At 28.1% G+C, this 72,089-nt stretch overlaps 1 protein-coding gene across 1 annotated transcript; it reads right to left on the bottom strand.

Annotated features, from left to right (window-relative positions):
- Positions 1-13,156: 13,156 nt before the first annotated feature.
- On the bottom strand, positions 13,157-62,496 carry LOC100204480 (pre-mRNA-splicing factor CWC22 homolog). The gene is made up of 25 exons (XM_065801408.1): positions 62,397-62,496; positions 62,125-62,242; positions 53,166-53,229; positions 51,374-51,437; positions 49,701-49,765; positions 44,107-44,200; positions 43,901-43,975; positions 43,655-43,708; positions 43,438-43,512; positions 39,395-39,455; positions 39,184-39,287; positions 30,229-30,331; positions 30,083-30,145; positions 29,260-29,370; positions 28,876-28,957; positions 27,873-27,933; positions 27,697-27,774; positions 27,497-27,556; positions 25,575-25,667; positions 24,110-24,156; positions 23,908-23,988; positions 23,718-23,819; positions 22,864-23,021; positions 17,539-17,593; positions 13,157-13,916 (listed from the first exon to the last, which is right to left on the bottom strand). Exons 1-25 carry the CDS (start codon positions 62,412-62,414, stop codon positions 13,397-13,399), a joined length of 2,406 nt encoding a protein of 801 aa, XP_065657480.1. The 5' UTR covers positions 62,415-62,496; the 3' UTR covers positions 13,157-13,396.
- Positions 62,497-72,089: the final 9,593 nt, after the last annotated feature.

Below are 72,089 nucleotides of genomic sequence, written 5' to 3'. Positions count from 1 at the left end.
TTTGCCTTATTTACTTTTTATTCTTATTATTTCCAAACTTTATTTTGCTGCGTGCCCTCTAAAAAGCTTTCATTCTAGAACTAGTAGTAATGAATGAATGTTTCTCTCTTAAATATACTCTGGTTTTCTTTTAGGGCAAATTAAACACAGAGACAATATTTGAAAGCAATGTTGGATGATTTGATTGAATTGGTGCCAGTTCAGGGACTACAGTCCCATCAGGTGACAGAACTACAAAAGAAGGACACATTAACAGATTAACTAACACTTGGGGTGTTTGGCTCTGTGCAGATTTTCATGTTAAAAATTAATTTTATTTTGTAACAAACAAGCTTAAATAACAGGTATTTAATCCAGTTTTTGACATCTGAATATTATCAAGTAATGACGTTTCAGGTGCATTGTATTAATTTAAAAAAAACCCAATCGCAGCTGCTCGAAATTCTTTATCTGCTTTTTCAATATTGCTTAAGCGATTAATGCTTTTGTTTAACAAATTCGTAAATATATATATACATATATATATATATATATATATATATATATATATATATATATATATATATATATATATATATATATATATATATATATATATATATATATATATATATATATATATATATATATATATATATATATATATATATATAAATATATATATATATATAATATATATATATATATATATATATATATATACATATATATATATATATACATATATATATATATATATATATATATATATATATATATATATATATATATATATTTATATATACACATATATTTATATATATATATATACACACACACACACACATATATATATATATATATATATATATATATATATATATATATATATATATATATATATATATATATATATATATATATATATATATATATATATATATATATATATATATATATATATATATATATATATATATATATATATATATATATATTAGTGTGAGGTGAAAATTTTTTTTTGATTTGCTATACCGCAAAAGACTTGCTTCTAGGATATCTAAGGATAATGGACAGAAGAAAAAAAAGAATAATTATAAGTCTTGAGCTTACAATGCCATCTCTTGAATTGGAGCAAGCTACTTTTGCGATACTTCTGTTACTAGCATCATACATCGTTCTGCTTGGGTGTGAAATGAAAACTTTTCAAAGTTTCACTCAGCTCGTGTTTTACCTGGTTAGATCTTTGACCAAATATCTTTATGAGAGACTCTTCACAGTAAAGGGGGTGGCGAAAGCGTAGTAGTGTTCCAGTCAATCATTTCTTTTTTAAATATTTTTTGGAAAGCTAAACTTCTTGCCTTTACAATTTTCTAAAGCACTAATATGAATCCGTTTGTCTACTATAATTGTCAAGAGTAAGTTTTCTGGATGTGCAAAAAAAGCGTTTCACTTAATTACTAGGTCTATTACTTTCAACAAATCAGTGGTCAGGAATCTGAAAATATTTTCTAAAAGAAAAGAAACGTTTGTGAAGGAAGATTTTGTGTTCATCTGTTAGATTTTCAAGACTGACTTACAATTGTAAAGTTCTTTTTTCAGTTATTAACCATCTAGAGTGTAACATCACGTGACATCACGAACAGATAAATCCTCAGAACAACTTCTTGATTTAATAGCAGAACTTGTATCAAATAAGAACTGCTGATCTTTACTCAAAATTTTGCAATCAATTTCAAGCTTATCAAGCTGCATGCTTGAATGAGCTGTACTTTTCCTTGTTCTGTTTTTAAAGTTTTTAACCATTATCCAATTTTACTTTTCTAATTTTATTTTTGTCTACAAAAAGTCTGTTACAATAACTGGTTACAATACCAAAATCTTGCAAAACACTTTTTATTTTATTTTAATTTTATTATTTAAAAAAAAAGCAAAAAAGTTATGAAAAAACATACTAAACTCCATAACTCTTTTTTTAACTATTTAAAACTACTTTAAAGCACAAAAGTTATAAAAATTTTTTTTTTTATCATACCATAGCATAGTTTTAAAGTGGTTTAGGTTGCATAAACGTGTTTTGACGCTAATTTTCATCCCTGTTGTGTAGCATTAAAAATCGTATCGTATATCCATAATTGAAAACTTTGATAATGCTATAGCACATTCATTTAACATAATATACATGATTTTTAATAACTATTTATATCTTATTTTCTTAAATCATTGATTGCCTCGTTTTATTTGTTGTTTTAAAGCATTTGATTATTTTGTCGTAACGGTTACGACCGTTACGACAAAAAAAAAACACATAAAAATGCTTGTAAAACTTCAAGTAAAAACTATGGAACTCAGTATATAATATCATTCATAGGTGCTTAATACACATCCCAAATGATTTTTTTCTATACCAAGCCATTCGCTTGGTAAAGAAAAAAATCATTTGGGATGTGTATTAAGCACATATCAAGTCAGACAAAGTTGTTTTGTTCAGAAGTGGTAAAAAGTAAACGTTACGACCGTCACGCTACGTAAAGTTTGTTTTTGAAAAAAGTTTTAAACATTAATTTTGTAACTTTTGAATACTAAATTAAATGATACACACTAAAAAAAAGGTAGAAATTTCTACCTTAGGGTAGGATATGTGATAAACCCTTACTAAGGTATAATTTTCTACCTTTTAAGGTAGAAAATTATATTAAAAACAATTATTTGTCATACAATTTTCTAACTTAAAGGTATAATTTTCTACCTTATAAGGTAGAAAATTATACCTTACTAAGGGTATATCACATATCCTACCTTAACTAAAAATTTCTACCTTTGAATTTTAGTGTGTAGTATTTTACATTTCTGGAAAATCTCAAGTATAAAGGTATAATTTTCTACCTTATAAGGTAGAAAATTATACCTTTATACTTGAGATTTTCTTAAGTCATTTTCATTTTTGGTTCATTTTTAATAGCTTAAAGAGTGTCAAATGTTACGACTGCCACTCTCGCGGAATCGCCCATATATAATTTTTTTTTTACTTTAAAAAGTCACCCTCTTTCCTTTTCTTAAAAATGTTGATGAAAAAAAAATTTTTTTTTCACTACTTTTTATTTAAAAAGAATGTTTAAAAAATTTTTTTTTCCTATGAACTTCATATTCAAAAATTCAATTTTTCTCGATTTTGCATAAAGTATCTTCATTAGTTTTACCGCACGTTTATCAATTTGGTTATATATGGAAATTTCATTAAATCACTCATCAATGTGTCTTAGAACACTTATTTACCTTTTATATTTTATCTTGATTAATAATGTGATTAGTTCATTGAAGGACGCTTAATTTTAGTGTTGCAAATGGAATCAAGAAAATCTCGATTCGTAATAGATAAAGTTGCAGGCTGTAGCAAGGATGCTGCGCCACTCTGGTATCAGAAATAATTCTATAACAGCATATATTGAGCATAAGTTCCATCTTGCCTGATGTAAGTTTAGGAGTTTCTTCAATCTGATTCGCGGCCAACGTGAGGTATTTTTTTAATGACGATATGCTTATCATAGTTCATTAAGAACTTGAAATCATCTCGCTATCCAGGGTTCTCGCCAGTGTTAACATTATCTGTGGCATCAGTCTAAGGAGAGACAATTTTCTGTTAATTTGTAAATGAAGAAGTACTTGAAATCTGGCTTGCTTGTTGGCTCTTGAGTATGAAAAATTATGATATGTTTCAGTAGGAAGCTGAGTACATAGTGTTGACAACAAATTAGTAATTTGAAATGTTTATAAATCATTATGCTACACCTTTTTGTCAGTTTCAGAATAATTTCTTATATGTATAATTCAATAACTGAAATTTTTAAAAATTATATCATTAAGTATGACTTAAGTTTTCAGCTTATAGAAACGTTCGGCTTTTGTATTAAGATTTTTCTACATTTTTTTCTATTGTTTCCACTATTTTTCATATACTGCGAATCTTTTAAGAAAAATATAAGTTCCATGACCTCAAGTGGTTTAGGATTTAATTGGTTTTTAATCAATAATTTTTGAGGGTTGACAATAAAGTAATAGACAATAAACATACGGTTTTTAATGATAAGTTTTGAGGGTTGTAATTTAGTATAAGTTATTAATAGAATTTGCATAAAGATATGTTCCTATAAAGTACTTAAACATGAGCCAGAAAATTCATAAACCTTCTCAAATGGCTCAGATCATATACATATACGGATCATATACGGAAGTAGGCATAAAAACTACACTCACCGATGTTGAGAGGTAATTAGCATATGGTCATTTTGCAAGTAGTAAAACAAAGCAATTTTTTTTCAGTTATTGTTTGATTTTATTCATTTTTTAGTGGTCTCAGAACCTACCTAAAGACTGATTAAAATTATTAAATACCTAAAACCTCCTTAAGGGACAAACTCAGTGGTAATACTCCTATTGCCAAAGAGATAAGGTCAGCAGCTTTTCTAACTGAGGCTGAAGAATACTTGCTTGCTGGTGAACGATATTATAAGTGTTCAGCAAAGATCACATCTTTTCTGCAAAGATACTGCTCAGTTCTTTGTGTCATATCTTGTAGCTGGCGAGAGGCTAAATAAATAGGGACAGACCATACAAATTCGCAGAGCAGGCACTTTAAAATCTGATGGTTTGTAAAAAATGCGTTTCATAAATATAGTGGTTAATATACTAGTACTTGCTTATATATTTTTTTAGGTTTAGTCTACAGTGACAGGTTAAATAGTATAGTCTATAATACCCTAATTGATAAAATAACTAAAATAAGATGGTACCTTAAAAAGTAAACAATTACAAACTGATTACTATTTAGGCTTAAAATATCATTTGTTTGCGTCTGAGATTGCAAAGAAAAAAGAAATTGGTGTATACAAAGCCCGATTCAAGCCGTAATTTGTTAATGCAAAATAGTAGAAATCAGTAGTCCTAAGCAGCATCTAATTCAGGTAAGAGCTTGCTGTTCACTCAGCTTGTTGTTCTATTGAATTAAAATTTTTTTTACATAAAAACTTTTATATACATTAAAATTATATTAAAAATTTAGATATCCATAGCAACCCAAAAATAAAACTTATGTCACCATTGAAACCGCAATCCTTAAATTAGCTAACTGTGCAAAAATGTTTCTTAAATTTTTATTATATGACGAGATAATTAATATAATTAAATAATATTCTCAAAAAGAAAAAGATACTTTCAACTGGTGGAAACAAACCTACAGTTTAAGTTGATGTATCAGATAACAAAACTCTTCGCAGAACGATAGCATCTATATCTCTTGAAACTATTATGCAGTTACAAGTTGCAATTGATCTGAGTGATAATAGAATTAAATTCTTTTGCTCCGAGCTGAAAGACGTGGGACAAAGTATTCTTGAGAATAATATATTTAAAAGAGTGAGAGAACTACATGAAAATATGAAGACCAATTATAATGTTCTACAAGTTTTGTTTGAAGAATCAGGTGGTTGTTTGGTTAGGAGAGATATTGTTATAGTGACACATCTGATTTTGATAAGTTTATAATTAGTAACAAAGGACTTGATCTTTATAAGACTTCAGTGCCAGTGTCAATAGGTTCCAGAGGAAGGTTTATAAAGATATGTGTTATTGTTTTTCATATTGATGAAAAAGAGACACCTGTTTTCACAAATCAGTGTCTGGATACCGGTGTTTAAAAAGTTCAATTTTTGGCAATTGTGGCAATATACAAGCAAATTACAAAATTACATATACCAGAAAATTACAACAATGTCAGAAAGATTATTGAGCAGCTGAATCTTGACAGACTTCGTTCTTTGTATTTTATTCAAATCATTTTTTTATTGTACAGATTTTATAGTAAATTTTAACAAAACTAAAAATTGACAAAAATAACATAATTATAAAAAAAAAAATTTCCATTCAATAAGTTCCTGATTAACTGTTTCAGTTACTTGATAAGACGGTCTAAAAAATTACTTTTATTTGATTTGAAGTTAGCGAACAGTTTTAGGAACTTGCTCTCATAGTCGAAAATACTGTGAAGGTGAAATGGAAGTCGAGAATATTTAGAAGCCTTGGTAATAATATAAATTTCAGAGTTTATCGAAAATGATTATTTAGATATCCTTAATAAATAGAGATCAATTAAGAATTAGACATCTTTAATAATTACAGATCAACAGTACTTTGATTTTGCGAATGGAGAAGACATAAAAGAAAGGAAACAACATAATAATGTTATTCACAAAAGGTATACGTTAAATAATATGTCTAAATAGATAGATAAATACATAATATTAGGTTTAATAATGTCTAATAATAAAAAAAAATTGTTTTATCAACTAATCAACATTATTTTATCAATCAGATAACATTTTTTTATGCTTTTTAATATTTTTAGGGTTATTTTATCGAATTCCTCCACCAGGACTTTATTTTTTAATGGGCGGTGTAAATGTATAAGGAGCTTTACTTTTAGAGGTTTGGCAAAACTTTGGAACTCGGTGTTTAAGAAATTGTTTTTTAAGATATGAATATAGTTGAATAGTAGTTTGTGCATTTCTTTAAAATTATTTAAAGAGAATAATAACTGTGTTTAGGATCTGGTTGAAATAGAGCTCCAAGCGTATATTGGAGAAACTAGACTTGTTAGAGCAGGATGTTCCATCTCAGTTCATTCCAATAGTACAGTGACTAAAAGATTTTCGGGCAGTTAGACATTCTTGCTTTGAATATGAGTGACAGAAAAATTTGTATATTTGTAAAATTACTGAAAGATAAAAGCTTTATTTAATTATTTATCCTAATAATTATATATCTTATACTATTTAAAACATGCGTACAAAACTTATCCATTTTTTAATAGTTAATACTTGTGTTGTTAAACATATAGACCTAATAAAAGCCAGTTCAAGATTATGAGAATCATAGTCTAAAAATATTTAAAGCAAGAAAAGTTATAAATATTGCTGAAAAAATTAGATTGTGTTGTACCAGGAAATATGGGCATAAAACCAGACTGTCAATTTAGCTAAATGTGAGCAAACAACTGTTTTTTTTTTTGAATGCGTACCCTAAAATATCTTTTTTGTCTTCAAATTATGTAAATTACAGTAAAATACCGGTAACTCGAATCTCCAAGGAATCAAGGGAAACGGTTCGACTAAAAGAATCTTTTACTTAACGAAGTAAAAAGTCTCGTGAGTCAAAGTATATAATGAAATTTATAATTAAATAGTATGGGCCGGACTTCAAGAAAATCGTAATGATCTTATCACGGAAACCTTATAATACGATTGGTATATATTATGATTATGTTAAATATAGTTAGATGTTAAGTACAACTATATTTTGATAGTCTTTAAATTAAAATAAACTCATAATAAAAATTAAACTTAAAATAAGCTCAAAAATTAAACATAACAAGATGCAGCATAATAACTAAAATTGTTAAGAAAAAAATTAAGTTTTGTGTGTGTGTGTGTGTGTGTGTGTGTGTTTGTGTGTGTGTGTGTGTGTGTGTGTGTGTTTGTGTGTGTGTATGTGTGTGTGTATGCGTGAAATAAACAACTTTTTAAATGTATTGTTTAAAAAAGGTGAGAGTCATTTAGATAATACACATAAACGAGTCAGTTGACTTTGTAGTTGATATATATGTAAATTAATATAGAGAAAATTTATTTTATACTTAGAAAAATTCATAGTATTTGTTTAAATTCAGTCTCAGAATTTTAAACTTTGTTTTCAGAGAATATGATTACGTGGATTGCAAATGGATTTATTTTTAGTTACTAGTTTGTTGTATAAATAAGGACCCCAATATGAAATTGAGAACTGGGAAAGTTTTGCTTTTTTGAAGGGTGTAATAAAGTTTTCTGTCTCTCTTGTGTTATATTTATTAACGTTATTTATAAAAAAGTTATTTAAAAAATGATTTGGTACTTGACCTAATTTAAATTTTAGCATAAACAATATATCTTGGTAAATGTTAATTTAATAAATATAAAGTACATTCATTTCTTTAAATAAGGGTTCAGCGTGTTTCTGACTTTAATATAAAATGTTCAATTTGGTTACATGCGAACTCGCCCAAGCCATATTCGCAAATATGAGGTAGCTATGTATAAATAAGAAATATATAAGTTTTAAATTACGTTGTGACAACATAGGTCTGGCCTTATAAAGTAGACCTATGTTTTTTTGATATTTTAGTGTTTAAAGCATTTATGTAAGCTTTCCTAGATAAATTTTCATCAATTGTAACTCCTAAAAACTTAGTTTCATGAGTTCTCTCAATTATTATAAATTATATTTTTAGAGAGGGTAGAATGTTTGGTAATGTGTTTCTTTGCTGGTTTAAATGAAATAGTGTATTTTGTTTTTTCTATGTTTAGGGATAACTAATCTTTTTTAAACCTTATATTTAATTTTTGGAGTTCTATGTTTACATTATCATACAGATCCTTGATGTTTGTCGAAGAGTAAAATAAACTTGTTGTGTCTCAAACACTATAAACTCAAGTTTGCAAGAAACTTTTGGACGGTCGTTAATATAGATTAGGAACAAAAGAGGAGCAAGAATCGAACCTTGGGGAACACCGCAGGTTAATTTTAATAATTTAGTATGGTAATTATCATCTGTCATAACACACTGTTATACAGGTAACTTTTGAACCACTGCTGTGTTTGGTTTTTTAATTCGTATTTTTCGATTTTTTTTTCGTAAGGTTTCATGATCTATTGTGTCGAACGCTTTTGACAATTCTACAAAGATTCCTAATACGAATTTCTTTTCATAGCTTGATTCACTAACCTTGTTGGTGAGGTCTACAATGGCATTCTCTGTCGAGTGCTGAGTTTGAAAACCATATTAGTTTTCAATCAGGATTTTGTTTGTGATTAGGTATTTATATAAACGATTGTAGATTAATCGTTCGAGGAGTTTTGAAAATACGGGAAGGATTAAATTGGTCTATAATTATTTAAGGAGGAAGTTTCTAAGGATTTATAAATAGGAATAATTTTAGCTATTTTTAAATGATCGGGTACAATTCCTGTAATTATTGAAGAGTTGAATATTTGGAAAATGGGTTTACTTATTTCATTATTTAACAATTAATGATTCAATACTGCTCGTTATTTGAAATAACTTGCAAGTGTTCAGAATTCACGTTTACTGGACAAAACTAATAACTCGTCATATAATAAAAATTTAAGGACTATTTTTGCACAGTTAACTAGTTTAAGGATTGTGGTTTCAATGGTGACATAAGTTTTATTTTTGGTACTATTTTTTATTTGGTTGATAGTGACTCATGAAATGCCTGGCTATTGAATCATTTTGCGTAGTTAATAGCTTAACTTTCTTAAAACATCAAAGTTTTAAACTAGACTAATATTTATGTGGCAGTCGAATTGAAAATTATTTAATGCATTTAAAAAATTAAACATCCAAATACTAAATTTAGGTGTTTTTGGGCAGTTCTATTTTATATTTCATAAAACTAATAAGTAATCCAAATAAAAAAAGAACCTAAAGCTCAATACAAAAATTTAATAGATTATTTAAGTTGTAAAAATTCATTATTAGAGACATGCGGACATCCGCGGATTATAAACCAAGTTTATACTGATAATATACATAGTGAACAATGCATTTCAAGCCTCAAATTACTGGACCACTTTTGACCGCAAAAGTATTTGACTATATGAATGAAATTTTAACTGAAAAAAGTACTTCATATACGCCGTCATTTAAAATCTTCAACCAAAAAATTCAAATTATAGAAAATATATATTTCACAGGAAATTGAGAATTGTTATAATTAACTCTGTAATAACTGTAGTTATTTTGCCACCAGGAAGTGCAATCAACTACATTAAAATTAAAAAGTTAATCATGAAAAGATTCTTTAGAATTAGGATAATTTTAGTCTGGTCATTTGCTTTTATAATTTTTTAAAAGGTACTTATTTTCATGTTTGGATTTAGTAATTTGTAAATTTTCTTGATACAACTAAGTAAATATTTCAAATTTTTCTCGTAATATATATATATATATATATATATATATATATATATATATATATATATATATATATATATATATATATATATATATATATATATATATACAACCCGTAGATGTTGTCCGAAAGATTTTTCCATATTTTGTTGACAAAAAGTAAAAATTAAAATGCAAGACCGAAATTATTTTTTTTTATTAATTGAGAGACTTCCTGCCCCAACCAAACCCTCAGTCGATGTAGCAACACTGCCTTGCGGGTCAGGCTAAAAGATAGTAGATGTAGCAGCACTCCCTTGCAGGTCAGGCTACTTGTCAGTCGATGTAGCAGCACTCCCTTGCGAGTCAGGCTATAAGATAGTCGATGTAGCAACACTTCGCGCATGATTTACAGTAAAAAAGATAAAAATAAAAACATTTTATTAAAAAAAATAAAAATAAAAACATTGTTTATATTGTTAAAAACATTCAGAATGTTTTTAAAACATTCTGGTCAATTAAATTTGCGTTTTTGTAGTTTTTTTTAAAAACGATTTATTTGTAATTAAATTAACACGCAATCGTTGGACGAAAGTCAAAAGTAATTAAAAGTGACGTATGTGTTGGCGTAAGAATCACTTTTTTCCTTCCGCTCTTCCCAAAGACAACAAACTATAAATCTATATATATATATATATATATATATATATATATATATATATATATATATATATATATATATATATATATATATATATATATATATATATATATATATATATATATATATATATATATATATATATATATATATATATATATATATATATATATATATATATATATATATACAGTATTGGACAAGACATTTGCAAGCAACATCGAACAATGCTAAAAAGTGTTCCTAATTTTACATGTCTTAAAAACGAAACGAACTATACTACCACAGCAAACAGTTCAGGAGTCTGGAGTCATAGCATGCCATGACATGAGCAATCAGCTGACAGGTGGCAGCACACAGGCAGAATTTCGTTGACAAGTGCTATTTTGCAGCGGACAAAACAAGTGCAACTTTTTTGGTTTGTTTCATTTTCTTAAGTCTGGTCCGTGTCAACGTCACGGACGTTTTTTTATTAATTAAAGGAAGTATTTAGAAGCTTCCAGAAGAAGCATCTGGAAGCATCCAGTAGCACCCAGAAATATCCAGAAACATTCAGAAGCATCCAGACGCATCCAGAAGCTTCCAGAAGCATCGAAAAGAAGCATCTAGAATCTTCTAGAACAGGTTCACACAGGTTCATTTTACTATATAAGAGACATGTAAATCGACATGTAATTCAGTCAGTATATGGAAGTCAATCAGTCAGTATTATCAAGACAGTTTATCGAAGTGAGTTTTATCAAAGTGTTTTATCGAAGAACATCAATACAAGAAGTGAAATACAACAAGTGTTTCATTACATTAATGCAGTCCACATCCAACCAAGACGTTGTGTTCCACAGAGCATTATTGTATCATCACAAAGTAAATGTAAGACGGTAAGCCTTGAGAAGCGTGATTATTTATTTTTATGACTTCAAGTGCAAAAATGGCTCCCGACAGTCTTGGATTGGAACTAAGAAAGAAAATTATTGGCGATTACGTAAGTGGAATGTCACAAAAAAGTATTAGTGATAAATATCGCGTGAAAAAATGGACCGTATCAAGACTATGTTCTAAATATCGTTCTACGGGGAGGTTGGCAGCAGATAACAAAGGTGGAAGACCGCGTTCCACCAGCTCTAGAGAGGATTCTATGATCGTCAGATCCGTCAAGTAGGATCCCTGGATATCATTAGTCGAGATACAAAAGCAATTAGAGCTGCCTGTATCGGACCGAACAATCAGACGACGTGCTGTTGAAGCCGGATTGTTTTCTCGACGCCCTGCAAAGAAACTGCTGATTTCACTAAAAAACCAGAAGAAAAGACTCCTGTTTACTACATCTCATATTGACTGGAATGTGCAGAAATGGCGAACTGTCCTGTTCAGTGATGAATTGATGTTCAACATCATTGGGAGCGATGGCATATGCCGTGTACACCGACCGGCCGGAAAACGCCTCGATTTACGTTACTGCCATAAGACCGTGAAGGATGGTGGAGGCAATATAATGGTCTGGGGGTGTTTTTCTGCTAACGGTCTGGGTCCAATACATCGAAACGATGGAATAATGTACCGTTTCATGTATAAAAATATCCTGAAAGATGTTATGTTACCTCATGCTGGATGAACTATGCCAATAAAATGGGTTTTTCAGCAAGACAACGATCCGAAACACACTGCAAAAGTAGTCAAGCAGTGGTTTCAAGACAACCACCTATCGGTGATGGATTGGGCGCCTCAATCTCCGGATCTCAACCCTCGAGAACCTGTGGGAGATCGTCAACCGCAGAATTAATCGTGAAGGTGTTCGTAATAAGGATAAACAGTTTAAACAAATCCAAAAGGCCTGGGCAGCGATTCCACAAAGTTTCATTGATCACCTGATCGAATTTGTGCCTCGAAGATGCAAGGCTGTGATCGACAACAAAGGATTCGCCACGAAATATTGATAGCGAAATACAGCTTGGTCAACATTTTGTCGAGTTGCACTTGCTTTGTCCAGAAGGAAATCAACTTTTTTTAATACTTTTGATTAATTTATTAATTTTCGTGTACAAATAATGAACTTTGTGATAAAACTTGAAGAACTTTGTCTCTAAACAGTTATATTGTTGTTTCTCTAAATTGAAAAAATGCAGCACTTTTATATAAAGAACCTAAATATATAAATATGTATATACAAATTATGTATATATAAATATATGTATATAAATATTTGGCAGGTATCTTTATAGGGAACAAAAAAATTTCAGAGTGGGCGGACACAAAACCTGGCGGTCAATGTAGCACTGTGTGCTGTGAAGAAACATCGTAGTTCACAGCATACAATTCAATGCAACCTTTATTTTATTTAATGCCAGATTTATTAAACTTCGTCCATAAACCTTTTAAACAAATATTTTTCTCCCCAAGCTTTTAAAACGAGGCGCAATAAAAACTGACAAAATATCGGCAACGCTATTATTACATTACACCAAAAATTAACTACTGTATAATATTATTTAAAAGCTGAAAAACAACAAAGGTTATTTTCTACACTCATTTGTCATTTTTATTTAATAATTATTTTAGCATTTATATTTAATTAGTTATTGAATGATCCTGTTTCAAAACAGTAATTATAACTTTTAATGGTGTGTTTTTATCAAAAATAACGGCATTCTTATTAATGTCCACATTTTTTTAAAATTTACGGACTTGTGGTGCTGCGCTTTTCATTGATGTGGCAGTAATATTTTTTCAATCATGCTCAGATCAGTTGTTTATATTCATCGTGATCGCGTTAAATGTTTATCGCCGGATCGCCTTCTTCGTGGTGACTCTAAATCCTTATTTTTCGTCTTCTCTAAATCCTTACTTTTCTTGTATTTATCAATATAATCTCTGTCTTCTCCTTTTCTTCTTTGATAAGAAAGTTCAGTTGATACTTCGCGATCTCGTGACGTGTCATTTTTACTTTTTTTATTTTCATGATAATCATCTTCGTGGTGTCTTCTTTTTGATGAGTTTCTACTTCTATCTTCTTTTTTGTTAACTTCTTCAACTTTTTGGTCATATTCTTTCGTTCTTTTATTTTCAATTTCACTATTATGACGAGATAAATCTTTATCATGCTTATCACGACGTGTCATATTATAACGGTTTTTTGAATTTCTTTCCTCGCCACGTAAAAAATCACTATTATCACGACGTTTAATCTCTCTATCATTATCACTGCGTACCGCATGTTTGTCATTACGACGCAGCAAATCTATATCATCACGACGTTTTTTTGGCGAGCTTTTTCTCCTACAAAAAAAAAATGTTACAAAAATGTATAAAACGTCAAATGAACTAGTGTTTTTAATTTTGGTTAAAATTTATTTATAATTTTAACTTAAGCAATGTTAAATTTAGCAATCGATTTAACATTGTAAAGGGGTCGTCTAAAAATTACGTCACGCAAATTTCGACCATTTTAGTAACACTTTAGTAACGAATCCCGTATGACTCGTCACGAAACCACTCGAGAGCATTACGAAATTTATCGACGACCACAAAATTAGCATGTCAATCTAGTTAAGGATTAGTATTTCAAAATCAAAAACAAACTTATAACAAATTAAATTAAAATATATAAAAAACGTAATTATATAAAAAACTACATTTCTTTTTGTTGCTAATATTTTTATTTTGTTCTTGCTATGTGAATATAGAGTATAAATAAATAGCAATATAGAGTGAGTAAATTTGCAAACTTATAGGCATTAAAAAAAGCACCTTGTTGAATTTATTCCTGTATAATGTATAGTTTTTTTTTTCATTTTCAATTTTTAATATCAAATTATAGGTTGTTTTAGTATGAATAATATACATAATAAAATACTGATTTGTTATATTAATCTTAAATTAAATATTAAATTAATATTAAATCTAAATATTAAATCTGGTTTGTTTACCTTGGACAAATTCTTAAAAATAATCTCATTTTAACCAACACCTTCACTGTCTCATTTTGCCCTACTAGGCGGGGGGAAATGTTACAGTGTAGGTGTTGGTTACAGTAAAAAATGTGACAGTGAACGTGTTGCCAATAAATAATCTCTAGAAATCTAATCATTGCAGTTTTGCAACTTATATTTTTTGAATTATCATAGGATGTTAGAAGACTTCAAAAAATCTTGTTCTCTTTTCAAATCTTGTTACATGGGCCGTATTGTTACATGGGCCGTATTAGATAAACGAGTGCTCATCTTGCCCTTCATTACTCTGAAACACTAGATAAATAATATAAAATAGTCCTGTTAAAAAAAACTTTTTATTGTACCTTTGTTTTTAAATAATTGTTTTTAATAAACGCTTTTGACAGTTTTAATTACTATTTGATTATATAACTATTCCACTTTGACTAGGGCTATATACTCAAAATAATACATAAAGAGCATCTTTATCCAACATTTCAAACAATTCAGCGGGTTACATGTTTATTTGCAACTTTTTAAATCAGAACAACACTTGGTTAATTTATTAACACAAACCTTAATTTCTTAGGAAAATTTAGATTTTATGCATAGTAATTAAAATGAAAAGAAATTTTGTTATTGGCGCTATTTGAGTATCTATTACTTATGCAAAGAATTATAATGTCTCATTAAATGAAAAATGAAAAAAAAAAAAAAAAAATTGATATGAATATTAGAATTATTGGTAAAAGAATATTTTTTGTCTAAACATATAAATAAATCCGTACCATATCAATAAAAATCAATAAAAACTTATCATGGAACTATCACGTTTATCCATAAGAATTATGACATTTTACGATTTGGATTCAATACCAAAAAAAAATTTCTAAGCTGAAATTACTCAAATCTCATTATCTCGTTAAGCTTAAAAAAGTCTTTTGTGTTGATTATCTCCAGAATAATCTACTCAGTTCTTTCATTAACTTTTTTATTAAAACGTGGGAGATACATAAATATTACACAGCAAATACTGAAAATGATCAATTATACCCATTTCTTTTTAAAACAATCAATTATGGCAAGCTTTTCATTACAAAACAATTCCCATTGGAACAAATCAAAAACATCATAAAAAGCCCTTTTGTTAGTATCTTTCTTTATTTAAATAGAAAACAAAACTTAAAAATTTTGTTTTAATAATCATTTAAAGAATATTAAATAAATCTATTATAATTGCTATTAAATTACTACTTTATTATTCTTTTTATTTGTCTTGTTGTTATTATTACTATTTTCATATACCATTATCTTTTATATTTATTATTATTTTTGTAAGTTTCATTTTATGGTGGTAATAATGATTTTATAGTAGTAATAATTTTATTACTATTTTTTACTGTTATATTTATTATTGTTATATTTATCATTATTATTTTAATAATATTGATATTGCTATTTTTAACGATTTATCTATATTAAATATTTCCATAATAATAAACTATATTATAACTATTTTTCTTCATTTATCATTATTTTTATTATATATATATATATATATATATATATATATTTTTAAACATCTTCGCTTCCAACAAGGCTGCAAGCAGCCACTAATTAAAGTTGGAAGTTACTGTAAGAGAAAAGATGAAGATTGTAGAGCAAGATAACGATTGACGGACGATTTAAAAGATTGCAAATTATATGAATCAGGAAAGCAAGATGAAGGAAGCGAATTCCAAAGAACTGATGTTCGAGGAAAAAAACTAGACGAATAAGCGTTTTTGGAGCAATTAGGAACAGTCACACAAAAAGGATGACACTTAATTGAATGACGAGTAACACGAGAATAAATTTTAGTAGATGGCATAAGAGACGCTAGCTCTTTAGAGCAGTGCCCATTATAGTATTTGTAGAAAAGAGAAAGAGAAGCAACATTACGACGATGTGATAATGGTTGAAGGTTGGCTGCAAGAGCAGGTCCAACTATGTTTACAATGCGTTTTTGCACCTTGTCTAAAAGAGAAAGGGCATCATCAGTATTCCATACAAGACCGGATTTGAGATTTATAGAGATAGAGATTAGAATCCAGAGTAAGAAAATGGCGAGCTCGATAAAGAGATGCAACCTTAGCAGATGCTAATTTTGCAACCGATTTGATATATGGTTTCCAAGAAAGACTGGAAGTAAGAGTTAATCCTAGAAGATGAAGAGTAGGTGACTCATCGAGTACATCACTGTTCATAAATATAGGAAGATCTTAATTATTGCGATAACGATTGGCTGAAAAAAATTGAGTTTTATCTGAATTAAAGTTCACCAGCCACTGTGAGCCCCATGCTGTAGCAGAAGTGAGATCCTTTTCAAGCTCAAATGCACCCTCCAAACAATCAGAGGGTGTTGGTTTCTTATCACGACAAGAATAAATGGTAGTATCATCAGCAAACAATGCCACCTTAGATGTGAGAATATCTGGAAGATCGTTAATGTAAATTAAAAAGAGTATAGGGCCAAGGATAGAACCTTGAGGAACCCCTGAAGTTACAGAATAAGAAGAAGAGTGTTGTCCATCGAGGACAACTTTATATTAATTATATATGCAATATGTTATTTCTGTTTATTATTATTTATATTACCAACATATTCTTTACTCTTATTCATTTTAAAGATATTTTTTTTAATGTATTTGTTTTTGTTTCTTTGTTTAATTTAATGCATTTTTTAGATGTCATTCCATTGACCAGTTTTTAAGGTGTCACTCCATTGACCAGTCTTTAATTAAAGGAGTTGCATCTAACCTTATTAATGTCATTATTTAATGTTATAATGATTTTTATTTATATTTTTATAGTTAAATAAATGTATATATAAAAAATTAAAACTAATATATATCCTAAGGTAAATTGATATATTAAAATTACCTCGGAAACTTATTATTTTTAAAAAAATATTCAAATAAAATTAGAACCTGTCAACCGGCGACCGTTGTGACTTAATAGGTGATTTGTTATCTTCTGATGAACCTAAACAATTCATTTAAAATAAATAGTTATTATTAATAAATTTTATTATTACTATTATATAAATATATAAATATATATATATATATATATATATATATATATATATATATATATATATATATATATATATATATATATATATATATAAACAAAATAAAAGTCAAAGATGGGCCCAAATTGTTTTATAACATTTACTAAACTTTGTAAATAAAAATATACTTAATGTTATTAAGTATATAAAGTATTTCTTTTGACATAATTTTAAATCAAATCATATCTTTTTTTAAACAAAAACTCACAACAAATGTTTTTAAAAATAAATCATTGTTTTAATTATGCATTGCTGTAATTGTTCATAAATTGCAACAGGTAACATTCATTAATTGCAACAGGTAACGCTCATTAATTGCAACAGGTAACGTTCATTAATTGCAACAGGTAATGCTCATTAACTGCAACAGGTAATGCTCATTAATTGCAACAGGTAACGGTCATTAATTGCAACAGGTAACGTTCATTAATTGCTAAACAGGTAACGTTCACTAATTGCAACAGGTAACATTCATTAATTGCAATGACTTCACAAATGGTGGTGAAATTTTTAAGTGCTTTTTAAAAAGATTTAATAACAAAAAATAAATGAAAAAATTAAACAGATAAAAACAGAAATTAATAATAAAATGAGAATAAATTAATGCGGTAGTGGTGTAGTTGTAAAGCGCTCGCTTCATAAGCGAGAGGTTCCTAGCTTGATTTCCACCACATCCCTGTTAGTACCACGCTCAACTTGTTTTTCTGCGCAGCGCCTTGTTTGTCAAGGTTCGTGTTTCGGAGTTATAGAGTTGAGAGAGGGTTATAACTACTATTAGGTAGCCTCCTCATTTTTTTGCATGAAAGTTGAAAAGTTTCTTCCATAAACTGTATTTTTAAAGAGAGCGCTAATAAACTAGATCAGAAAAAGTTAAAAAACTTAATATCTTTTTTTTTTTAAATGATAGATTGCTTGCCCAAACCAAACTCTCAGTCGATGTAGCGGCACTTCCTTGAAGCAGCAGGCTATATAATAGTCGATGTAGCAGCACTTCCTTGTAGAGCATTCCGCGCATGTTTTAAAAATATATTTTAATAAAACAAAAACACTATCAATTAAAAACTTTCTAGTCATTATTTATTCATTATTATTGCAGTATTATAAAAAACACATTAATTTAATTGTTTTAACTTTTCAACGACAATAAAATGAAGCTTAATTATTGAAGGTGCAAAATTGTATAAAATCTTTGACTGAGTTCTTGTTATGGTTAAGAGCCATGTTTGCACTATAAATATTTTATTCTTGTTTTATTAAAGTGTTTAAATGGTAATTAGATTTTCTTTGAGTACTGACATTATTTTGCGCTGGATTTTTTGCTAACTGATTGCCTGCTTCAGTTTATTCCAATAACACAGAATACTGAAATATTGCCATAAAACTCTCCATTGAAATATAAATCAAAGTAGTTTTGTATTTATTATAATTGAAATTAAATAAATAAATACTTTTTTACTTGGAATATTTATTTATTTTTTGTTTGTTTGAATTCTTTCACTTGATCTTTCCTTACTGAATATGTAATATTCTTTTGAAAATTATTATAAAAAATGTTATTAACAATGCAAGTTCTATATTTATTTTTATCTTTTAGTGATTTTCACTAAATCAACACTGCTATAACAATTTTTTTGAATTTTTTATGCAAATTTTCAATTGAAGAATGGCTGAATTGAAGAATGGCTGCAATGTTTGATTAATTGAAAAAAAATGGCCGCAATGTTTGATTAATTGAAAAAGAATGGCCGCAATGTTTGATTAATTGAAAAAGAATGGCTGCAATGTTTGATTAATTGAAAAAGAATGGCTGCAATGTTTGATTAATTGAAAAAGAATGGCTGCAATGTTTGATTAATTAAAAAAGAATGGCTGCAATGTTTGATTAATTGAAAAAGAATGGCTGCAATGTTTGATTAATTGAAAAAGAATGGCTGCAATGTTTGATTAATTGAAAAAGAATGGCTGCAATGTTTGATTAATTGAAAAAGAATGGCTGCAATGTTTGATTAATTGAAAAAGAATGGCTGCAATGTTTGATTAATTGAAAAAGAATGGCTGCAATGTTTGATTAATTGAAAAAGAATGACTGCAATGTTTGATTAATTGAAAAAGAATGGCTGCAATGTTTGATTAATTGAAAAAGAATGGCTGCAATGTTTGATTAATTGAAAATGAATGGCTGCAATGTTTGATTAGGTAGAAAAAATAGTAGATAAAATACTAAAAAGATGACAAAATAAAATCAGACAGATGTGGAATTGGATATATAGATTATCCTCTGCATAAAATAACATTTATCATAAGTTTAACATGGAAATATTTTTTTTTTTTTTTACCAATGTAACTTGCTTCAGTATATATACCTATGCGATCTTCAGAAAGCTGACACTAGTATTTATGCAAACAACTAAGCAACATCTTGCATAATACTTTTTAAGGATTATTAAATGTCTGATAAATATTTTCTTTCAAAAAAATGTTATAGAGCAGACTTCTGCCAAAATCTTTTTAATATTGTAGATTTCTAAAAGACTTGCAAAAAGTCTTCCACTTGTTATTTAACTTACTAAATTCTAGCTCCAAAGGATCACTTTGTAAACTGAAAGTAAGAAAAAAGTTTAGCCTTCTTTAAGGAAATCATTTATAAGAGACACAATAGCTTGTAGTGTTGTAATTAGAGCTAAGAAGTTTGTTTGATTAATGTAAAATATTTACATTTTGATCAAATTTCAATACAGTTCACAATTTCTCTATATAGTATGTGTTTGTTGTAACCTTTCACAGCAGCATTGCTGAGTTGATTGGATGAATTGAGTTTCTGCTTTGAATTAAGTGTGATAAATAACTTATATAACAATCATAAAAATTGTGCTATATTAATTCTTTCAGGAAAATAACTCAATACTGCAGCTACAGTTGTTTCATCAAATATAATCTTTTAATAAATTTTATGAAATATATTTCCTGCAATATAACCAGAAGTAACTTCAACTTAATCTGTTTCCTACATTCTTTATAAAACGGAGTATATCAAATAAAAAGTATGCTCTTTAAAATCGATAAATAGTTTTTTATCTCCAGTATAAGTTTTATGAAACTATGAAAATGCATTAACACTGGTAGAATATCAGTCACAACAGCTCTTATTTTTAATTGATGCATTGAGGTACTACTCTCATTTATTTCTTTTTTTCAAACATAAACCTGTTATGCAAACTTCAGATGAGGATTTCACAACATAAGCCCTACAATCATAAAAACAATTTCTTTATAAAGATTACTTTCTCAATCTTCACTTTGATATTGGGTTTTTGTAAATACATTTTAACCACAAGAAGCAGGTAATCACTTTATACACAATTTTTGTCAATGATTTTTCTAACATACTACAGTTTTTTAATTTGTAATTTTCACCACTGCGAAATTATTTAGGTAAAGAAATATGATAGATATGATGATAAATATGCATGCAGCCTAATGGAGTATTTACATTGCTAAACATTGTTTCGCAGTTTAAATATTTCTAAGAGAAACCTGTTTCATTCCTAATAATTGCAATTATAATAAATACAAAATTACAAACCTTTAAAATTATTTCAAATGGAGTGTTGCGGGTAGTTTTAGCAACATGTAAGGTTATTTTTAGTAGCATGTTGATATTGTTGATATAGCTATCTGAAAGCCTATTTTAGTATTCTGTGTTATTGAAATAAACTGAAGCAGACAACCAGTTAGCGAAAAATCCATCAAAACATAAATTAATTACTCATTAAAAATCTAACTATTATTTAACCATTTTAATAAAATAAGAATAAACTTTGTTCTGTACATAAAGTATATATATTTTATGTATATAAGTGTATACATTGGTGATGTACCAATTAATAGGCAGCGGTATTGGTATCAGCTTAATCAGTCGTAATCAGTATAGTTATCGGTATTGGTCTAAGTTTATCGATTTCAGATTTTCTAACCAATTGCTTTTAAAAAAAAATTATTCCTGCTATATGAAAATAGTTACATTCTAAATAAACCTAACTCTCTTTATATATAATATAGGTATATCATTATTTTTGAGACAAAATTATACAACTTAATTTTTAGTACCAAATTTACTTCCAAAACAACTCCAATCAATATTATGTAAGATGGTAGTTATAGAAAGCGAAGAAGAAAGTTAAATAACAAGAAAACATTTGAGAGAATACTTTCGAAACTATAAACTGCATGAGTGAGGAAAGCATAAAGACAGGACTTTTGAAGTATTGTGTTTGACATAAAAAATGAGGTTTATAAAAGTTTTTTGAGCATAGTGGAACAGTTACAGTAAAATGATGCTAAATGATAAGTCATAAGACATTGAGTATAGGTAGAACAAGAGTTTCTAGAACCATTTTCCTTGGTCCCCTGGAATTTTGAATTATCAAGAATTAACTGTTTATATATATATATATATATATATATATATATATATATATATATATATATATATATATATATATATATATATATATATATATATATATATATATATATATATATATATATATACAGGTTTATAAAAGTTTGTATTTTATCATATTTGACCATGGTCAAATAACAACCCCTGGTTGCTTACTAATTGAGATTAGGTTGTAACGAATAAGAAAAAAAGCTAGCAAACTGCAAAAAATATGAACTAGTGAGAACTACGAACTAATAGTATATGAACTGCAAAAAATATGAACTAGTGAGAACTACAAACTTATAGTATATGAACTAATAGTATATGAACTGCAAGAAACATGAACTAGTGGTCATAGGAGTAAAGCCTATTGGGCTTCAACAATTTTGAGATCTGATATTTAAATATGAAAGTATACAATGAAAAGTGTTTTTCCATTATGAGGCCACACATCAATAAATCTCTGTTTTGGCCAGATCTGGTAACACTGTATATTATAAACATGGTTAAACTAGCTTGTGATCATTCTTTATAAATTTTAAAATTTCAGTTACTGTGCGAAATAGGTGGTACAGTATGTTATAAATCATGAATCCATAATGTTAGAAAGACAACAAAACTATTCATAAACTACAATAATTTATTAGAAGGTTTGATTGTAAGTTTTAAATAGAATGCTTATTAAAATTTTCTGAATATAGGAAAATACTAAAAAAACAAAAAAAAAACACTAACTAGAACTTGAGCTTGAGCTGTCTGATGAATCACTGCTGGAGCTACTACTGCTGGAGCTTTCAGAACTGCTGTCTGAAGAATTATCAGATGCTTCAGCTAACTGTTTTGCTAAAGGATTAACTTTAGGAATTTTCTTTAGATGTTCTCGAAGTTCATCACTAAAAAGAAAATACAAATTATTTACAAAATATAAAACTAATAATGCTAATAACAGATTATTTGGTATAAACTCTCTAATTCAAGTTTTATAGTTTAAATTAAAGATATTTTTAAATTATAAAAAACTTTTTTCAAATATTAGATATTTATATCTAAATAATATAAAACTTGTAATCTAAATCATAAAAATGAAACAATTTTTATTATCTAATCTTATGATACTTATAATTTTTCACAATTTTACTTATTATTTTTCACAATTAAACTATTAAAACAAAAAGGATTAAACTATTTTAACAAGTAAAAACTCTTTCATTTTTAGATAATTTAATTTAGTCCATTAATTAAAGTTTACTACCATTAATTAAAGTTTATTATCACATTAAGTCACATTAGTTAAGTTTACTATTTTTATTGATTTTTTTGAAAAGTTTAAAATTAAATTGAAATAATTTGCTAGCTTTTTTAAATTTTCTCTTTCATATATTACTAATGCAAAGTACAAAAAAATGTTTGAATAAAAGATGGTTTGCGCTAGAAAGAAGAATCTATTAAGATGGTGAGTGCACCACTATAGCAAATGAAAAAAAAACAAAAAACACAATGATTGTATAGTTTTTTGTAAATTTATTTTACAAAAAACTATACAATCATTGTGTTTAACAATGATAACAAGATAATTTAAAAAAACTTACGTTAGACCCCCTAAACCAATAGCAGTGAAGAAATTAATTGAAAACCGAGTATCTCTAGGATTATCACGAGGAAATATTCCTTCCAAATAAGGAGCAACAATTCTAAATTAACATAGTAAAGTAAACAAAAATAATTTTTAAATAAATATTTAATAATATAAAGTTAAAAATAAAAAAAGAAATATCTTACGGATCTTTGAGACGAGCATTAAACTTTTGGATTCCAAGATACTCTGCCAATTCTTGGAAAAGTATTTTTATAAAAATTCGACTAAATAAAAACATAAACTTTTATAATCAAATAATGAAATTGAAAGTAAATTCTTAGAAATGCTAATATTTATGCTTCTGTGTAACTTAAAAAAATCTTAAACTTTTATGAAAAAAATTACCTGGAACTTGTTGTGTCATCTTCATTGAGGCGAATGCACTCCATGACCTTAAAATTATACAATACATGTACAAAAAAAAAGTTGCTATAAAAATAGTTAGTTTTACAAAAATAAATTACAATAATGTGATATCAAATGAAAATGTTTCAATTTGAAAAACATTTCTCAGATAAAGAAACAAAGAAAAAACAATTCATTTATTGCTCAAGAGAATTTTATGACTTATTATTACACTATTTATTAAACACCCTGCACATTACAATAGTAATTACATAATTCTGAAATAAGGGAATAAAGAAAGTTACACTCATTGATTGGCAAAATAAGTTATAAGCAACAAGTATCTAAAAAAAATTCTTCTCTCTCTTCTTTTTTTTTTCTAAAAATAAATACATAATTATTTATTTATAACTATGAATTACATAGTCAGATTTGATGAAAAACATAGTCAAACTTGCTATGTGTCATGATTTTTTTTCATACCAACCTTCAGTTTCTAAAGAGTTTTTTTTTGAAGCTTCCTTATGCATGTTACTCCTAACTAGAGGCTCCATGTTTTGACTTGGTCTATGCAAAACATGCTGCATAATAAATGCTCAAAACTTTTTTTTTCAAGCACATTACAAAAAGGTAGCATTCAAATATAATTCTTTTGTAACACATTATTTAAACACATTTATGATTTCATCATAAAAAAGAGCTGATAACTATTATTAATTAAATTTAAAAAAATTTAGAACTTTAATTTATTCAATTCAGTTCATTCAGGGGTATAGAGAGTTGGGCAACAAACCGAACTTTTATTTAGATTATAATAATTTTTAAAAATCATATCCCTTTCCTAGACCAAGGAAGCCACTACAGTTGAGGAGATTTTTTTTTTTAACTTTTGTTACAAACCTCCCTCAACTCTATAAGTAAAAAACACAAATCTTGAAAAAAACAACTGCTGCACTAAATAAGAGTGACCAGGAATATGGTGAGAAATTTGAACTTCTTGCTTACAAAGCAAGTACTCTACCACTACAATAATACAACATTTTATGAAAAGAAATGATTAATTAGCTAAGAGTACATTTACTTGAAATTAGGGCAAAAAAAGATGCTTTACATTTCAGCCTAAAAGTGGAATTTAATTTTGATATAAAGTTCAATTTGATCATTTTGAAAAAAACAAAAATTAATCAATTCAAATTAAAATTGAAGCAAAGTTTTACGTCTAAGAATTATTGCACATGCTTAAGCCTGATGGCCATTTATTTAAATGTTCACAAAAAACAAACAAAGCTTAATAAGAACAAAAACACATGTAATTTTATTTTACCCAAAATAATTTATTAAAATAATAATTATAATTAAGTTTTAATTAATATTAATTTGATTGAATCATTAAAGCAAAATTCAAACTTTCTTATAAAAAATAGTTTTTAAATTAAGTTTATATCATGTAGTAAAACATATCTACCATCCAAGGAATAGCATCACTATGCAAAAGATGACCAAAAAATTTAGCTGTATTTCTTAATTTGTTAGTTTCCAAATGATGACAACTATCATACTAAAAATAAAAATTTCTTTTACTGATAAATATATTTTAAAGACTATTTAGATAACGGGTGATGTGGAAGTTATCAGACATTATCTGAATTTAATTATTTAAGCATAACAATTTGTTTTTGTGGTTTTATGCGTTGGCATAAACATTCTTTAAAATATAAACTTTATTATTTGAAACACAATTATTTAAAATGAGGTTAAAATGCAGATGAATGAGAAACTTTTGGAAAGCGACTCAAAATGTTTTTGGTAAATAAACATAATAAAAAAAGAATAAGAAATCGTAAACCATTTTGAAAAGGAAGGATTTGCTTGAAGAACAATATATAACCTAAAAAGATTAATCAATAAAACAATATATAACCTAAAAAGATTAATTTTATCAATCGACAATTGGTTGTCAGTTTAAAAAAATGAATATTAAATATAGAAAACGTGAAAAGACTCCAAAATATACTATAGAACAACAATTAAAGGCAAAGAAAAGAAGCAAGAAACTAGTTAACCAACTTTATAACACAAAATCCCTTCTGGTCATCGATGACGAAAAATACTTTTGTTTTGCAGGGTACAACTTGGCTGGAAATTCTGGATACTACACAAACAACAAAAAAACATGCCCAGAAAAGGTTCATTTTATAGGAAAAGAGAGATTTTCAAAAAAAATATTAATGTGGATAGCCATAACTGACCGGGGTATGTTCGAGCCATTGTTTCCCACTTCCAAGGCTGTAGCAATTAATTCATCGATCTATATTGATGAATATTTAGAAAAACAACTTCTTCCATTAAGTCACAAGTATCATAGAGACTTTAACTATTTATTTTGGCCAGATTTAGCAAGTTTTCATTATTCTAAAGATTCTCTAAACTGGATGGACCAATATGTCTATTACGTTGATAAAGAATCCAATTCCCCAAATGCGCCTCAAGCATGACTGATTGAAAACTTTTGGGGACATTTTGCACAGAAGTTTTAAGAGGAATATTTGGTAAGCTTCAACAGAGCAAGTTTTGATTGATTGAATTAAATTAAAACTACAAGAAATTGATTTTACAGTGAAATTTTTTACAGTCGCTTATGAAAGGCATCAGAGCAAAATTGAGATCAATTACAGATGGTGGAGTTTTTTTATTTAGAAAATAACTTATTTTTATTAAAAGATAAATACTTTATTTACAAAAAAAAAATTACAGTTTTTTTTTCATTTATAAATAAGTTATTAACATTTTTATTTTGTCCTATAACTTATGCATCACCCATTATTAAAAAAAAAGATATCATTTAAACCAAAATAGTAAATTTAACTTTATGTGGTACTGTTTAGTTACAATTTGATAACAGACTACTAGAAACCAACTTAAGTTAAATCTCCAGCTTAATCATACCTTAATCAGCCTAATTGTACCTTTTTAATAAACCTGTTCCTAATTAATTAAATGCTTTAAAATTATCTTACTGTTTTAAAAATGAATACATTTTCAATAAAATATTTTCTAGAAATTTTAAAATATAAAACTATTATTATTCACAAATAAGAGTATTTAGTAATTTGAATTGTTGAATTTTCAAACTCTTTTTATCAATAACTTTTTGATAAAAAAAGATTTTTAAAGCAGATTTTCTCAAACAGATTTTTTAAAAAACTAAAGTTCTAAATAACTAATTTCTAATTAGTAAAGAGTTAAAAATCCTAAGAAACTAGAATTAAAAGTTTTATCTTGCTATAAAATATAAAAGTAATTGAAATTAAACAAAATGAACATCCCCCTTTCTACAAAATTATGTTTTATGAAATTAATTTTATACACAGTAGTATATAAATTTACCTGTTCTTTAAAAATGACAACATAGTTTTCCATAAACTCTTTCCGCAAAAGACAAAACCTCTAAAATAAAATTTTTAAAAAAGTCTCGAACAACAAACATAATACCTAAGAAAAAAAAAAAAAAAAAAAAAAAAAAAACTTTCCAATTATTCTTTAATGATTAAAAAAAAAAAGTTTTATACAATAAATTAATTTAGCACCTGGCCTAACAGCCCATAAAACTTTTCAAACGATCTTTGTTGAGCGCAACATTCCACAACCATCAAACAGAATTCGTGCTAAAGAGAGATTGTAGTATAATCCTAAACTTTTTATGTTTATTGAGGCAAAAATAAAAAAGAAACAAAAATAAACATTGCATCATTTTAAAACTTACCTCTTGTCCAGGTTTAATATTTAATTTCATCATTTTATGTGCACATTCTTCAAAGTCCAAACTTAAAAAAATATATTTTTTAATGGCTTACTCAAAACAATAACAATAAAATTACATTAGATAATTAAAATCACAAAACTATATATATAAAAAAAAAAAGAAATAAAATTTACAATAATAATGAAAAAGCACCCATGTTAATATTTCATTTCCAGTTTAACTTTATTATTTCAACCGAACTTTGCCTTTACACCTTACATATTATGCACTACATATGAAAGTACACTACAAACAGGTTGTTACTATATATTTGGTGCTGTTAAGAAAACATTTGCTGTAACATGGTTTAGTATTTATCTTATAATAATATGATTAGAGAAGACAGGATTTGATTAGGACAGGATTTTTGTAGTTCTTTGATATGACTAAATCAAAGGTAAAAAGTAAAGAGATTTTAAATGATTCCAGTATTATATAGAATAAAAGCCCAAACCAAACATTTAAAATTAAAGTTTCATAAGGTTTGAAATTTTTGTTTTTAAAGATTAAAATTTACAAGAATTTTTGTGTGTGTAGATTTTATTTGTAGTTAAACGTAGATTTCATTCAAACAATGAAAGAATAAAACAGACAAAAAAGATAATACAACTTTAATATAGTAACATTTGTAGCAGCATTGAAACATAAAATTAAAAAAAAAAAATTGTGTGTGTGTAACAGACTAGTGGTCTAGAATTTACTGTGAATGATTATACTACACCATTTAAGTGTAAAACTAAAAGCAGCAAAAAACGTATTAAAAGTACACACTGGTTAAGTTAATTTGACATAACTAGAGTGTGTTTTGCATAAAAAACAGATCATTACTCACTGCTATCAGACTATAAAAGGATATGGCTGGCACACGCACGCAAAACAAAATTGTTTTTAATAGGCAAAATGTTCTCTTGTACAAAATGATTAGCAAGAAAAGTGCATTAAAAGGTTTTAATATTTCTATTACCTTGATTGAACTGTTAGATAAATTAATCTTCTGAGAGCAACCAAGTTTGTTTCAGTCCTATCAACAATCTCCACTGAATTCTCTAGTAAAAATTATAACCTAAAACTTAAAAGAAGTAAAAAAAAAAAAATTTAATGCTTGCAAACAATGCAAACATTAGGTCTACAAAAGCCCCTTTATGACGTCTGTCATGGCTTTTATGGCTCATTCATGTAAACAAAAAGACATTAACTTATCATCAAAGGATTTGGTTTGAGTCATCATTAAATATAAAAAGCAACAAACATAGCAAAAGGTGCAAATCTGCAATGAAACACTGCAACATTAAATAAAAGAAAATGGACACATTGAAAAATTATTGTGTAAGTTCATTAACATTTATACCATCTTTTCCTTCTTCACCTTCATTTTCATCATCATTGTCATCATCATCATCATCATCATCATTTTCACTTCCCTCATTTGATGTTTCATCGTCATTTTCACCCAAAATATCTAAAATATATATTTAAAATATCTAAATATAACAAGATAAACTTAATTTTTATTATTTGATTTTAAAACATTGAACTATTATCACATCAAAAATGAAACTTGAAAATATACAAGTAAAAATCTCCTATAAAATCTAGTCTAAATACTATTTAAATGCTGTCTACATACAAGTGCTAAATACAATTTAAATGCTGTCTACACACAAGTCTAAATACAAGTGTACCAGTCTAAATACAAGTCTAAATACATCTAAATTTTGAATAAATTATATTGATTTGTTTAATTTTCCCTAAAATATAATAAAATATACAAATAAAACATATAAAGTAATTTTTAATAAGTTTATTTATTTTCATACTTATTTATTTAAATGTATATATTTTTGATGAATCATTATGAAAATAGACAATTTTCTATTAAAAGTATAAAATGTCTGTTTTCAATTTCAATAGAAATATGTAAAATTAGGTTATCATTCTAAAAGGATAAAGATATAGGATAAAAAGCCAAATCTGTTTCTTTGCACAGTGATCTTGTTTTGGTTCTTGTTTGAAAAGGTTCATGTTATGGAGTTTAAGGTTAAAAGAATTGCAAATAAAATAAAATTAAAAAAAAAATGATCTATACTTGCACACACTCACAACAACAAACTATATTTTACATTCAAATAAAGTATTTTAAAGAAAGTGTGAACTGAATATTTGAAATTCACCTTTACGGATTTCTTTATACTTTTCTTCATTAATCTCATAATCAGGATCATGTTTGAACACATCTAAATTATCATTTCAAGTTAATTTTTAAAAAATGTGCAAATTTTTTAAAATATTCTGTTTAAACTAACAAAAATCAGCTTACTCAAAACATCTTCTGCACTTCCTGTATCATCAATACGAAGCAAGTGAGTTATTTGATCGTCTTCTTCGACCAGATTTAGATCATCAACCATTATTTGATAATCCTTTATAAAATATAGATGTTGTAAAAATGCATTCATTTACTGAATTGTGCTAATCTAAAATATATTAAGTTATATGACCATATTCTACAACTATAAACCTAATAAATTCATTTTTTTAAATAAAATTTGTAAAAAAAAGATTTAAGGTTATTACTATAAATAATATAACCTAAATATTGTCACAGCTTTACTGTTTAAATTTATTAAATTGTCAAAGATCTAAATTGTTATGAATGGCGTAAATTAAATAAATTATCTCTATTTTCTTTCTATCGAAACTTACATAACAGATTAGTTTTTTTATAAAACTTATAGAAAAAAGGAATGCATATAACAAAAAAAATTAAAAACAATTTTATTAATACTTGCAAAAACTAAAAATAAAAAAAAATAAAAAAAATAAAATTTAATACATATACATTACAGATGAATTACAGACAATTAATTGAATTAAAAAATTTTTTTTTGATTCAAAGACTTTAAAAAAAATAAATTCAACTATTTTTGTTGTTGTTACAAAATTACTTTGGGTATCAATTATTAAAATTACTTATTTTAACTTAAATTAATTTAACAATTAATTTCTTAAACAATTAAACACAGATTATTAATCTGATCGAGCAATATTATATATAAAGGGTAAAGGTTTGATTTATATTTTCAATTTTTATAAAGCTCATAATTTATAAAAATATTAAAGGGTAATGAATTATTATTCTTAAAGTGATTAAATATCTTGAACATCTTATGAAACTTTCAGAACTTAAAATTTTTTAAAGTATTAAAAATTTCTTTTTCGAGATGCAAGGTAAAAAAACTCTTTAAAATTTTCAAGCAAATACCCATAGCAAATCCTGATAAAAAAAATAAAAGTATTTGGTAAAATATATAAAAAACACTTTTTAAAAACAACATTTAAAAAATGGACTAAAAAGTAAAAAACAAACTATTTCATGGGACCCAAAGACTTTGTGTACACAACCTGATATATCCATTAAAGTCAATGACTGAAAATGTTGGGTGCCAATAGGAACGAGTTTTACTTAGTTGCCCAACACTTTCAGTCATTGACTTTAATGGATATTTCAGGTTGAGTACGCACACAAAGTCCTTGGGTCCCATGAAATAGTTTATTTTTTACTTTTTAGTCCATTTTTAAAATGTTGTTTTTAAAAAGTGTTTTTTATATATTTTTTATTATTTACTTTTTAGCCTGCTAAGAAAGCTAAATAATTTTTTCAATTGCAAGTACTATTGATTGCAAGTACTATATTCTGGTAGGTAATGACGTATTCTTTCTATTTCTTGGATGGCATATTCATTGCATGGCTTCTTTCCTGTCAGTACACCGCAGTCTAGTTCTTCGATGCGTAGTCCATCCAATGATCGAACTCGGCTAAGAGCTACATAAGCTTGGCCGTAGGCAATTAGTTTTTGTCCAAGGTAGATGATTGCTCAGTCGATGGTGCACCCTTGCAATTTGTGAACTGTTGAGGCCCAGCACTGAAATAGTGGCAACTGTCGTCCTTTAACCGTTCCAAAATTGTTCTTAGCAGGAAACTATAAAGCTTTAGGTTCAATTAGATGAACTCCATCTCTACCAAAATTGATGTGAACTGATGGAAGGTCGTGGTTTGAGCGCAGCATAACTTTGGCACTAACAAATATCCAAATATCTTTAGCAATTGTGGAAAGCCTCTGGTTTTGTTGATGTCTTTTGCAACAATGTTATTCATTTATACATTATCTAGATTTCTTGGTGAATCGACTACTCTATCCTGTGCTTTGATTTGATATATCTTGTTCTCAGGTAGTATTGTTCAATAATGCTGGAGAACTACATCGTTGTGCCAATCTACTTGAGCTCTTGCTGGATAGATGCAAATAGCTTGGTCGATGGCAAAGCCGCCTGCAAGGTCCTCTGGTGTAATCAGTTTTGTCATCAACAGATTGAAATGTTGAGCATTGAGTTCACCAATGCATTCAGCAAATTAGCAAATGTATTGTCTCCTTGTTGGCATATATTTTCTGTTAGCTCAACTAATGTAAGTATTCGCCACAGATGAGGTGCCAGAAGGAATCAATTTGGCTGATTAAAGATTTGGGCTCCTCTTTCAGGTGACATTGCATTAAGTCGCCAAACGCAATGATACTCATACCTCCAAATGCTTGATTGTCATTATTTTTCAGCTGTCATAAACGTGAATTAATTACGCAAAGCATCTTATATGGCACCATACTTATTTTATCGATGAATGTGTATTCGATGTCTCTTTACTGTTGTCGCATTATTTTGAGGTAGTTGCCTGTTAATGGTGGCATGTTCAGCGTTATAATTCCGCCCTTTTGAACTGGTTATTTGAGTAGGCTATGGATAGTAGATCCACTTACTAACTTGGCTGCAACACCAGTCAAAGTTGCAACTTTTACAGCTGTTTTGTTGAAGCATCGATTGACTTGACAGAGCCTTGAAAGTAAATGTTTTTCCTACTCCTGCACCACCAGTAACAAACAGCAAAACACGTTTTGTGTCACCTTGCAACTGCTGCTGAATGCTGTTGGTAACAAAGTTGAACAGTTTACATTGTTTAGCATTCATTGCTGCACGAACAGACTGGAGTTGTTCATCAGTCATACATGGTTGTTCAATTTCTACCTCTACTGCAACAATTTCTTCTGGTCTTTTAAGAATATTGAAGGCCTGTGCTTGATCTCACTCTCTGAAAGTCTCCATATATCTGCTAGATTCTTTAAGTTCATTCTCTCGAGCTAAGAATGCTTCTTGAGCGTTTTTGAATCCATCCACTAGTTCACTCTCTTAAAGCTATGACACATATTGAAGAAGATGACTATAGAAATAGTTTTCAGTATCCTTATGCATCATGAAGAATGGAACACGTTCAACCGTAGGGACACCTACATTGCCAGTTAGTATTGGAGTCCTTCTTGTAGTGAGGTTCAAATCACATAGCAAACTCAAGGTTGCACATTTTATTAAAATTGAAACCATGAACATTTCTACTTGGTTACTTTTCACTCAAACATGGTCAAGTAGACTCCTGTTGCTTTGCTGCCTTCAAATCGAAGAATGTGATATCTCAGCTCAGGTTTTCTTGTATTGAGAAACACTCATTTTCGAGAGCTTTTCTTTAAAGGTAAATGACACAAGGGAAAGATGGCTTCAAACACGCAGAAACTTGACATTCTTTTAATATTCTTATGCACGCTTTAAAAAGTTTTAAGGAGATATTTATTTTCTCCTTAAAACTTTTTAAACGGATGACTTGTATAGTACGTGCAACACTTTTGTTGATATTGGTAGGTTCATTTATAGCAATATATTTTCCATTATAATAAGCTATTGCTTCATTTGTTCCATAAGGCTGGATGTCCATGTTGCCATCCCACATTTGAAGAAGATCTGGATTGTAGTTGTTAATGTGCTTATCTCCAGATTTTCGCTTCAACATACAAATTCTTTCACCATTTCTGATAAATTCATCTGATGCTTGAGTAACAACTTTTGCTGTTTTGCAGACTTGCCGTGGAAAAGCAAATCTGCACAAGCCAGGATTATTTTTGTTACACGTTGGTGTGTGACGGTGAACCTGATTTCTTTAAATCGTGAGTTCCTTATTTTTGTCTTCCGATGGAAAATTACAGGAACATACCTGGTCAATCAAGGCAATGCCTTCTAGTGTATTAAACACTGGAACATTTTCAACCCACACAACCATGTGAAGGTGAGGACTTCCTCTGATTTGGAACTCAATTCTCCACCCGTATTCCATAAGCTTACTGCCTAAGATTTTATCATTTGCTTTCAAGAACTTGAGAAGTGCTTATATCTCAACCAGGCATTGCATTTCATCGATGCTGATAGACGGATCTAAATCTGGTTGCTTGAACAGGTAGAACAATGCAAATTCTTCTGCTTTTCTCTCATGGTTAACATTGATGATATTTTTTTTGTTTTGCAAACAATTTTGTTAACATTTGAACGTTCTTTGAGTTCATCCTCGACATCTGGATGTGCAGAATAAATTGGATGCATTAACGATGTTTAGACATTCACATGTTGTGTGAGAACAACATGATTTGGTTCAGGCTCATCTTGAGACAAAACGAGTTGCTCTGGTGTATGTTAACGCAGATATTCACTCATTTTCATAAACTCACTGATTATATTCACCACAATGTAATGAATAGAATACTGCTGGCTCACAGGACAAACAACGTGTCTAAGAACTCATCGAATTTCTGCAATTGTATCACATTCAATGATGCAACCTGTTCCATTATTGGCAGGCGCACCTGAAGCTCCACATGAGTGTAAATCAGCAAAGTAATACTTGTCATTATAATGCATTAGTGTCAATGTTTTTGACAATCCAATTATTACGCCTGCATTATGTTCTGCAAACAATTGGTTCATCACCATTGTTTCGTGCACCAATCAAATTTCCTTGAAAGAGCCAATTACTGTTGTATTTAAAAGAAATTTCTCTTTGGTACATAATGTAGTTGCGTCTCACAACATCAAGATTATCTAATGTCAAAAAACCACTAGCAGGAAATGGAAAGGCTTCGGATTCACTTAATCGTGTAACTTCACAAATTTCAAAGGACAAATCATCTCCAGCAATCATATTTTCATTCAATATATTTCTTGTTCATTGACTTGGATAAAGAATAGTTATAGCCATTGCAAAGCATTGAACTCCTGCTAAGCCTTTCATAAAAACAGACGAGTTACTATAATTCCAAGAAACACACAAAATTCTAGAAACATTTCCTATTAAGTAAGCACTTTGAAGCTATACATCTTTATTATTTGGTTCCTCCTGAACTGCTGTTTTTTCAGGATTTGCTGGTTGCTGGTCAGAAGATGGATTATTTGGAATGACTCAAATAATATCCTGTGTATGAAGTGTGGCAGACTGGTTAATGGTAACATCACTGTAGATGTCATTGTTTGCAATTAGCTAATCTAAAGCATCATACACTCGCTCACGATTAATCTCGTAATCTCGAGATATATCCAAATTCTCTAGAGTTTCAGTGACTACCATCAAGCATGCATCATCACTATTTCTTGGTAGCATATTTTGAAGTTTATTACGGACCTCGAGAATATCTTGAGAAAAAAGTATTGCATGGCCTTTAAAGCCATACTGACCAAAACACCCATCATATTTAATTATTTTTGTAAAAGGAATTATTCTAGCAAAATTCTGTGCTCAGAATGTGTCAAAGCATTGATGACATCTGGAATCTCACCTGGATCTAAATTGTTCCAGCAAGCTTTGGAGGGTGCCTGAGTTTTACATTTGTTACTGAGATGCTTCTGGCATCGGTGACAAACCTCCAAGACATTCTTGTTTGCAAGTTCCTGAGGAAGATACAACTTATTTCAATCCAAAGTAAATCAAACAATTTGGTTGGGATAACATTGCTTTAAGCAAATGCCACAAGTTCTGTCACAGAATGTGTTGATTGTACAATTAAATTCTTTTGTGCTATGCAAACGCTGAACATAAGAACTTCAAGAGAGTTCCAATCGTACTTGGTGTTGCTCTTCTGTTTCAGTGGCTCAAGCTTGAGCAATATTCTGCATCTTTTTAAGACGAGCATATCTACCTTCTTCCGTTTCGGCGGTTCTTGCTTTCTTTTTACATTGTTTTTGTTTACCAATGCGTCTGCCTCTACCTTCTTCTGTTTCAGCCGCTAATGCTTGTTTTCGGTATTCTTCTTGTTTAGCAATGCGTCTGCCTCTACCTTCTTCTGTTTCAGCCACTAATGCTTGTTTATAGTTTGTTTTTTTTGTTTAGCAATGCGTCTGCCTCTACCTTCTTCTGTTTCAGCCATTAATGCTTGTTTATAGTATTTTTTTTGTTTAGCAATGTGTCTCCCTCTACCTGCTTCTGTTTCAGCCACTAATGCTTGTTTATAGTATTTTTTTTGTTTAGCAATGCATCTGCCTCTATTTTCTTCTGTTTCAGCTGCCCTTTACTTAACATATTGTTCTCTTCATTTTTTTAGCCAAGATGCTCATTGCTCAACTGATTCATTTGGTCTACCTCGAGATTTCGATTCTCTTTCTCGAGCAAGACAAGCTAATTATCAACCTCAGTTTCCAGCTTTTTTCTATATTTACCTTTCTTCTTTATATTTCTGTTGATAAGATATTTTTTTTTACTTATTTACTTTAAAAACTTAATTTTTAATTATTATTTATAAGTAAAGTATTAAAGCATTACTTACTTTTTTATAATAGAAAATCTATCAATTTCAGGTTTCAACAACATTTTTTTATTATTCAACAGCAATTCTATTTATTTACACTTAACTAAAACAATGAAAGTTTGTTGCTTATTGTTTGTTTTAATTACTTTTCTTAATAATTTCTTATTTACGCTAAACTAAATTCTGTTTTACATGGTTTGTTTTAATTACTTTTTTAAACGATTTCTTTTATTATTACCACTGACCTTGTGTTTGTTTGACAAGAACTGCAAGTTAAATAAAAGGTTGTAGAGTCGTACCTTCAAGAAATATATTATAAAGTAATCTAATCTAATTTGAATGATTTAATACTAGTCCCTTCTAAACTCTTTATGGAGCCCACGATTTAAAAGATAATCGAAGATTTAACAAGCTAAGTTGTTTTTATTTTTATTAATTATTTTGATAGTTGAATTTTTTTTGAGATGATAAGACTACTACAGATTATTATATATTAATTTAGGTGAAATTGATAATGTTCTTCATGAAAAATACGATTTATGTTTAAAGAATTACGTTTAAAGACCAAGTTACAAGTTAAGTGAAAGAAATCCCGCGAATATAATCTCGTGGTTGTAAATTTAGTACCTTTCAAAATAATGATCTTTGGTTTAAAGGTCCAAGTTTTCTACTCAATGATTTTATTTCATGCCCTTCATTTGATTTAAGCAAGCAAGGAGATTCTCTATCTGAAGTCGCAACTTTAATTACTTCAGAACATTCAATAGTAAATTTAGATTTTATGAATACTAAGAATTTTAAAACATACAATTGTCTTCTTAAGGTTACAGCTTTAGTTTTACATTTTGTTCGTTTTATTAAAAAAGAATTCAATAATGATTTTTATACAATAACTACTTTAGAACTAAATAATGCGGAATTGTTGTGGATTAAATTCATTCAGAAATGTATATTTAATAGCGAGTTTTACAACCAACTAAAAAGAAATTTAGGATTTTTTACTGTTAATGAATTAATTCGTTGTCAAGGTCGTCTTAGTAACGCACCTATTCCCATTGATTCTAAATTTCCTATATACTTACCTAATAAGAGTTACCTTGCAAATTTAATTATTTTACATTATCATTATATTACTAAACATATTGGTGTTAAAGAAACACTAAATGTATTAAGAACTAAGTTTTGGTTGACAAAAGCTCGTAGTCTAATTAAGACTATAATTAGAAATTGTTACATTTGCAGAAGATTTGACAGTAAACTCTATAAATATCCGAATTCTCCGCCTCTACCCTTATCGAGAGTTAGTGATAAATATGCATTTAAGTACATTGGAGTAGATCTTTGCGGTCCAACTATGATTAAAAATATTTATGAATCTAATATGATGTATAAAGCGTGGATATTTGTTGCTACATGTTGTAGTACACGTTTTCTTTATTTAGATTTGGTGCCCGATTGTACAGCGGAAGCTTGCATTCGTGGTCTTCGATGCTTTATTAGTCGCTTTGGCGCACCCTTACAATTCATAAGTGATAATGGTTCTAACTTCTCTGCAGAAGAAACTCAAAGCTTCATGAGTTCACGATGTATACAATGGTGTTTTAACGTTCCAGCGGCTACTTGGTGGGGAGGGATATTCGAAAGAATGATCCAAACCATCAAGAGAGTAATTAAAAAAGTACTTGGAACATTAAGAGTAACTTACGAAGAAATGACTACAATTCTGGCTGAAATTGTAGTTACTATAAATAACTGGCCGATTACATTTCTTTATGAGGTACCTAGCAACGAATCACTAACCCCAAATCATCTCGTGTTTGGGCGTAAATTACCTTTAGAATCTGTGAATCTTAGTAACCTTTTACCTACAGACCAAGGCGATGATAAACAAAAGTATTTACACTAAAAAGCAACTTTGGATTTCTATTGGCATATTTGGAAAAAAGAATATTTAACAAGTTTACGAGAATTGCATAAAAGCATGACACATTAAAGTTGGGGATTTCAAATGAAAGTTGGCGATGTTGTGATAATTGACGATCCAAAAGTTCCACATTCAGTGTGGAAAATGGCCATTATACAAAGGTTACGATATTCAAATGATGGTCAAGTACATGCTGCCGAAATACGTGTTATCTCGGGTGATAAACCTGTTATTATTAAAAGAACAGCAAACAAACTATATCTGTTAGAAAGACATTACGATATCAAAGAACAATCAACTCAAGTAACATTTGTGAATGAAAAGAACATTAATAACAATTTAAAAGTGCCGGCTGCAGTGTTAGACCAACTGGCTGCTGCGTTAGCGAACTAACGCAGCAGCCAGTTGGTTTCTCGATATTATATATAAAAGAGAAAGCGCTCTTTTTGCTCTCTCTCTTGCGTTTCATATTATTGTGTATTATATTAACGTGTGACTTGGCATATACACTTGGCGTGATCCAAGATTTGATTGTAAATAACGAGTTGTATCTTCAAGAAATATATTATAAAGTAATCTTATCTACATGATTTAAAGAGTCCCTTCTGAACTCTTTAATTGCAGCTGAAAATAATATAAACTGAAAATAAAATATTAAATACAATACTTTAAATTAATTTACCTTGAAACCATCTTTGCGAATTGCAAACATGACTTCTATCATATATTGAACTCTCTTGTCAGTCTCTGAATCATGTAGTATACTTCGTAACCTCTCAAATATAGCTGGGTGTAAGAACAAAAATAAAAAAAAGTTGAAAAAAACTCTTACTTTACTTAAATATAAAACAAAAATTAAAAATTAAAAAATAGAAAAAATAAAAATGACTAACCATTAATTCCTCGTGGAGAAACATCTACTAACTTTAATCCAACATCTTTTAAGAAACTAATCTGGGTAACAAAAATAAAATAAAATTGTCTTCTCTAAGTGTTTTGCATTGACAAATGGAGTTTAATTTGCAATTTTTAAAAACTTGACAATGACATCAAATTTTCTTTACTTTAAACTTTATTAATAATCAAAAAGTAAAAAATAACGCAAAAAATTATTTTTCATATTAAATATTTATCTATTTTCCATATTAAATACTTTTCATAAAAATTAATTTTAATATTATTTTTAATAATAACATTTTTATTTTTTATCTAACTTTTGTTTTTACTGTTTTCTAATTTATTAATTTTACTCATTATTTTATATATATAAGTATAATAACTTTTTTATAATGTGTTTTAATTCAAGATTTTAAAACCAAAATTTTTTCCAGCAATTTCACTCCTAACAAGGCTGCTAGCAACCATTATTTAAATTAAGAGTTAGCAGAAAACAAAAAAAAGAGTTAAAAAGCAAGGAAGTAATAATAGAGCAAACTGCATGAGTCAGGAAAATGGAAGAAATGGAAGACTACAAACCATTATTGTTCGAGGAAATAATTTTGAGCATGATGGACCAGTTAAAGTAAAAGGTGTGATTAAGAAGTCACAAAAGATTTGGTTTGTTAAAAGTTTGGTTAAAGTGGGTTTACTTAAGCAGCAACCATAGTAATGTTTGTAGAAAAAAGATAATTGGATAACAAAACATGGGATTAAAAATTATTTAGTAGAGATTGAAGCAGATTTAACCGAACTCAAAACACAGGTTTATTTTTATTAATTTTGAATTGTAGCACTTTTATTACTTATACGTAATTTACTGAAAATAAAAAACAATAGTTTGGAAGGGCAAAGTCATTCAATATTTAGAAAGAAAACTAGAATTTAAACTAGTCTACATTGTTTGCGCTTTACCATTATATATATATATATATATATATATATATATATATATATATATATATATATATATATATATATATATATATATATATATATATATATATATATATATATATATATATATATAATATTAGAAAAAGTACACGTAAATTATCTGATTACGATAGATAAATTAGCACTTTGGCTATTGTAAAGTTTTTTTTTGCTGATCTTTAAGCTTTTTTTTTTCAGTCATACAACAAACTTTATGATGTTTACCTCATTTTGGTATCAAATAATGTGTTTTTTAAAAAAAACTGTTACTGGAGCCTAGGATCAAAGAAATCCAAATCAAAAATGGTTTCCTAAAAAGATTGGGTAAAGGACTTTCGATCATTTGTTGTAAACTAAATAAGATCAAAACGTATCAATGCGATTCAAAAATATATATACACATTTTTTCTGTGGTTGTTTTAGGTGCTCCAAGAAGAACTAATGGTCGCATCACAGAGCATTGCAGAAGAGCCTTTAACTCGGCAGTTTACATTTGCTTCATGTTGAAAAAAATCAAAAAGTAGGCATCGAACCACAGATCAGTGAAGGATCCAGCATTTTTTGGTGTTTGAGATAGCTAACAGACATGGCGCAAACTCCAAACATTTGTATGTTTATACTTATGACAAATAATGATGCTTTACAAAATATTGCAATGATTGGAGGCTGGAAACAAAAAAGCCATAAAATTTTATCCCCCTGCCCCAAACGTAAGAGCAACAAGTTGGTAAAATAATTTTTTTGCTTTTTTTAACTAGGTTTATATTCATCTTTTAATTTGAAGTTTCATAGTATTTTCTTTCAGCGTTCATAAATTATGACCATATAGTTTAAACCTCCCTCAATATGAAGGGGTTACAAATTTTATTTGGTCATAATTTTTGAACACTTAGAGATTGTAAAACAATACTTAAAATTTATTGATGTATATAAATTTAGTTAAGAATAGCAAAAAAACTATTTCATCAATTTTTGTTGGGGCATGGAGATAAAATTTTAGAACTTTTTTGTTCCCCACTTCCAATAATTGCAAATTTTTAAAAAGCATTGTTATTTGACATAAGTATAAACATACAAATGTTTGGATTTTGCTCCATGTTAGCTATCTCAAACACCAAAAAATACTGGATCCATTACTGATCTCTTGTTTCAGTTTTTGAATTGTTTTCAGTGTTTGAATTCAGTGTTTGAATGCTGCAAATTGTATTTAATGTTTCAATTCAGTGTTTGAATGCTGCAAATGTACAATAAATATTTATATACATAGAAATTTTCAGCGTATAAATATTTCAAGAAATTATGTAAAATTAAAATAATTTAAATATACTTTTAAGGTTCAGAGCTTTCTCTTAGGTATCGGATCAAAATTCTAATTATTAGAACCATTTAATAACAAGAAAGTGAGAAAGCCATCGCCATAGCTAGCTCCTTGAATCCACTCTTCTTCTTTTTTAATGGTTCTTTACAAGAACTCTTTATTTGAAGTAGCTTCTGAAGCTTCATCCAAGCTCATCACACGCTCTACATTATCTTAAATATATTTTACTGTAAGCAGAGCAAAATTGAATTTTTTATTACAAAATATTTTTTTTAAAACAAGAAATATATTTCTTGTTTAGAGAAATAAATATCTTAAACTAAATTTCTATGGTCAATAGATTTACAATTTTGCTGTGATTTCTAATGAGTTTTTAGCAACTTTGAAAGATTTTAAAAGTTTTAGAATTCACTGTATCCAAAAAGTCTGAAGGAGTCTCATCCGTAGGCATTTTTTACTTAGAATATCAAAAATTAACCAGTAGACTGGTAAAATATACAACTGAAGACATGTGGCTGATCTTTATCAACAAAAATTGCTTTCAGAAGGATTTCAGCTTTGACTCGATCTGTTTTTACATCTTTTCAGACCTCCCTTTGCTTTTAATACAGAACTTTTACCATTTTTATATCGTGATTTCTGTCAAAAGATGTTAACGCCCGCGCAAAACACCTCGTATGATTTTACCATGATTTGAATTTCACCTCTGCAGCAGGCCCAATATACATCTGTCAATAGTCTCGTTGATCTTAAAAGTGTAAATTAAAAATAATGCAATGTAGATAAAATAAGGTTTAAAATGACAATACTAAAAACTTATTACATTTAATTTTGACAAGATAAAATCTAAGTGCTACTTCTATTATTTTCATTTTTACTATATTTCTACTGATTTTAAGAAATTTATGTTGTGGAAAAAAAAATTGGTTTAGAGTTATTTTCTTTGAATTTTACATCTGACATTAAACCGTTTTGTAAACCATAGTTTTTAAACAATTTGTTATTTTTATGACATATTATTCTTAAATGATAAGACTAAATTATCAAAACTTATGAAACTAAGTTATACTTTAAAAATTGCAGCTCAAAAACCATGATGCTCAGGAGAGAGAAATGTAGTCAGCTATTCTATTGATCTCTTTGAGTATTTTATTACTAAGAATAAAAACTTTCCTGATTTTATAGAAATGTAACTTGAATTTCATGAAATTCAAGGCATGTAAAACAGCTCCATATTTGTTAATTTTCACCTAAAGGTCTGATTTTTTCTGCAAGTTCACATTAATCTCTGCACTTCTCAAAAGTCTAAATGTAAATAATTTTAAAACTAGAAACTTATACATTTTGTTTTTGCAAAGAGGTATTTTAAAGTGAAGTAGTTTCATCTTTACCTTTCTATTTTTTATATTTTTTATATTTTATATTTTTATATTTAGTATAGATAAAGCAAGCTACATAGTTACTTAGGTGCTTTTTGTTTCTTTTCCAAACTCAAGAACAGGTTGCACTTACAAAAATTTAGTACACATAAAACTTTTTTTTTAAATTCTAAACACAAATTATCAATAGATTTTAATTTTGAGGATTTTTGCAATTTTTTTTAATTCTTTCATTTTTATTATATTATTTTTATTGCTTTTTTTTTAAATAATTTTTTTAAACAATAAAATAGAAAAATTAGATTCTAATTTGAATATATAATATGTGGCATACATCTTTCTTTTGTTAATAAAGTAAAACACTTACGGCTACTTCACAACTGTCTCCTGTTGGATTCTGTAAGAGTAGTGTAAGAATCTCTAAAGCTAGAAGCTCATGTGCCTAGAAGAGTCAATTAACAAATCCAGTTATCATTTTTTTATTTAGTAATTTAAATATTAAATAAAAAAATACCATTCAAATGAAAAAATTAAATACATAAATAGTAAAAACAGTAATTAAATAAGAAATTAAAAAAACTTACAACTTGCTGATTTACAAGGTGGGCAATAAATTTAGCAGAGTTAATACAAACCAGCTATTAAATAAAGGTGTAAAATATTTATAATTAATTTACATTCATTTATTAAATTTTAACAAAATAACTTTTTTATTTTAATAGGCATTTTTGAAATAGATCAAACTTAAAGTATACAGGAAAATGTTGTTGTATTTATTTTTTTGTTTAAATTAATGCTTTATAAATTGAAATTAAAGAAAAAAACTGAACCTTATCATTCATTTTAAAAGATCTTCTAAATTGAAGTATAAGTCTTCTAAGTACCAACTCCCCAATTTTTGGAAACTAAAAATAATTGAATTCAAGATAATAAAAAAAACTATAAACTTTTTAAAATCAAAATTTTTGTAAACATAAACTTTTGTTCAACGTTTGTATAGGAAAATATAATAAGTTAAAATAATAAACAATCTCACTTTTGTATTTATAATAGATACCAAAGCAGCATACACATTTGAAAATGTTGGAGAAGCAACCTGAGCACGAATAATTGACTGTGCCAACAAACCTCTGAAAAACAAATTTTTCATAAATTTAATAATAAATGTTGAGACTTTTATTTATCAATTTTTATGGTATAACATTATTTATCTTATTTATTTTTATAATCCTAATAAACTAATGAAAATATCAGTTTTAAAGTTTTAAAACTTTTCATATCACTTTTGAATACTCTTTGTGATTCCGTAAGTAATTTAACCTTCAAACTAACCATATCAAACCAACTATTTTTTAATTATGAATATTATTAAAAAAAATGAATGTGTCAATAAAGAAAAACTTTGGGCAATTTGTGACAAAACTTTGGTTTGTGAATTCTATTTCAACTGTTTATATATAATAAAAACCGTTGAAAAACGCTATCAAACCATTTATAAAATTTATAAAAATTTGCTTATCAAGTTAAACCTGTTTATTTCTATTAATACTGTTTATGTAAGCAGATCTTCAAACAGAGTTTTCTGCTTGATATTTTTTTATTTTAATGTGATGTGCTGAGTCAATGAACCCATAAAATCAAAATGTCATTAAAGAAACATTTATAATGTAATAGAAATTCTGACATTAAAATTTAAAAAAAAACTTTTTTAAATGAATTTTTTTTAAATGAATCTTTTTTAAATGAAATGTTGCTTCTGCATTATATTGTTGTTTTAAAGCACACTTTCCTTTGAGTGTTATACCAACTGCAAGATTTGTAGAAAATATAAATACTTTACTCTTAATATTGAATTTATACAAGTTATATACAGAAAAACCAGCTTGTTGTGCCCTAAACTTAAAAGAAGCAAGTATATTTAAGCTGGAAAAGGTAAAGCATTAAACTGAAAAATACAATTTTTATGTCGTTAGAATTCAATCAAATATCACTGTTATTCAAGTGTTACAATAAATAGTGTTCTAACCATAAGTAAAACATATTAACTGAACGCTTTGAGTTTGTTTGTAGTTCTTGATTTAATCAGGATTTCAAAAGAAATTTCTTTGCTATTATTCGAAGCATAGTTGGTTGGAAGACTAATGTAAGACAATTTCTACCAAAACACTTTACAACCTTTATCTGTGGATTTAAGTCCAATTCAATTGTATAAAAAAATCAAATATTGCCACAGCTTTCAGTCTAAATGATTTTATGAAGTGTTGCATTCAAATCTTATTTCACAAGACTAGATAATATATTATGTTAAACGTCATTCTTAAATGTCATTAAATAACGGCTTTGAATCTAAATTGGATCTCGTAGTATTATATTCACATAAATCTCTTAAAATTTGACTATAAATATTAAAAGAAATGATTTATAGAGTTGTTTACAACACAATGGAGTACCATTTTAAGCATACAGTTTTAGAGCCTTCCACAAATGCTGTATCAAGTTTTTTAATGATTTTGTTTAATGAAGTAAAGACCCTATGGATTGTAGTTTACAAAATAATGTTACTGATAGACACATTGAAGAAGATACCTTAAAACTTATTAAATTTAAAAACTAATAAATTACTTTATCTGCTTATGTTTGCTTTCTCAAAATTTAGTTGCTTTTTTTTAAACGAGGCAACAATTGTTTATGGGTGGATTTATTAATGGTAAAAAAAATAAAAACAATTAATAAATTGTTTTTTTATACAAAAATTTTTTAACAAAATTTTTGTATAATACTCATAAACTAGTTAATAATTTCTAATCTTTGTTGATACTATAACCAATCTAAAAAATTAATGATAAAGAAAAAACTTTTGTTAAAAAGCAATTTTAAAACTAAAGAAAATCATCTTTTCAAAAATTTGTTACATAAAGTTAACTAAAAAAATTCTGTAAAATATTTTTGCCTAAAGTCTTGATTTTGGTTTATCCGGCAATTGCATTTATATACAGTTATTGCATTAAGCACTTTTGTATATGAGCACTTTCGTAACGGGATGAAAAAAATTTACTTATTTGAAACTATAAATAATTAAACGAAATAGTTGAATGTAAAACAAAAATAAAAAGTAGCTTAAATTAAAGTATATGTTGCAAAAATATATAATAAAGGATTTTAAATGATATGTTGACCAATAATTTATTCTTATCATAAGCTAATCAATAAACAGAAGAAACTATGTTAATGTCAGAAACAGTCTCGCAGTACATCCCAGAATGCAATTTTAATCAATTAACAAGAATTTTTTGAAGTGAATAGGGCTTTGATTATTAACTGCAAATCAAAAGTCTCAAAAAACCCCATTTAATAGCAAACACATCCAGAGTAAAATTTTTTTTTTTTTTTTTTTTTTTTTTTTAAACATCTTCGCTTCCAACAAGGCTGCAAGCAGCCACTAATTAAAGTTGGAAGTTACTGAAAGAGAAAAGATGAAAATTGTAGAGCAAGATAACGATTGATGGACGACTTAAAAGATTGCAAATTATATGAATCAGGAAAGCAAGATGAAGGAAGCGAATTCCTAAGAACTGATGTTTGAGGAAAAAAACTAGACGAATAAACGTTTTTGGAGCACTTAGGAACAGTCACAGAAAAAGGATGGCATTTAATTGAATGACGAGTAACATGAGAATGAATTTTAGTAGATGGCACAAGAGACACTAGCTCTTTAGAGCAGTGCCCATTATAGTATTTGTAGAAAAGAGAAAGAGAAGCAACATTACGACGATGTGATAATGGTTGGAGGTTGGCTGCAAGAGCAGGTCCAACTATGTTTACAATGCGTTTTTGCACCTAGTCTAAAAGAGAAAAGGCATCATTAGAAGATCCGCCCCAGATATGGCAACAGTATTCCATACAAGGCCAAATTTGAGATTTATAGAGATAGAAAATAGAATCTGAAGTAAGAAAGTGACGAGCTCGATAAAGAGATGCAACCTTAGCAGATGCTAATTTTGCAACTGATTTGATATATGGTTTCCAAGAAAGATTGGAAGTAAGAGTTAATCCTAGAAGATGAAGAGTAGGTGACTCATCAAGTACATCACCGTTCATAAATATAGGAAGATCTAAATTATTGCGATAACATTTGGCTGAAAAAATTGAGTTTTATCTGAATTAAAGTTCACCAGCCACTGTGAGCCCCATGCTGTAGCAGAAGTGAGATCCTTTCCAAGCTCAAATGCCCCCTCCAAGCAATCAGAGGGTGTTGGTTTCTTATCACAACAAGAATAAATGGTAGTATCATCTGCAAACAATGCCACCTTAGATGTGAGAATATCTGGAAGATCGTTAATGTAAATTAAAAAGAGTATAGGGCCAAGGATAGAATCTTGAGGAACCCCTGAAGTTACAGAATAAGAAGAAGAGTGTTGTCCATCGAGGACAACTTATGCAATGGATCAACCTGTTTGTTGGCAATATCAGGTAGAACGCAACTATTGGAATCAAGAGATGATATTGATGAAAAGTTTTTAGCAAACATTTGGGCTTTGTCTTTAGGTGAGGTGACAAAGTCTGAACCATACAAGAGAGGTGGAATTATAGATTTGCCCTTATTATTGATATTATTAAAGATTCTCCAGAAGTCACGAGAGCCTAATTTTTGGGAGGAGATACGAGATTTTATGACCTGAGAATAGCTGGTTTTGGCGTTAGACAAAACCTTTTTACAATGGTTTCTAGCAGTAATAAACAGACATCTGTTTTCTGGAGAATTGTTTTGCTGATAAATATGGAAGTAACGGTTTCAATTGGCAATTGCAGCAGCACAGTGTGAGGAAAACCATGGAGGAGAGTGAGGCTTGACCTGGAATCGTCGAGAGGGAATAAAAGATTTCATGCCAGCCTGAATCCACGAAGTTATGTCGACATTTGTCGACAGAAAGACGAAAGATTTCTACCCAAGGGCCATCACGAAGAAAATCACGGAAAGAATCCCAGTCAGCTTTACTGTAGTTGTAAGAGGTTCGATAATAGGGGGATTCAGGTGATGAAGAAGAATGAGATATTAGTTTTAGAGAGATCAAACTGTGATCAGAAGCACCTAAGGGTGAATGTGGAGAAACTGAACACTGACTAGGATCAGAAACAAGACATAAGTCGAGTAGAGAAGGTAGATGATTCGGGTTGTCAGGAAAGCAAGTTGGAAAGTTGACTATTTGAGTTAGGGATTGAGAAAGGCAAAAGTTGTGGGCTTTAATGCCTGCAGAGTCACTGACACTAGAGCCAAGCCATTCAGAGTGGTGAGCATTAAAGTCACCGACAACAACTATATTAGCTGATGGATAAAGAGAGAGGGCTTGGTCAATATGATCAGAAATAATGTCAAAAAGAATGCAGTCTTGAGATGAAGGAGAGCGATATAGAACAAAGAGAAAGGCAATAGAGTGAAGTGGTGCTAAACAAAAGCACATGAAAGAATAGTCTGTGGATTCAAACCTAGTTTCACGACAAATGGGTGAATTCTTACGAATGTAAATGCCCAGGCCAAGCATGTGACTATTGGAGTCTTTACGAATTAGAGGCAGATAACCATCAACACTAAAATCACAAGATGAGACAGCCGAACTCAAATTAGTCTCACAAAGAGCAAGTAGGTCTGGTGAACTTTGCAAGAGATAAGTCTCAACAGAAGAAAAGTTATTTCGAAGACCACGAATATTAGTGAATGATAGGTTTAGAGAACTTGGTGATGATGATGGTTTTTTGTGTTTTATAGTTTTTGGTACTTTATTCATTTTTAAATGAGATTGAAGAACTTTACTCAAAGCATAGATAGTACTCAGAACACCGTTTAATAGCCCAAGCAATTGCCTCATCACTACTAATCACCCTAAGCCGTAACAAAGGGCTCCAAATGTGGCCTCCGCAATGCACACCAAAAGTACAAACAGGGACACCATCCATGCGCAACATGGCACTATTAATACTTTGATATTTTTCAGCTGTTGATGGAATCAGCCTCTCTGAGAGCTACCACAGAGTTTGGGAAACCTGACTACCAGCCGGCCTCAGAACCATTAAACTGAGTTTTAGAGCTGTACCCTCATTAGGAGATAATAGAATGAGTTGCCTAGTCATAAAAACAGAGACTCAAGGAAAAACCCATGCATTTAGTCAAGAAGATCCAGCATTCAACATCCTAAGCTGGAAACAATGTATTAAAAATACATCTGCGCCAGCCTAATAGATGAAGAAGGGGTGCGAGGCTGGTCAACAGATAGAATCTGTTTACCCCTTAAGTCTTTGCCAAGGAGGCCTTCTACAAGACAGTAGCCGGGTGCATTTAACATCTGCCCAAGATGAGTGTTTTTAGAGAGACACCATTTCTAGCCTTTACTCAACCAAGAGCCCCAAGGCAGGGGATGTTTTAAATTGGAGTTGGCATCTCCTAGCCTTTGCCTAAAAAGGCGTATTGTACAAGGCAGCAGGACATGAAGCAGATTGTACTGGGTTACATGTTACCAGTAGCAGGATAACCTGATCTGACTGTAAACTGGAAAGGATTTTCTTAGATGAAAAGTGCTTCTATTACTAAAAGAAATAAAACGATATAGATGAAGAATCTTTTAACAATATGTTTACCTTCCGCGCACAATATTTTCCTGTAAAAGCTCTTCAACAATGTGACCAATGTTTGAGATATTGACCTAAATACAAAATAAAATTAAAGATTTGTTATTGAATATTTTAATATAACAAAATTTTTTTTGCTAAAATCAAATAAAATAAAACTTATATTATAATGTAAATTATACATTTTTTCTATACTTATTATACAGTATAACTAACTGATTATTAACTAATTATGCTAATTAATACTAATTATATTGTAAATTATACTAATTTTAGTGTAAATTTTATTAGATATTTAGGCAAGCCGGGACCAGGAAAAAAATATTTTTTTCCTTGTATTGGTCCTCAATTTAAATTTCTCATTCCTGTGAAAGTAAATAACAAAATGTGTAGACATACATTAGTGTTTTTTAGAAGAGTATTCCTGTACAGCTGGTTTACAATACAAGAGTATTCCTGTACAGCTGGTTACAAGTGATTCGTATACATAAATAAAATATATTCCTCAAATAAAAATATAAATAACTGGAAGAGTAATAAATAAATAACATACATAACTGGAATGGTAATCTAATTTAAATAATTTAAAAATATGATTATCATTTGATTAGGATTTTATTTCATTATTATTACTACTCTTTTTAAATCTATTCCACACAGACTATACTATTTCTATACTTTTTCCTTATATGTATATCAAAGTTTTCCGAACCCGTAAAATATGGGTCTTTACCAAACCTACCATTTCTATACTTATCTATTCCACGCTGATAATTTTCATCCCTGTTCCTTACTTACTTCAAAATTTTTTATATATTCAATATATTCAATAGTTCATTCTGAAAAATTGCTTGCAGAGCAAAAAAATTAACATGCGCAACTTTTCCGCATACATAGAGCTTATAAGAGATATATAATTAGGTTTGCTTTTCTCCTAAACGCATATCATTGATAGCTCAGTGGTTTAGTGTGCTGTCATCAGTGTCATTTTGGGGGAAGGGGGTTTAATACCTCCCCTTAGTGTAATAAATTTTGAAATTTTTTCAATCTTGCTTATATATTCATAGTAAAAAAATAATTATATAGAAAAAAAGATTTCTAATTGTGAAAAAAATTTTTTAAAGTTTTCTCATTTTATTGATATATCATACACATTGTTTTTGGTTTATATTGTTCCATATACTGCCTACAAACTCAACATATGTTAAAGACATTTAGCTTTTAAACAAACATTTGTATGTGAGGCAATACAAATGTCACAACTAAGAATGATCTTAAAACATCAAAAACGCTAATCTTAAAGTTAAGCCAAAAAGATTTTGCGCAGTGACATCAGTTTGTGACAAAAAAAACGTTTATATGTCAAGTTTGCTTTTGCAATAGTCATACATTTTTGGATTAATTTTAATTATAGTGCATACAATTGCACAAAAAGATATAAAACTGGCACAGATAAATCATTTCATGGATAAGAGTTTGTTTCATGGATAAGAGTAGTACTATTTATTACAATAGTAATAAATAGTACTACTACTAATGCAGGGGCACTACTACTACTAAAACTATTAAGTTTGACAATAATATATAGAGATTGTAAAATATTTAATATACAAAAGATTTTTATCTGTAAAATAATTTAATTTTCAGACTAACTTAAATGTAAACTAGAGTTTTCAACTTACTTTATTGACGAGCCCATTAATGCTTTTCTTTAACGATTCCCATGCCATTCTTTGAAAAGCAACACTAAAGTTTAAAAGTTAATATTAAATTAAAATGACAATGTCTTCTAAAATAACATAAAATATACGATATATAAAATTAAATGTTCAAAATTAGGGTCATGTCTTCCCCTATCATGAGGAACTATTGTGACTTTTTGCAAAATTAGGTAAATTTTTAATATTATTAAATATATATATATATATTATATATATATATATATATATATATATATATGTATATATATATATATATATATATATATATATATATATATATTTTTAGCATTGTTTTATTCAAATTTTATTTATTTCAGTAATAACATATCATTAAAAAGATTTCATTTTAAATTTTTAAGATGTTTTCCATCGGTGAATGATTTTTTTTTGGCTTATTTAAGAAACATTTTTACAGTTAAAAAAATTTATGTTATTTTCTTTAGACTAAAAATTAATATATTTTCTTAAATAAAAGTGTAACATAATTGAAAAAATAAATAATTTTTAAATTTTATTGAAACTTGATAGTATATTTTGTATAACAAAAATTATTTGCCTAAGCCTCAACACAATAGGAGATAATGATAATTATGTTAGAAACTGTTTATGGAAACATTTTTTCTATTATTTATTTATTTATTGTTTGCTAGCTTTTCTTCAAAAAAAAAAACCATTAGCTTAACACTAAATTAACAATTAATGGTAATTTAACCCTATAGGAAATTCATGTTTGTTTTAATAAAATGTTTTTTAAATATTACTTATGATGTGATGAACAAGAATATGATGCATTATTCAAACAAGAAAAAATATAGTCTGAAAAAACTATACTATTTTAAGGAACAACTGCATACAGAAAGTTAGCGAGCACGAAAGTAATGTGATTGATGAATCCAATAAAAATAAATCAGAAACATTCAAATACTGGAATAATAAAAGATGCATAAAATCTATTACACAATAATCTTTTATGGTCAAAAAACGAAGAAAAAAAAAGAATGTAACAACTTGAATGATTACCAAGTGTTGTAACTTCATTCAAATGGTTAGCTGAAGAATATGCAAAGGAAGTAATAGATATTAAAAAAAATAAACCAAAAAAAAAGGTTCTGAAAAAAATTATAGGGAAAAAAGAAAAAAACAAGAAAAATCTAAAAGAAAACAAATTAATCTTAAAGATGAAAATAAGAATAATAATAAGAAAAGAATTTAAAAAGAATGAAAAGATTCTTAAAAAACTATTGATGGACAAATATTTTTTGGAATTAAAAAGCAATGTTTCTTCTATTAGAGTTATGCTTACTTACTTTTTTTTTGAAATAAATAAAATGAAAATTAAAATATAAGATTTTTTCATTTGTGGTTGGTGAAAAGTCATTCACCGTAGGTGGTGCTATATCAGGATAAGTGAAGAAACTTAAACTTACAAAAAATTAAAAATAATATTCAAAAAATATGATGTAATATTGAGTAAAATTTACTCGAATATGATTAATAGAAATTAATTAATAATTGAGTGAATGTTTTTCACCCAAAAACATCAAACTTAAATCTGTTTATCTGTCTATATTTATCTGTTATGGGGTTTCAGAGTTATGAAGTTTTTAAGTTGAAAACTTTCTTAAAATCACAGTAGGGGAAGACATGATTCTTCAATATATATAAAAAATATGTAAAAAAAAAAAGGAAAAATTACCAAAAATTTCATATTTAAGTATATTTGAAATTTAAACATAAAATAAAATACATTTACCTATTTTTATCTGTAATTCCTTCCTGTAAAGCTCTGAGTTTAGATGGTGGAATATATGCACCACCTAAAGAATTAAACAAAAATGTATGAAATAATTTAAAAAATTATGATTTAAAATCTCAATTGTAAGACCACATCTTTCACAAATGTGGCACAAAAAAATAACACTTAAAATGTATATATATTTTTTTTGATTGCAGATTTTGGTTTTATATTATTTTCCATAGCCTAAAAAGCAACATTAAATAATAGCATTTAAATTTATTCAAGACTGCAAATTTTGGTCTTGTATTTTCATAGTCAAAATAGCAATCTAAAGGTAAACAATTGAAAACAGTTTTAAATAAGATTTAACTTTGCTAACAATGCTTTCAGTCTTTTTACATTAAAAATCTATTATTTAGAACAAAAAAAGGGAACAAAAAAGCCCTAAAATTTTAGCTACACCTGCCCAAAATGTGATAGCAACAAGTTGATAAAATAATTTGTATATATTCTTAACTATTTCTATATACATCGATAAATTTCACACAATAATCACACCAATAAATTTCACACAAAAATTTTTTAGCATTCAAAAACTATGACCATAAAAAGTTTGAACCCCTTCAGTTTGAGGGGGTTGCAAATTTTATATGGCCATAATTGTTAAATGCTAAGAGATTATTGTGTGAGTTTTAAAATTTATCGATGAATATAAACTTGGTTGAGAATAGTAAAAAAAATACTTCATCAACTTGTTGCTCTCACATTTGGGGCAGATGTAGCTAAAATTTTTGGGCTTTTTTGTTCCCAGGCTCCAATCATCTCTATACCTTATAACATTCTCAAATCTCCAAGAATTGTGGCTTTGGCAACAAGAATGAAAATTTCTCCTGCACAACAGTTTGCACTCACTGAGGCTATTATTGAAGAATCAGGAGGTGATGCTAGCAAAATTGCTGTATCGTATGCCACAGCAGACAGGTCCAGGCGTATGGTGAATGAGGAAATTGCTTCTGATGTTCGGAAGTCATGGGTTCCAGCAAATCCCTGCACTGGGATTCTAAACTGATGAAGAGCCAGGCAACACATGACTTAAAAGAAATACTTGTGGGTGCTGTTGGCAACAACATCAATGTCAAAATTCTTGGCATACCTGCTTATTAACCTGGAAACAGATCAATGATTTGGAGATATCATCACTAATGCTACAATCCAGTTGTTGCAGTCATGGAACTATGCATGAGTCAATAGTAAACATGACTTTTGATACTACAGCCAGCAATACCAAACATGTCAGTGCCGCGTGTGTGGCCCTGAAGCAAAAAATTGGCTATGCATTGTTCTCGTCTGCATGCCGCCATCACATTGGAGAAGTTATTTTAACACACCTTTTTAACAACTTGCACATTAAAGCATTAAAATCACCAGAAGTTACTGTATTTAGCACATTTAAGAAGCATTTTGACATAGTTCCTCATGGAAACAATGAGACACTGATTCACAAACTGTTTCTCAGATTATTATGTGGAAGAAAAGTGCAGATGCAGCTGCTGAATCTTCCATAGAGCATCAGCAAGAAGACTATAAAGAATTCAAAGAATTATGTTTGCTGTACCTTGATCCAGAAAACAGACAGTTTCACTTACGTTGACCAGGTGCAGTCCACAAAGCATGGTGGATGTCCAAAATATTGTACTCCATCAAAATGGTCCTTCTAAAGAGCAGATTCATTTGTTGCCAGCAGGAACAATTACCACTGCTGCACAGCAGACAAAGTTATGCAGCTTCGTCACCTTTGTGTGTCTGATATACAGTGCCTGGCGGACACCGTGTAGATCTACAGTTGATGCCCCATGGCATCAACTGTAGATCTCTGCTTTTATCACAAACCCTCTGAAGTACACACAAATCCTTTCCAAAGCCAGTTCTGTACCATGATCGCTACGGAACTGGCTTCGGAAAACCCACGCTCCTGACTGAAATCACTACCACAACAAGACTTGGAACAAGATTTGGTTACTGCAGATTCATGGTACATTTTCAGCTTTTTAGAGATGAACGTGGATTTTTAAAATAAATAACGTTGAAAACTGGCCAGTTCACTCTTTGTTTCTAACATCAAAGGTGAAGACGATTTCTGTCAATGTCATCAATGACAGTGCAGAACAGTGTGAAACTAAGTGCAGACTTGGTAGATGCAGCTAAAACCGAGGTGAATTCAATAAGAACATTCTGCAAGCTGTTGAGGCTGACAGAAAGAAAGTTCCAAGTCTTAAGTAAAAAAAAATGAGCAGCACCAACAGTCAAAGATCACAAAGATGACAATTGACAATATTTAACTTATACCCGTAGTCCCAGTAGTTAAAAGCTAATTATTGTACTGTGCTCTGTTCGATATTGTAAATTTTTTTCATACTTGTTTGGAGTATTTAAGTATTCTTTTGTCTATTTGACAGTCTTTGCAGTAATTCTGGTAATTTTGTGCATATTAATTGTTTAAATGTTACCAACGCCAATAATAGTATTAATTACAGTTTATTGAAAAAAATACAGATATTTGTGTTCGTTCTGGACCCATTAGATTGCAACAGAAAAATCTCAAATTTTTATAGGAGTCATAACTTATTAAGTGGAACACAGGAATCATAGGGCTGAAACTAAAGTAAATAGTTAAAAAAATTGTTGGGGGCTTGATGCACCCTAATATATATATATATATATATATATATATATATATATATATATATATATATATATATATATATATATATATATATTTATATATATATATATATATATATATATATATATATATATATATATATATATATATATATATATATATATATATATATATGTATGTATGTATATATGAGAGATTATATATGTGTATATATAAATATATATATATAACCCCTAACTGGTTGTCTGGAAAGTTTTTCCATATTTTGTTGATAAAAAGTAAAAATTAAAATGCAAGACCGGAATTTTTTTTTTATTACTTGATAGACTGCCTGCCCCAACTAAACCCTCAGTCGATGTAGCAGCATTCCTATGTGAGTCAGGCTATAAGATAGTTGATGTAGCAACACTCCGTGCATGGTTTGTAGTAAAAAAAATAAAAATAAAAACATTTTATTAAAAAAAAACAAAATAAAAACATGTTATTAAAAAAAATAAAAATAAAAACACTGTTTATATTGTTAAAAACATTCAGAATTTTTTTAAAAACATTTAGAATGTTTATAAAAACATTCTGGTCAATTAAACTTGCATTTTTGCGGTTTTTTTAAAATCGATTAATTTGTAATTAAATTAATGGTTTTAACTTTCTGACAACACGAAAATGTTGGACAAAAGTCACAAGTAATTAGAAGTGATGTATTTGTTGACAATAGATTCATTTTTTACCTTCCGCACTTTTTGTAAAGGGCAACAATTTAAGGAACTATATATATATATAAATATATATATATATATATATATATATATATATATATATATATATATATATATATATATATATATATATATATATATATATATATATATATATATATATATATATATATATATATATATATATATATACATTCGCGATCAAAAGTTTGGAACATTTTAAAAAATGCATTACATTTGAAATATTTGTTTAAAAATACTTATTTATATTAAAAATTTTGAGTATTATTATTATATACATGCAAAATGTTATGTTATAAACCACTAAATTTGTTTTAGTCATAGGTTGTTGTTATTTTAGCAAAAAATCAAATAATAATTATGAAAAAAACTAATTAATTAACAACAAAAAATCGTGCTCAGATTGTTATTCTATGTGAACAAGGATTGACCCTGTCTTCTATTGCTGCACGCTTTAATGTAACTTATAGCTGCATTATAAAAACATTAAACCAATATCAAGAAACTGGTAATTCTATAAGCAAAGCTAGAACTGGATGACCAATGGTGACTACTCAAAGGGCAGATAACTGCATTCATCGTTATGCAAAAGCACATCCGTTTGCCAGTGCTTCTGTAATTTCATCTTAGATATTCCCAAATGGTGTTGCAGCAAGTGTTGTGAAAATTAGAAGACATTTGTGCAAACAGTTTAACTTGAATAGTTTCGACAAAAAAACTTTGCCTTTCTCAAAAAAATATTAGAGACCGTATTGCCTTCTTTCAAAAATACAAGAACTGGTCAGCAGATTGGGAGGATGTAATATTTAGCAACAAATCACTAGTTAAATAATTTGGTGGTCATTCTACAAGCGTTAGACGCCCACCTTAACCCCCAGTATTTGTTTCTACTGTAAAACATTGCCCTAAAATCATGATATGGGGTGCCATTACAGCAAATCAAAGTGGTAGTTAATGGTTTATGCCTTTTAACACCACTATTAACAGCCATATTTATCATCAAATACTTAAAAAAAAACTTTTCATGAATATCACAAATACCCACAATTTTCAGCATGATGGAGCACCCTTTCATAGGGCCAAGCTTCTAAGTAGTTGTTTACGTGAGAATGGGGTTGAGATCATTGGCCCCCAACCTGGTAACTCACCCAACCTCAACCTTATTCAAAAATGCTGAAATCATCTTAAAAATGTAGTTCAGAATTTAAGACCCTCATTTTTTAATGATTTACAAGAAAAAATTAGGCAGGAAAAAACTTTCTGGCAACCAGTTAGGAGTTTTATATATATATATGTTCATATATATATATGTTCAGATATATATATTCATATATATATATATATATATATATATATATATATATATATATATATATATATATATATATATATATATATATATATATATATATATATGAATATATATTTATATATATATGAATATATATTTATATATATACATATATATATATATATATATATATATATATATATATATATATATATATATATATATATATATATATGTATATGAATATATATTTATATGAACTCTTCCTGATGATCCAGCAATGGTAAAACTTCAAGTCGAAGATAAAAGTTAGATAAGTGTTTTTTACTAATTAATTATTGCTCTGTTCTTTAAGAACATTGAGCACTCTATTTGTAAAATACACTAACATAATTTACATATATATATATATATATACATTATATTATATATATATATATATATATATATATATATATATATATATATATATATTATATATTACATTATATATTACATTATATATATATATATATATATATATATATATATATATATATATATATATATATATATATATTATATACATATATATATATACATATTACATATATATACATATATATATATATGAATATATATATATATGAATATATATATATATATATATATATATATATATATTCATATATATATATATATATATATATATATATATATATATATATATATATATATATATATATATATATATATATATATAATATATATATACATTCATATATATATATGAGTGTTATATATATATATATATATATATATACATATATATATATATATATATATATATATATATATATATATATATATATATATATGTATACATATATATATATATATATATATATATATATATATATATATATATATATATATATATATATATATATATATATATATATATATATATATATATAGATCTATAGTTTGTTGTCTTTGGAAAGAGCGGAAGGAAAAAAGTGATTCTTACGCCAACACATATATCACTTTTAATTACTTTTGACTTTCGTCCAACATTTGCGTGTTGTCAGAAAGTAAAAACCATTAATTTAATTACAAACTAATCGTTTTTTAAAAAAGCCGCAAAAACGCAAACTTAATTGATCAGAATATTATTTAAAACATTCTGAATGTTTTTAACAATATAAACAGTGTTTTTATTTTTAATTTTTTTATTAAAATGTTTTTATTTTTGTTTTTTTTAATAAAATGTTTTTATTTTTTATTTTTCTTATTGTAAATCATGCACGGAGTGCTGCTACATCGACTATCTTATAGCCTGACCCGCTATGGAGTGCTGCTACATCGACTGACAAATAGCCTGACTTGCAAGGGAGTGCTGCTATATCGACTGACAAAAAGCATGACTCGCAACGGAGTACTGCTACATCTACTATCTTTTAGTCTGACTCGGAGGGGGTGCTGCTATATCGACTGAGGGTTTGGTTGAGGCAGGCAGTCTACCAATTATTAAAAAAAAAAATCCGGTCTTGCATTTTAACTTTTACTTTTTGTCAACAAAATATGGAAGAAAACTTTCAGACAACATATAACTATATATATATATATATATATATATATATATATATATATATATATATATAACTATGAGTGTATGTATATACACTTATATGTATATATATATATATATATATATATATATATATATATATATATATATATATATATATATATATGCATTGAAATTTAATGTATTTTAATAGTAACTAATAAGTGATCAGGGCCCCAGCTAAAAATTAGACTTTTTGCAAACCTGTCTTCAGCAAAATTATAAGATTTAGCAGGAGTTGATAGCCAGGGCTAGAAAGAAACCTATAATACTTAATATATCTTAATTTTATGCTTATATTTATTATTTATTAAATACTGGCATACATTTATATTTTAAATTATATTTTAAAATATAAATGTATGCCATGTTAAAATATAATATAAAATGTTATTTTTTATTATATTTTAAACTCTAATTTTCTTCCAACAAGATTGCAAGCTACTACTATTAAGTTATGAGTTACTTTAAAATAGAGAATAAGTTTAATTACTAGGAAACATATAAATGAAAACTAAAAAGTCTTAAGTTGTATGAAAAAGGAAAACATGAAGATGGGTAAGAGTTATAAGGTTTTTTTGATGTTCATGGAAAAATACTGGATTAATAAAAGTTTTTATAGCACGAAGGGACAGATACTGTAAAAGGATGCAACTTGTTGAATAAATAGCCAAGTAAGATTGAGTTTTGGTTTATCCTTATAGAGATGATAGCTCGTTTGATATTGACCATGATTGTATTTGTAGAACAAATAAAGAAATGCAACCTTACAACAATGGAGAGTGGTTCAAGCTTGGCAGATAAAGCAGGTCTAATTACATTTACAATATGTTTTTAGACATTGTCTGAGAGTAAGAGGGTTGTTATTCATCATTATAGGAATGCCAACAATATTGCAATATTTTTTTGCAGTAAATAAATGAGTTTTGTTGTCTAATAAAAATTGTGGATTTTAAGTCCAGAATTAAAATACATAAGTCACTGCAAACCTTAGGCTGTTACAGAAGAGAGATCAAATTTAAAATTGGCTGCTTGTTTTAAGCAATTAAAAAGTTAAGATTTTTTGTCAAGACAAGAGTATAAAGTTGAGTTGTCAGCAAATAGGGCCACTTTAGATTTCACAAAAGATTGTTGTTGTAGATAAGAAATAATACAGGAGCAAAGATAGAACCTTGTGGTACCCTAAAAGTTACTTAAAATAAAGAAGGTAGGCCTTCAAGAATAATTTTACTACTGCAGTTGGAAAGAAATAATTTAATAACCTCAAAACCTTTATATAAAGAAAAAAATAACAGAGAGAAGACTAACTGTAGAATAGTTGGAGAGGTCAAAGTGTTTTCTAGAGTTTTGAAAAATCGGAACCACTTATTTACCCCTTTAAAAAGTTTAGGAAAAATTGAAGAGAGTTCTGGAGCACAAACTGTTTTAAGACTAAACTGTTTAACTGTCAGAAAGAGTATGGCAATTATATTCAAGAGTCGAATTAGAGTAAGATTTCTTTGCAAATAACTCTGCTTTATTCTGGGAAGAAGTATAAAGATCAGACCCATAAATCAGAGATTAAATGTTAGACTTACTTTAATGACACTATTGAAAACTAATCAATAGTCTCTAGAACCTAACATCTGAGATAAGATACAAGATTTAATAAACTGAGAATAACAGAGCTTTACATCAGACAGGATTTTTTTACATTAGCTTATTGCAATAGTAAAAGGACAATTTCTTAAGAGAGATGTTCTTGCAAAAATGATTAATGTTGAAAAATGTGGAGTAGAATGAAGTTTGACTTAAAATTGAAGAGAAGTAATAAAAGCCTCCAAACTTTTATTCCAGAAGGAATAAAAGCTTCCAGAATGTACTTTATGCATACATATTATGGATATAAACATATTTGTTTGCTATTTATTTAGATGCTGGCATACAATATCCTTTTATTGTTATATAAACTTTGGTATTTGTATGGTGTAGTATTTGCTGAAAGTGAAGATGATCAGATGGACATGTGGTGTGACTCTAGTAAGACAAAAAAAGAGGCATAATTTTATACCAATTTGAAAAAATGATGTAACAAATGTTTGTTAGAAAAGATTAAAGTAATTTAGGTATCAGCAAGTAGAGAGAGGGCAGCTCCAGTAGAAAATGGAACTGGTAGAAGTAAGAAATAATACTGATTATCATCATCAGGCTTTAGCGTTCTTCTTTTATGCTGTTGAAGATGATGATGATGATAATAATGATGATTGTGATGATCATGTTGATCATAATGATGTTTATATATGCATATATATAAAAAATATAACATAAATTTTGAATAAAAAAATCTACTCTAGGATAGATAAATGTTTATGCAACCCCAATCACAACCCCAGCTATATTTTACCAAACCTGGCCACGGCCCCGGCCAAATATATCAACCATGGTCACTTACTAATAGTAACCTATTCCAAATCAGGAATTTTTTCAACATAAAAACTTCAGTCAAATAAAAAATCAATTTGAGCTTAAAAAAAAGTTTTCCCATTTCCTCAGTCATTTTTGACCAAATTTTTTTGTTTTCTTTTAATAGTTATCTCTTATTACCTTCAACATCTCTTTCATCATTTTGAGTAGTGCAAAAATTAAGGATGTAATACTTTAGATTCAATAGTTACCTGCTTTTGTAAAAATATCATCAATAGATTTTTTTTCTTTTTCATTTTCAACAATTGATTGATCTTTGGACTTCGATTTTTTGGCTTTGTTTTCTGATTCTTCATCATTGTCTTTCACCTGGAAAAAAAAATTGACTTCATTTTTTTAAAAATTGCACAAAAAAAGGTTTTTTTCTAAGCAATTCAAAAAGTTACTGAAAACATTACAGAATTAACTTGTTACTATAAATCACTAGAAAATTTTTTTTAGATATAAGTAAATAAATACTTACTTTGACTACACTTTTCATTTTTGTATCTTCTATTTTATAATAAATAAGGACACTAAATAAAAGGACACTTAATATGTATATATATTTTTAAATATATTCTACAAAATAGTGTAAAAAATAGTGTGCTCAATATTTTTAAAAGAAGAGAGCAATAATAAATTAGTAGAAAATCACTTATTAAATTTTTTTATTTAACACTGTGTTTCATCTATAAAGACTCACCAGAAATGAATGATCAAATTATTAAAACTTCAATTTATACCACATATTAAGGAAATATAGGAAACATATATATATAAATAAATATATATATATATATATATATATATATATATATATATATATATATATATATATATATATATATATATATAAATATAGGAAATCATAAATGTCTTTTACAACTGCAAATTTTCACACATTTATGAAATATGTTTACACTATTATAAAGAGAATTTTTTAGGATTGTTTTACTACTCTTTTTTAAATATATTTCTAAATATTGATTTATTATAATTTTTTGATTTATTATAATTTTTTGAGTTCACTTATATCTATATAATAGTGCTATTGCACAGATTGTAAAATGTTGAATATTTAATGTTGTTTTTTAAATAGCTAAATTTATTATATACAATAAATATTTGAAATTAACTTTAACAGAGATTTGTGCAATGGAGGGTATATATGAGATTTGGAGGGTATATATGAGGAGGGTATATATGATATATGAGATTTGTGCAATGGAGGGTATGATGCGGTAGTGGTGTAGTGGTAGAGCGCATGCTTCAAAAGCGAGAGGTTCGGAGTTCGATTCCCACCATGTCCCTGATAGTACCGTGCTCAACTTGCTTCTCCGCGCAGCAGCCTTGTTCATCAAGGTTCGTGTTTCGGAGTTATAGAGTTGAGAGAGAGTTATAACCACAAGTAGCCTCCTAATCTGTAGTGGCCTTCTCGGCCTAGGAGAGGTGAATAACAAAAAAAACAAAAACAAAAATATGTAGACCGACTATATATATTAAAATGTGCAGAATATATATTTAAAAAACAATATTTATTTAATAAATACAAATGTTATTTAAACTTAAATAAATATATATTTATAACAAAAAATCATATATAAAACTTTGGGACGCACTGATGCATCAGCATTAGCATCAGTCTACCAATGTGTTGCCCACTTAGTCGATGCATCAGCATTGGTCTTGGTAACCATTAGCTGATGCCAATCGTTTTAAAAAATTTTTTTATTTTTTTTACTTTTGTATTTTTATTTTGTATGTAAAAGTTTAATTACTCCATAAACAAAAATGCATGTATAAGCCTAACTTATTATATAGACATATCTGCAACCACTAAACCTTTAAGTACTTTTTGAACTGTTATTTCATCAGGATCTCTCTGCATTTAGTGTTTATTTATAATTTAGGAAAGCAGTTATATGACTTTAGGAATTGAATTTAGAAAAGCAGTTATATGAGATAAGTTTAAAATCAAGAAATGTAAATGTAAAATGTAAACAAAAAATTTCCGCCAGATGTTCTTCTTTTTCATATTTTTCAAAATTTACTAATTGCTTTTGAATGTTTATTTTCATCTATAACAAAATCAGACTTTTAGCTGCTTTACTCATTGTTGACTTATTTCTTATTTAACTTTATTTCTAAGTTTAATTCCTAAAATATAGTAAAATAAACGATAATTTTCATTTCCTTAACAAGATTATTCATTTACTAGTCAAGAAGAAAACATCATAATAGCAGAGCTAATCCAGACAAGTTCCTTTTGTACGAAAGTACTACTCAAGGAATATCCAATTATTATCCATCTGCTATAACAAAAGTTTGGGAAAAATTTGAGGTGATTTAAAACATTTTATTATTTTTTAATTTTTTATAAAATTTTGCCTCTTTTGAGACCTAACATGAAATACATTTGAAATTTTTTTTTGATAATATTAGAGACCTGTCTGATGTTTAATGATCTTGTGCGACCTCTTAAAATGTTTCAAATCACCTGTAATTTTTACCAAATTTTTGTTATAGCAGATGAATAATAATGGGAGATTCCGATAATCTTTTTTTGAAAAAAAAATATATATAAATATATAGTATAACAGAAACGCTATTAGATGCACTCAAGATATATGAAATTGCTGTTTAAGGTTAGAAAAAAAAACAATGTTAAAGTAGAAAAAGTGCGTTTAATAGCACTAGAGTATATATGTATACTATATATTTATATATATATGGTTACCATATATATGTCTGGTTTTTATGAAGGAGAATACAGTGCCAAACCTGTAAAAATAAAACATTTTTAGTGTGTTCTGCTTTGTAAAAAACTGGACATCTGGCAACCCATATATATATATATATATATATATATATATATATATATATATATATATATATATATATATATATATATATATATATATATATACACACACATATATATATGTATGTAAATATATATATATATATATGTATGTAAATATATATATATATATATACATATACATATACGTACATATATATATGTGTATATATATATATATGCGTATATATATATTATATAGTACCGCGCTAAACCCTGATAATACCGCAGTAAACTTGTTTCTCTGCGCCTTGTTTATCTAAATTTATATTTAAAAAGTAACCTTTTTACCCTTGTGTACCCTTCTGCATTAGAGAAGTATGTAACATAAAAAACAAATGATATATAAATAAGTAAAAAAAATACTTATTTAACTTTTCTTCTTCATGTTAAAGGAGAAACTGCCAGTTTTTCCTTCAACATGATCATCGGGAAGCTTCTTGATAATCCTGTTGAAAGAGAAACTGGCAGTAGATAAAAAAATTTAGATAAATGTTTTTTTTTTACTAATTTATTACTGCTTTGTTCTTGTAGTTATTTTAGAAAACTCAATAACCACTCTTTATAAATCTTGTTTCAAGTGTTGTAAAAAAAAAATTAATAAATGTGTGTGCGAACATAAATATGCACATACTTATTAAATTTATGAATATATATATATATATATATATATATATATATATATATATATATATATATATATATATATATATATATATATATTTATATATATATATATATATATATATAATATTTTATATTTTATTTGTAAATACTACTTATGTGTTTTATGTTTTTTTACTTTTTTTTTTTTTAATTTTATAAATTTATATAAATATAAAAATATAAACTTATATAAATTTGAAAAATTCTTATAATAATTATAAGAATTTTTTAAATATACATAAATTTTTATTTTTATATTTATATAAATTCATAAAACTAAAAAAAAAAAACATTTAACAATTATAATAATTAAAAGAATTTTTTCTTGGCTTTTTCAATGGATTTGTTTTTCCGAAAACAAGATGTCGCAATTTGTATTTTAACATAATCGCAACTTGACTTTAGATTTTATTTTGTAATATTTTACCAGATTTTGAGTCCGCTCAACAGAAGAATTGAGCTCAACTAGATACATACTGCAATTAGATTTGCACTCTAACTAGGCTCGGACTGCTGAACTTATAAAAAATTTTGAGACTTGGTTTTAAACAGATTTTTAAAAGCATCTTGTTTGCAATCATTATTGTAAATTTCACGTGGGATCTTTTTTATATTTTTAAAAATAATATTTCGTTCTCTCAGATAAAGATTTATAGATATTTAGTTAACTAATTTGTGCTTCCTTTTGTATTTACATAGTAATATACCTAGGTGGGGGCATAAACATCCCCTCTTTGATGTTATACTCTAAAAAAATAAACACCCCCTCTTTACCTTAAAATAAGTAAAGGGTATCCGTTATATTGGCGTTATATAAGCGTAATATTTTATTTTTTGAGTCATAATTTCTGTACGCTTGATCGATTCCTTCCAAATAATAAACTCTATCCATTATATTCATCTGTTACATTTGTCCCTATATTATGCGCTATATTACTTCGTTCTTAGGCCAATATAAACGCCAGAGTTTAGCAAATATAACACCAATATAATGATAAACTAGCGTTATATTCGCTATACTCCAGCGTTAATTTTTTTACAACAAATTTAAAAACAATAACACTTTAAAGATACAAACTAAATTAGTCCACTTTGCACATTTTCTAAACCAACATCATCAGTTTGTAGGACCTAAATGATGTTTGTGAGCCTCTTAGGTAGTGCAGGGAGGCTTGCGTCAAAAGTCCAGAAAACCCTCATTGAAAGAGGTGTCTTTAACCAGTTTATAACTGCTCCGTACCTCTCACCATTTTTTATGGACAGTTTGAGTGCAAGTAGTGTCGTGAAGTGTTTATATTTGTCTCCGAATCCACCATTTGTATCAAAAATCAATGGGGTGAATATGTTTAACATTTAGAACTCGTTCTAAATATTCACGTTTTTTCGCTTCTTTGTGCCTACGGTATATCTGTTTTGTTGGTTGTTTTTTGGATGACTTTGATTGGCTGGCACCTTTGTCAAAGGCTCGTTCAACCATTAGTATAAGATTTTCTGGAAGCCTTGCGTCGATTGTTTAACCCCCTCCTCCTTTTTTTTTTTTTTTTGATTTATCAACTTTTGTTTTCGTTTTTATTTCTGAAACCGTTTTGCCAAAATCATAATTTTCTTACATGAAATATAGCTGGTCAAATATATATTCTGCATGCAACTTGGTTATTTTCTTGGAGGCAGTATGTTGCTTCTTGGCTTCAGTTATTAAATTGCAAATTTCAAGCCCTCCCTTTGATAGATTTAACGCCAATTACTCCCTGTGTTTTACCAAACAAAACAGGGAGTTTTTTCACAGTTAAAACACAGGTAAAAAAATTTCAACTGGTGTTACAAATTCTTTGAAGGCTTCAATTGCGCGTAAGAAGTATGTTCCAAGCCCTCCCTCTGATGAATTCAGCGCTAATAACTTCCTGTGCTGTACCAAATAACACAGGGAGTTTTTTCATAGGTACAACACAGGTGAAAAATTTTTTACCTGTGTTGTACCAAACAACACAGATGAAAAGTTTTCTGATAATAATTTTTCAACTGGTGTTACAAATTCTTTGAAGGTTTCAATTGCGCGTAAGAACTATGTGAATCTATATCTTTCAATAAAAGCTGCATGAGCAGCTTGTGGTTGTGTATAGCGATTTCGTAGAGATTGTTAAGTTCATTAGACCATTTATTCACTAAACCCTCGCAATTTTTTTTTATGCTTGCGAAACACTTGCCTCAGAAACAAAGGATCCTTGGTTCAAATCCCACCTCTGTGCAAGTTTTGCGGCATCGGTTAGGAAGGAGGCGTAAACTTCCAATTAAATGCTCATCCGCGGTGCTCTGTGATAAGACCGTAAGGACTTCTTGAGGTACTTAAATAGAATTAAAAAAATAATAATTTAAAAAAACAAGAGTTGCTCCTAAATGCTTTTTCCTTGGTTACATTTATAAAGTTACCAAATAGAAGTTTAGCTTTTTCCGCATGATTATCAGGTTTTAAAATTAACCAGCATTTTAACTGATTTACATAATACCTATGCAAAGTTCCAACTTCCTCAAGGTATTTATACCACTTTTTAACGACTGCAGTTTTCCTGCAGCGGTGGATTTGTTGCCTAACCATAATTGTTTTACTTCAGGCTCTACTAGTTTCAATGCATACATGATTGTCACAGTGCTGAGAGTGTACCGTGGAATTAGAGAGGGGATTGCATGTGTGTGGTTGTTGTCTGTGTAATTCCTTTTCTCAAAAAAATAGTTTCTTCGCCGTAGATGAATAGTTTGAGTTTAAGGTAAGTATTGACTAAATACATGGCTAAAATTGGACAAATTGTTTTAGAAAGTTAAAAGCGTTTTCGGAAATGATCAGCCAAGCTCCCCCCCCCCCCCCTTTATCTGTATCTTATTGATAAAATATCTCTTGCATGGCTTGTTTTGCAGCTTCTGCTCCTTCACCGTGTTCTACACGGGTTTGTAATGGTCCAGCTGCTTCTTTGATTTCTTTCTGACTGTGTCGGCTTATAGTTTTACCTATAATCCATCGTAACACTTTTTCTGATCCTAAGGGACAAATCCTGGGATTTTTGTTCAAAGAAGTTAATCAACAAGCAATATAGGATTGAAATATATTAAGATGACACAATTTTGTTGGAGTATCTTTTGTAAACATTGCTACTTCTTCTCAAAAACTTTTCATCATTTTTTTTTCGAATATCCTTGAGATATCCTCAAATACCCTATTCTTTTTTGAGGTGTTAATTTTACTCTGAATATATCTAATTTCTCGCACCAATTCACTAAAGTTCCGACTTTTCCAGCAGCGTAGCAAAGGGCCCGCAACCCAGAAGGTTTTTTTAAAGATTGTCATTCATGAAATTAATATGCATGTATTTAAACATAACAACATTGGCAATTTTTGCTATTAATATATAGCTAATAACTACAAACTCTTTTTCAGACTACTTTTAGCTATAGTAATAATTTTGACTAATACTTCAAATAGTGAGCTTTTTATTTATTTATATCTAAAAAATTAAAACAAACTGTATTAACTCATAAATAAACAATTTCCTTAAGTGGTAAGTATAATGTCGCAAGGTTTTAAAGCAAAGTACAACAGTAAAGCTATTGTATTAAAACAATAACTCAATTTTAAAAAAAGATTGCAAAGATGGACGCCGAGGTGGTAGTGTAGCTATCTTCATTACTGATGCATTTATCTCTCATGAAGTTAATTAGTTCAATAAAACTTTTCTTAAACAAGGTTTAATATCTGTAAAAGTTAACAATAAACACATACTAGATTATAAATAGACCAAATGATGCTAATTTAATATAATACATTGCTGAACCCTTCAAATTAGCTCATAGCTTAATAAGGAAGCTCTTTGATAACTGCTTCATTGTCGGTAATTATAACATATCACATTTTCTACGTTCAGACACCATACAATTGCTCAAATCATATGTTGGATTTGTTATTTACCTACAACAGTAACTCTATTTTAAATTGTTTTCTAATGCTATATTAGGTAATAATACTAAGTACTGCATTAGTATCACTTGAGGAATTTTAGTTTCAAAACTGTTTTGCGAAAGTGAATCTCAGTTGTTTAGTTATAGCAAAGGTGATAACAGTTCAATATCAAATTTATTGCATCAATCAACTGGAATATTTCATTTTTGCATAAAACCGCAAAACTATTGTTTAATTTACTAATTTTTAACACTTGTACTGTTTGCGAATATTTTATCCCCAAGGTTAACAAAACAAAGAAAAAGTAGTACCCTTGGGTTGCTCCACATTAAACTTTAAGATTATTATTCTTTCTGGAAGAATAATAATATTAAAATAAACTATCTTTTTAAAAACGTTCCTCAAAAACTTAAATATTAAAAGCAAAAAAAGCATATAAAAAAGAAATAATATTAACATCCCACTGAATAATTTCCATCGTTAAAAAAGTGATTCTAACCTAAATGAACTTATAATGACAATTTGTTTTTTTCTATTTCAAGCATTATTAACTTACCAATCTAAACCTCTATAAATAATTTTTCCATTTACAAAAATCTTTCATAAATTCTTTAATTCTGGCATACTGCTCACTCTATAGAATTTAGCAAACTTTAGTTCGGTCTATAAAAAACGGAAGATAAATTACTTGCTGAAAACTATCGACCTATTTCACTCAACTCTTTTGCCTGCAAAATAGTCAGAATAATTATTAAGAATAAAATCTTTAAGCACATAAACGATGATAAAATGCCCTCTGCAAATCATCAGGTCTTTCTTCACCATAAATTATGCTTGACTAATCCAATAGAGGCTTTTGATACTACTTCATCTTCTAATCTCGATTTCATCAAAGCATTGGTTCTCTACCTCTAAACAGACTTATGTTAAAATTAAGATATTTTGAAATAAATGGGAAACAAAATAAAAAGATATAATAAATCAATCCCTAAAAAGCTTTAGTAAAATACGTAATTTAGGAGTCATTATTTCATATAACGCCAAGCAGAGCACACATTTTTGAACAGTTAAAGTCTTTACAAATTCTTAAAGTCTTTACAAATTCTTGATATGCAAAAAGTCACTCACTTTTATTGATGAAAATATGGCTCTTAAGTTATATAAAATGTATATTAGACCACACCATAAATATACAGTGTCTATTTGGGCTTCTTATTTAAAAACTAATAAAGCTTAGTTTAATCTATTCTACAAAAAGCAATAAAATGGACTTCCAGCTAAAGATATATTTAATACTGCGAAGCACTAAGAAGATTGAACCTGCTAGTACTGACCAAGTATTTTGATTGGGGCAGCAATAAGCTTAGTGTTGAAAAAAATATTTTCGCACTTTTTTCCCGCATTTTACACAAAATTTCTGCATTTTTACATTTTACCCGTGCCCACAATAACATATTATGCTATGAGTTGCTCATTTAAAAATAATTATATTTTTAAATGAGCAACTTTTTTATATTTGAGCACTTTTGTATACTTAACCAGCACTTTGCATTATTGACCAGCACATTAAAGATATTTGACCAGCGCCACTTATGTATATTTGAGCGTTTATCTATAATTGAGCAGCACTTATGTATATTTAACATAATATAGTTTTGACATTACTGAGAACATATAACCCCGTAAGTAGTTATAGGGATAATAGGTTTACAAGTATTTATTTTGGGTAAGTAAGGTGTGTTATCGAATCGATTTTACTTTGTTAGCATTCGGAATTATTAAACTACATTGTTTATTTGGTTAATTGTAATTTGAACAAAGATCTTACATTGACCTTTATGAGTCCCTAGTCCCTTAAGTGTAGCAAAGCAACAAGCACATCTTTTTCATTTAGAAACCATGCTAATTAAAGATTATTTTTTCTTTTACTGAATAGTTTTTCCGTTATTTACCGTAACAAGAAATGCCGTCAATGTTTTGTTGCTTACCGCACCAAGAGATACCAGTATTGTACCAAAAAAAAATATTTTGTTTAGCTAGATATTTTATTGTTTACCACAAAGAAAGAAGATTAAATATTTTATACTAAAGCATGATATTTTAAGTGACATCTTTTGTTATTATGGCGTTAGATTTTGGTGTGTATCATATTGTTATTTAATTACATATTTGAAAAATTGATGTTTTTTTCAACAACCCCTTCTAAAAATATTTGCGTTAGCTCCTGGATTCACGTAATGTGAAAAAAATATATATTTGCGTTGTTGCTAAATTTATCAATAAATCGCAAAGCGTTCATTCTGCTTTTTCTGCTAAATTAACATTTACGTAATCAACGAATAACTTTGTTTATAGCACACCAGTTTTTCGTATTTTTGTTAAAAAATTAGCTCGTATTACGCTTTTTGATTATGAAGGCAAAAAGGCAAAACACTTGTTTGCTAAGTTGCTTGAAACGTATCTGTTGGTAAAATGTTTTAAGATTTTTCACATTTTCGACAAATAATTGTGTTTTAATGACATTTTCATGTTGAATAAGTATTTTTATCGTAAGATAAGTTTGCTATGTTGACTGATTGTAAATTGTTACATATGTTAAATTGCTTCTATGTTGACTGGTTGCATTCTTAAATTTTTTTTAAAGATTATTTTACTTTTCATTTTCAGATAGAAACTAATTATTATTGGCAAAAGATATACTT

Source organism: Hydra vulgaris, chromosome 07 (assembly GCF_038396675.1).
Source record: "Hydra vulgaris chromosome 07, alternate assembly HydraT2T_AEP".
Classification (NCBI taxonomy): Eukaryota; Metazoa; Cnidaria; class Hydrozoa; order Anthoathecata; family Hydridae; genus Hydra; species Hydra vulgaris.
The sequence above is the reverse complement of the archived record's forward strand: the minus strand, read 5'-3'. Positions and strand labels throughout refer to the sequence as shown.

Excerpts from the sequence above, each read along its gene's own strand:
- LOC100204480 (XM_065801408.1), bottom strand. Across the intron at positions 28,958-29,259 it reads AGGTGAAGAAGGAAAAGATG|AGAATTCAGTGGAGATTGTT; the intron begins GTATAAATGTTA and ends AATTTTTACTAG. Across the intron at positions 27,934-28,875 it reads TATCTAACAGTTCAATCAAG|TTTGGACTTTGAAGAATGTG; the intron begins GTAATAGAAATA and ends TATTTTTTTAAG.